This window comes from Vigna umbellata, chromosome 4 (assembly GCF_029865625.1).
Source record: "Vigna umbellata cultivar VRB3 chromosome 4, Vumbellata_1.0, whole genome shotgun sequence".
NCBI lineage: Eukaryota > Viridiplantae > Streptophyta > Magnoliopsida > Fabales > Fabaceae > Vigna > Vigna umbellata.
Genome location: NC_142168.1, coordinates 25,193,068 through 25,265,156, shown reverse-complemented (window position 1 = coordinate 25,265,156; position 72,089 = coordinate 25,193,068). Strand labels below are relative to the sequence as shown.

At 36.6% G+C, this 72,089-nt stretch overlaps 2 protein-coding genes, 1 long non-coding RNA gene and 1 pseudogene across 7 annotated transcripts; 2 read left to right on the top strand and 2 right to left on the bottom strand.

The window, feature by feature from the left end:
- Positions 1-3,682: 3,682 nt before the first annotated feature.
- LOC148199680 (uncharacterized) lies at positions 3,683-6,951 on the bottom strand (annotated as a pseudogene).
- A 9,601-nt stretch (positions 6,952-16,552) lies between these two features.
- On the top strand, positions 16,553-20,909 carry LOC124819888 (uncharacterized). Of its 5 annotated transcripts, none has more exons than XR_015785638.1 (10): positions 16,553-17,250; positions 17,341-17,370; positions 17,504-17,597; positions 18,215-18,390; positions 18,465-18,541; positions 18,617-18,772; positions 19,386-19,454; positions 19,690-19,819; positions 19,964-20,132; positions 20,225-20,909. It is a non-coding gene; the product is annotated as an uncharacterized LOC124819888 (long non-coding RNA). The 5 variants fall into 5 exon arrangements; XR_015785639.1 differs by having other exon boundaries at positions 19,903-20,132; XR_015785641.1 differs by adding an exon at positions 17,915-17,992 and having other exon boundaries at positions 19,690-20,132.
- Positions 20,910-23,906: 2,997 nt separating this feature from the next.
- On the bottom strand, positions 23,907-27,726 carry LOC148199679 (receptor-like protein EIX1). Its single transcript, XM_088113794.1, has one exon. The coding sequence runs from the start codon at positions 27,568-27,570 to the stop codon at positions 24,064-24,066; it is 3,507 nt and encodes a 1,168-aa protein (XP_087969920.1). The 5' UTR covers positions 27,571-27,726; the 3' UTR covers positions 23,907-24,063.
- Positions 27,727-52,778: 25,052 nt separating this feature from the next.
- On the top strand, positions 52,779-63,446 carry LOC148199678 (uncharacterized). The gene is made up of 6 exons (XM_088112754.1): positions 52,779-52,823; positions 52,896-53,978; positions 54,081-55,907; positions 56,210-58,498; positions 63,237-63,311; positions 63,381-63,446. The coding sequence occupies exons 1-6, from the start codon at positions 52,779-52,781 to the stop codon at positions 63,444-63,446; spliced, it is 5,385 nt and encodes a 1,794-aa protein (XP_087968880.1).
- Positions 63,447-72,089: the final 8,643 nt, after the last annotated feature.

The window sequence follows — 72,089 nt, the reverse complement described above, 5'->3', positions numbered from 1 at the left end:
TATAACTTTTACGTTTAAATAAGCGCAAATCCTACCAAGATAGTGAGATGCTTAAAATAGTGAAATCTCGAAAATCGACACTTTTCTATCCTTGCAAATCAGGGCAAGCGAACGATAAAACTCTCGCAAATCCATCCTCGCTATTTCTCGTGAACAGAAAATCACCTTCAAGTGAACACAGGCTAAAACCTGTTAGAAACTTTTTTTAAAAGATATAATTTCATATCTAAAGCTTAAAAACTAAATTCTTCATAACATACTTAAAAGATAAAACAATATTATTTTTACTTAAAAATTCATTACATGACTTGTGTTCACTTCATTGTGCAAAACTTTAGATTTTAGTTCCCAGTTATTTGACACTTGTCTTTACCCAACCCAATTATGCAGCAAGAACTTTACACTTTTTGGTCGCTTGGGGATGGAGATGGTTAAAGATGGAGATGGTTGAAGATGAGCTGGTTGTGCATTAATTTGTCAAACAATATCATTTCCACTTAAAAATTCATGTCATGAACTGTGTTGACCTCGCTATGCAAAACTTTAGCCTTAGGTCTCCAGTTATTTGACCATTGGTCCCCACCCAATTATGCAACAAGATTTTTACACTTTCTGGTTGCTTGATGATGGAGTTGGTAAAAAATGTGCTCATCATTTGTTAAAGATGAGTTGGTTGTGCATTAATTTGTTAAACAATATTATTTACACTTAAAAATTCATGTCATGATTTGTGTTTGTGCAAAACTTTAGCCTTAGGTCCCTAGTTATTTGACTATTTTGGTTCCCACCCAATTTTGCAGCGAAGAGTTTTACACTTTTTGGTTGCTTGGTTAAAAATCTGGTCATCATTGATTGAAATTGAGTTGGTTGTGCATTAATTTGTCAAACAATATTATTTCCACTTAAAAATTCATGTCATGAACTGTGTTGACATCGTTATGCAAAAATTTTACCTTAGGTCCCTAATTATTTGACCCTTGGGCCCAACCCAATTTTGTAGCAACTTTATCCATTGTAACATTACTTACAGTACACCAAATAAGGTCTCAAAAATCATAATAACACCCAAAAAACAAAACAACCCTAAAATGAAAAAAAAAGTGAAAAATTTAAAACAAGTCAAAATTACCAAACAAGAACAAAGGATAACCGAAATGAACGGCAAGAAGCTACAAAAGCCACATCAATGGTGGTTTCGGCAAAATGGCAGTTACAACGACACCAATGACGAACGATGGTTGAAGGCAAACAACGAACGATGACAGTTGGAGGTTCGGTGAATGACAGTTTCTCGTTTCGATGAAAGTTGTCCCAAAGCGCTATCTCTCGTAGAGACTGATAAATGAAATTTTTGAATCTAAAAAGATGAAACTCGCCAACAACAAAACCCCTGAAATCCCTATTTCATCTCTTTTCCTGTCATTTGATTTAGGATAATGATACTTTAACAACAATTTTTTGACAATATTTTAACACCATCTATGTGTCATTCTGTGCTTGATCCATGTTGGTGTTTATGATTATTATTATTGATTGTGGAGTAATTTTGGATCAATTACAGAATGACACGTAGATATTATTAAAATGTTGTCTAAAAAATGTTATTAAAGTATCATCATTCTTTGATTTAAGTTAGCCATCTAGACCAACTGACAAGTGGACGGAGTTAAAAAGTTGTAAAAATGGAACTGAGACTATCTTTATTTTTTTATATCCATAAACTCTACTTTAGCATATTTTATAAAAAATTGGGTTAATTTTATAATAACTAGTTAAGATAAATAAATTATAACATAATTAACAAAATAACCCAATAATATTTATTTAATTAAATCTTTTACATCTTTAACTACAATAATAAAATATTTATTTATTAAAAATAATAAAAAATAAAATAAATAAATATTATAAATAACAAGTATAAGTAAATTACACAAATGAAAATAAATTAAATGAATAAAAAAACCTGCATAATTAAAAATAAATACAAATGAATAAATAAATAAACAATTATATATAAATAAATAAATAAATAAAATCTAAGGTAAATTTAAAATACATCTATGTAAATAAATTTTGTAATAATTTTGTTCATATGTTTAGGAGACTCTATTTTAAATCATATATAAATATTATTTTTAAAATATTAAATAGAATAAATATAGTTTATTAACACGGTAGAAATAAAATAAAATAAACAAAATTGAAACTATAAATTAGAGCAGTTGTAGTATCCACTTCAAAATTTCCACTGGGTCCTATTCCAGCTCTTGTTTGTCACCCGATATGTAGCTACAATATCACCAAGATGGGTGTTGCTCCCTCAACCACCATCTTATACTTCATCCACCTTCTCACGTTATTTTAAATACAATTATATCCTTAAGTTAAAAAGATTTTTACTTTTATCTTATTTTAAATAATTTGAAACTCTAATTTTACTTACCGAGCACCCACCTACGAAACTCGCTTCCCCTTCTCCCTTTCTCCATTTTCGTTTCATCTCCCCACCTTCTGCACTTCCATTCTTTTTTCTTCCCAATTTTTTGTTTTTTGGTTTGAAAGCTTCCATTGCCGCTATGGTGTGAAGGAGCGCCGCCGCCATGGTGTGGAGGAACATCGAGGAGCGTCCAGAGCATCAACCAGCGTGAGGAAGCATACATCAACGGATGTCCCTAATAAAACAAACTCTAAAATAAAAAACGTAACCTTTAAACGGAGGTGACATCCTTCCTTTGAAGGATGTCACCTCCGTTTAAAGGTTACGTTTTTTATTTTAGGGTTTTATTTCAAGGTTTATTCGAATACGCACCTGGAGGAAGCACGACACGCACTGCACCACGAGAGCGACATTGCTTAATAATTCTTTCCACCACCACCAACCTTTGCAACTTGTAGTATCTCACAACGACGAAAGAAAGAGAGGAAGAAGTATAATGTTAAAATGAAAGAAAAGTATTTTACTCATGTACGGGACTACAATAGGTTATTAGTGAAATAGGTTGTAAATGGGTAAAATTAAAGAATAATAACCCTAAAAATAAAATTTTACTGAGAGGAAAAATAGTAAAGGGGAGGTGGAGGGAGAAAGGTGTGGTAGTGGAGGGAGAAACACCGCACCAAGATTATTACAGACTACAAAGATTCTGAGCACATAATGTGTTTCCTAAAAGGCCCGGGTGAAATCTACAAGAAAGACAACTAAATGATATGAGTTACTCCCTCCACCACTACACATAACTCCTTGCACCTCCCCGTCCCTCTTTTACCCTTTAGTAATATTTAGTTTTTGTTTTTATTTTTCTACCCAACAACTCTCCACCCACCACCACTATATGAATGCACCTCCACAACAATTAACCACTTCCGTTTGAATGAAATTTCTCTCAATTTTCTTCTCTATGTGATTTTTGTTTGATAAAAGTGTGGTGGTGTAATGTGGGGTTATTATGGTGTGTTTGGTTGGAGATAGCAAAGCTTCATTGTGGTGCAAGAGGGTGCAGCGGTGGGAAAGCTTCATCTCAATGGTGGTGGTTGAAGGTTCACTAAATATATAAGTCTAAGAGTGTAAGGGATGTGGATATGAGTTGCTTCTTAAACGCATGTCAAGATATCCACATCCGTTGCATTTAGTGGAAGTGTGAGTGTCACTCAAATTGAAATTGAAATGTACGATTCATGTTTAATGGCATTACATGTTAGATTCTTCCAACCCCACAACGAGATTCAGACACTTTCTCATTCCTTCTAATGCTTCGGGTGTCGGAGTTGGAGCCAAAGTGTCGGAATATCCTTCCGGTGGCTGTGATATTACTAAATCAGGATATTTCGGAGGCAAACCTGTTGGAGTATAACCTTTCCACTCAGATTTCCTCTTCTGAAGAACTAACCGGCGAAGTGGTCGATGCCGGAGCCTCAACTGGGGGAACGCAAAGCGAAATTCGGAACTGGAGCAAGAACTGGTTGGTTCGACGGCGATTTAGGACTGATTCTTGAACGAATCGGAGGAGCCAACTGCGCCGGTGAAGGCGAAGGAGAATGAGAAGGATAAACGTTGGATCGGGGACTAAGAATTTCGGCGAGGCCGTGAACGGCGAAGTAGTGGCCGTAATAGAGGCCGGGGAAAGCAATGTCGAAGCTGCCGACAGCGATGGCAGAGGTATTGCAGCGCGTAAGTTGGAGAAGGCGCTGAGGGAGGAGCGTGGGAAGCGTGTAACCATTAGGGAGGAGGCAGAGGTGGGCGAGAGAGGCGACGAGGGACGACGTGGAAATGGAGCGTGTTGGTGTAAGTGGAGGCAGTCCAAGTTATGTCGAGAGCGAAGAGGGATGCGTATGTGGGAGCGAAGAAGATGAAGGTGCGCGAGGTGGCGTTGTTGTCATTTTGGTGAGAGAGAATGTCCATTTGAAGATCAGAGATGACGATTACGTTGCAGAGGCCGTAGCCTCTAGCCTTGCACCAACCGAGGGTGGGTGGAGGGGGGCTTGGTTCTGAGTGAAACAGAAAGGAGATTAGGGTTTTAAAACTTAAAAAATAAAATAGATAAAAATAAAAGTAAAAAAAGATAAGTTTGGAATTTGAGAAATATTGGGGAGATGTTGGAAGAAGATAGGGTGGTGGAGGGAGTATCTCTCCTAAATGATAGTAATGGTACATAGAAGAACTATGACGAATGCTATTCAAAGCAAAGATACAATTACACATTAAACGCTCTGGAAAACAAAACTGAACGGTTACACTGAAAAATTCAACAAATTGCTGGCATAACTCAATCAGAAAGAAATGTACATCCCGAAAAAGTTGTCAACAGCACATTCAGTGAGCACTCAACTCACCAAATTGAAAAAGGTATAAAAGGTATAAAATTTTGAATCCTTGATACTGGAGTCACTGATCAAATTACCATACATCATGTACTATATATATCTGAATTCACGCTAAATATTATAACTTAATAGCTTGAGGGAGGCTATTAAGTTATAACGCCTTTTCAGTTTCTTTTCAGTTTGTCCTCTTCTGTATATGTATATATTGTATCCGTAATATCTTTCACTTTTTCTTTCGGTTTTGCCGTTTTAGTTTTGTTGGCTTCCTCGTTTCTCTCTTTCTTCTTTCGTAAAAGTTAGACAACCATAAACTCGACAGTGATTGAACACTTCATAAGGATTCATGGCAGAAGGTTCCAAGGATGAGTTCAAGGGTGAATTAAAATGTAAGACCTATAATGTCTTTAAGTCACATTGATAAAAATGTTACCTTTTCATTTATTTAAGATGAAAAAAACATACTTTTATCACTTTCAACTTAAAATATTAAGACCTAAAATATTAAGAAAGTTTATAAATATTATTTTATATATTCTTTTTCTCATTCATTTTCACTAAATGTAAGACTCCTCATTTCATATTTGAATTTCTTATGCAACCTATGGAAGCACTAAGATCTTTAAAAATATATTGACACACTTCTTAATTAGTCCAAAGAAAAAACAAGTTGTTACTATGGGCTCATAGCTGACCGATCAGTAAAATTAGCCCGACCGATGATACCTCTCAGGTCAATGAACTGATCGGTAAAATCAGCCCGACCGATGATACCTCTCAGGTCAGTGAACCGATCGGTTAAATCAGCCGTTAAGGTAATTAATAGTAGTAACTGTCGGGGAGTTAATGAAAATAGTTGTCATTTATTGACAATTAATATTGTCATTCATTGGTGGTTAATGAGTCAGACCTAACGGTAAGCTTATTATAATTTATAAATATTTGTCTGGCAAAGGGGACAGGTAACTTTAACTTGAACTTCAACTAAAACTTAGAGCTCTGATAACTAAATCTTGATTACAAGATTATTACGCAAAGTCACTGACTTAAGCGTTGGAGTGTCTTTTGCAGGCACCCTTCCCCGCGGCTCGGACAAGGAGAAGAGAGAAGACAACACAACTGGACATCGGAGCAGACAACTTTGAATGTTTTGGATTAGGGTTCTAAATCCTGCCGAAACATTTTGACGCCCACCGTGGGGCCGAGCGGCATCCCCATGAAAGTACCCGGAACTAGACGCACGCTCGGCCTCGATATTGTCACTTCATATCATTACCAGGTTTTGCAACAACAAATTCAGTAATAAAAAAAAATGTCTTTTGTTTGAATAACTTTCAGGTAAATAAATATCCATGAAAAGATGACCTATGGCCTATCTTTGACTCATTAAAATGCCTTATTGATCGTTCAAAGGTTGCATTAGAAGCAATCTACTCCAAGTATTTTCTCCAGACTTTAATCTTCACTTTCGGAGACTCGGGAAAACTCGCATATAGTCATTTTATGCTGAATATGCTGCACTTGTCATCGGAACGAGATGTGAAATGGTGGAGTTGCAGTTATCCCTCATCAACTTATTCGGCCTTAGTATTTTGTTTTTCCCCAACCATAATTGGGCTTAAATTCAATTTTCTGCTGGTCTCTGCTGATATGATGGGTAAAAGGGTTTTTTGGGGAATGTTCCCTCTCCTAGCTCTTTGCACCTTCAACGAGTATGACCGGTTGAACAACAAACCTCCAGTGACCGACACACTCATCACCGCTAACACTATCGTCTATCACTTCTCCGCACAAGCCTTGTGGCAATTCTATCTTGACGATAGCGGAATCAAGACATTGGTGTGATTGTGATCGGTCCATCAACGTGATAATTAAGATAACCAAAGGAAAACCACCGTCCCCAAAAGCTATACCGAGGAGAGAATTATGTTCGCACTGCCACCGGGACCAAGGAACACCATGGTTAGAGGCTACGCGCATTCCTCTCGCGCAACTTCGACAACAACCCAAGCAAAGAGGAGTAACCTCCTCTTTCACCTCCATGCGTAGCAACCTAGCAGCGCCACCCCTCCTTTTGGTCGGCCAAAAGCAGCGGCACAAGTCGTCACTACAGTCCTCGCCGGCCACCATCGGGACGTCCTCAACTCCAAGCTCCTCGGCGGTGGTCGCGCCCTAGGCCGCCTCTAGACCTTTCTCGTCAACGACCGGAACTCCAAGGGTGACGACAATGATGGAAAAGATTGAAGTTTTTTACTTTATTCTCCTTTAATGTATATTTTTGCTTTAACTACTCTTTTTCTGAGTAAAAAGAAACATTCTGCTGGAGTAATAAAAATGTGTGACGACACGCTTCCACATCGGGGCCAGAATTCGACCACAATCATTGGCCCGATTAACCGCCACTCCGAACGGTCAACCGATCTCGCTTGCCCGACCACCCAGCTTCCTATCAACTGTTTTAGTATTAATTTGATTGGCCCCATATTTTCTGATCATTCAAATTCGAAGTGTTATTTTTACTTCGATGCAGATGATAGGACCCAGTACAGATGATAGGATCGTACGCCTGCCGACGTGAGGTTTCCTTGGCATGAATGAAGAAGCTACCGCTCGGTAACAAAAATCAGGCTCGTTTATCGTCATCGATCGGTCAATGGGAGCATTGGGTGATTGAAATTCTGAAATTGCACAAGAGGCATTGTGTTTTCCTTTCAAAAAAAAAAAAAGACAAAATCATGGCACTGATAACGATTACGTGGTGACAAGTGTGCTTGCCGTTTCCATCAACGTATAATGCCCTGGGAAATTGCCATAATATGTTCGCGTTCAGAGGCATTTAAAAATCACCATATGTTATATATGCATTCAAGTGCAGGTTTGAATTCAAAAGCAGGTAAATCAAGGCCGAACGTTCTCCCTTGCTTGTTCGTCTCGTCTCAACATTTTGACCGAGCGGTCACGTCCGGCCTCAACATTTTGCCCGAGCGGTCATAAGACTCTAAAGCAGGTAAATCAAGGTCGAACGGTCTCACTTGCTCGTTCGTCTCGCCTCAACATTTCGACTGAGCGGTCACGTCCGGCCTCAACATTTTGACCGAGCGGTCACGTCCAGCCTCAACATTTTGCCCGCCGAACGGTCTCACTTGCTCGTTCGCCTGGCCTCAACTCAAAATAACCTAATTTTATTAGCTATATTTCTCTCACTGTTCAAAATTCGAGTGTTATTTTTCTTCGGTGCATATAACATGACTCTCTATACAAACTACTTGGCCAACTTTGAGCAACCGATCGGCAGCGAACATTTTTTCAACTTGGTGAGACAGTCTCTTTGTGAGCTCTCACCTTGGTCTTAGGGCACACTTCTAGAGAGCTCCTAAGACCTAAACCGAGCGGGTGAGGCAGATTTCTTTTGTGAACTCTCACCTTGGTCTTAGGGCACGCTTCTAAAGAGCTCCAAAGACCTAAACCGAGTGGGTGAGGCAGATTTCTTTTGTGAACTGTCACCTTGCACTAGTAAAAAATTGGGTTTTTACAGCGCACATTATGCCACGGTTCACCGGAAACTGCAGCATAATGGTGCGCGGTGGCAGTTTTATAAATAAATCGAAAACATATGCCGCGGTTCCGCTCTGAACCGCGGTATATACTCTAGTCAACCATCCCCTTTGACGCCACGTCTGAATAAAAAATTAAATAACAGAGTATATGCCGCGGTTCTCTGGAGAACCGCGGTTCTCTGGAGAACCGCGGCCTATACCCATGCCAATTTATTGCAGGGGCTGACTGAGTCAGAGAATTTCAAAAGTTACAAGGGTATATGTCGCGGTTCCTCAGAGCAACCGCGACATATACCCCTGTCATCTACTGAAATTCCCCAAAAGGCAGTTGGGGAGACAGTTGTGTTCAGCACGTTACAGGGGTATAGGCCGCGGTTCTAAGAGCAACCGCGACCTATTCTCCTACTTGAAATAAATTTAAAATGAATTTGAAATATTTCGGAGAATATACCGCGGTTGCCCGCTGAACCGCTGCATATAGTTTGAAAATAATTTCAAAAATGTCATTTAGGTTAATTTTTTTAATCAGTATATGCCGCGGTTGGTTGTGAAACCGCGGCATATACCCATATTATACCGCGGTTAAGTAGTGAACCGCGGTAGATTCCCCGGTTCAGAGTTAAAAAATAAAACTTGGAACAGTGTCGTCTTCTTCGCGTCGCCTCTGTTTCGCGTTTTCTTCTCCCTGCCGACCACCCATCATCTCAGATACCTCGTTTTTCACCGTTTAAACTCAAAATTGTTCGGTTATTTTCTCATTTTTGACGATAAGAAACAGTTTTAGCCGATCAAAATCGTTTGAAACGCCTGTCATTCCTCTCCGCTGCCATTTCGTTTTTTTTGCACCAAGCTTTTTCGCCACCCCTGTTCCAGGTATTTATGCCCTTTTGCATTCTTAACATGATTTCTTCATTAGTTTTTGCATAATAACAATTGCTATAGTTTTGGTAATGTATGAAATTACTATAGTTTTGATAATGTATGGTATAGTTTTTGCTAAAATTTTGGTAATGCATGAAATTGCTATAGTTTTGGTAATGTATGGTATGGTTTTTGCTATAGTTTTGGTAATGTGTGTTGTAGTTCTTGTATTATTTATAAACCTTAAAATATTATTCACTAAGTTTCAATGATATGTATGAAATTGCAAGTTTGATTTTTAGTAGCTTATCTTTTTATGTAATATTTAGGAATATGGATCTAAATTGGATTAATTTACCACGTATTAGTGCTGAGTACGAGAGAGGTGTAGAGGAATTTATACAATTTGCGCAACGTAATGAGGGGAGAAGTGATGATGAAGTGAAGTTTAGATGTCCTTGTGTGAACTGTTTGAATGGGAGAAAGTTGAACACAACTCAAATTAGAGAACATCTTATATGTGATGGTTTTCTAAGATGCTATACAACATGGATATAGCACGGCGAAGAAATGCATTTTTCCACTGACTCTCAAACTGTAAATGTTACTGATTCCACCATGGAAGAAGATCGACCGGATGAAGACAAATTGGAGGACATGATCCGCGATGTTGGAGCAGAAAATTTTGCCAAAGCTCATGTGTATGAGACGATGTCGACTGATGCGGAAACACCTTTGTATGTCGGTTCAACTAAGTTCACACGTTTGTCAGCGGTGTTAAGGCTCATGAATTTGAAGGCGAGCAATGGATGGACTGATAAGAGTTTTACAGAACTGTTGACGTTGTTGAATGAAATGTTGCCAGATGGAAATACACTGCCCACTCGTAATTATGATGCGAAGAAAATTCTTTGTCCAATGGGTATGGAGTATAAAAGGATACATGCTTGTCCCAATGACTGCATTTTGTATAGGAAAGAGTTTGAATTTTTGACAAAGTGTCCAAAATGTGGCTTATCACGATACAAGTCAAAAAACAATAGTGAAGATAATGGTCAGATAGAAAAAAATGGATCTGCTTTGAAAGTAGTTTGGTACCTTCCAATAGTGCCCAGACTTAAGCGTTTGTTTGCGAATCCCAAAGATGGTAAAAACCTTAGATGGCATGCAGATGAGAGAAAAATTGACGGGTTGCTTCGTCATCCAGCTGATTCAAAGCAATGAAAAAATATTGATCGACAATTCCCCGAATTTGGTAAAGAGTGTAGAAATCTTAGGCTTGGTTTAGCCACTGATGGAATGAACCCATTTGGTAATCTGAGTACCAATCACAGTTGTTGGCCAGTTATATTGATAATTTACAACTTATCTCCTGCATTGTGCATGAAGAGGAAGTACATGATGTTGTCTATGATGATATCTGGTCCAAAGCAGCCTGGAAATGACATAGATGTTTATCTAAGCCCACTAGTTGAAGACTTGAAGGTTTTGTGGGTTGATGGGGTTGAAATATTTGATGCATTCGCTTCAGAGACTTTTATGATGCGTGCAATGTTATTTTGCACCATTAATGACTTTCCTGCTTATGATAATTTGTCAGGATACAGTGTCAAGGGTCATAAAGTGTGTCCTATATGTGAAGAAAACACTGCAGCTCATCAATTGAAACATGGAAGAAAGACGGTGTATCTGCGTCATCGGAGATTTCTAAAACGTAATCATCCATATCGAAGGTTAAAAAAAGCATTCAATGGAGATCAAGAGAGGGACGAAGCACCAAATCCACTTACTGGCCTTCAAGTTCTTGAAAAAGTTAATAAAAGTCTATGACCAATTATTTTTATATAAAACTGATTTATATATCAAGTATCCTTAAATCAAAGTTAATTTTTGATTTCAGGTATATGTCTGGGGTCAGTAACAAGTTGGGGCATTCTGATGATTATGGATTCATTGATCCCCAATCAATTCATGAATCAAATGAGTTTGATCAGATCAACATGAATCTGATAAGAAGTTTTGGAAGGGGCAAGAAAATATACTTTTTGCCTTATATATCCGGGTAAGTGAACTGTGTTAACATAATAATGTTCCATATGTGATTTTAATATTTAATAGTTACGTTATTATGAATTTCAGGCGCCATTGGCAACTTCTTGTTATGTCTATGCAAGACAACTATGCTTTGTGGTTCTGTTCATTGCACAGGCCTCCTCCCACACAACTCAGACAAACAATTGATTGGTAAGAACCTCAATGTTTGGACTTTCTTTGTTATATAAATGAATGTTAAAACCTTTTTTTATATACAGTTCTATTCCAGCAAGTATAATGATGGGTGGGAGATCAATTGTTAATAGTAGAAAGATTGCTTGGATTTCTCTCAAGGTTTGACATATGCTAAAGCCATACTTTGTTATAATTGTTTTATTTTAATGTTATTCACTAACTATTATCAACTGTGATGATATATTGTAGTGTAACAGACAAAATGGGTCATATGAGTGTGGATACTATGTAATGTATTGGATGGCCCATATTGTTCGTTCTCACATCACAAGTCGCTGGGAAACGGTAATATTTAACTTTAACAAATTTTGATTTTTTCCCAAATGTTGAATTCATATACACTAATTAATATGAATTGTCTTTTGCAGAGATTCAAGACTACTACACCAGTTCCTGAGAAGTCACTATTATTCATTAGGAACGCTGTTGCGAAGTATATAATTAGATTATACAATAGCTCTTAGATTTAAACATTGCATTTGATTAGATTGAATTTTCTTAGACTTTGTACTTTATTTGATGTTGAAATACATTTGAACATGTGTTTGTTATGTTCAAATTGAATTTGTGTACATGTTTTTATATGCAGGTCTGTTTTTGTGGTAGTGGATATCACAAAAACAGACCTGCAATTTTAAAAAACTGCAGGGGAATATGCCGCGATTGTAACCACAACCGCGGCATATAGTGTTTCGTTTTTTGTAAAATGAGACATATGGCCGCGGTTATTGCTAAAACCGCGGCATATACTACAGTCTTTTGCCGCGGTTGAACCGCGGCATATAGTGGACAAAATATTTTTTTTTAAAAAAAAAATGGATTTAGGTCGCGGTTCCTTGGACAACCGCGGCATATTCCGCAACCTATATACCGCGGTCATAACCGCGGCCTGAAGTCTCTGACTTACTACCGCGGCTGAATATGCCGCGGTTCGTAAACCGCAGCGTATAGTGAAAAATAACCGCGGTAAAATCCCCTCGCTGCACTAGTGTTGGTCTTAGGGCACGCTTCTAGAGAGCTCCTAAGACCTAAACCGAGCGGGTGAGGCAGATTTCTTTCGTGAACTCTCACCTTGGTCTTAGGGCACGCTTTTAGAGAGCTCCTAAGACCTAAACCGAGCGGGTGAGACAGATTTCTTTCGTGAACTCTCAACTTGGTCTTAGGGCACGCTTCTAGAGAGCTCCTAAGACCTAAATCGAGCGGGTAAGGCAGATTTCTTTCGTGAACTCTCACCTTGGTCTTAGGGCACGCTTCTAGAGAGCTCCTAAGACCTAAATCAAGCAGCAAAGCAAGCTCAAGCAAGCTCTTTCGTCTACCGATCGATATAAATAAAGAACGCATGCTAACATGAATCGAAACTCAAGTAAAATCCTCTACCGATCGATATAACTTTACAAACCCAACGCAATATCAAATTTTGCTAGGGCTTGGGGGGCTTATGTTACTATGGGCTCATAGCCGACCGATCGGTAAAATCAGCCCGACCGATGATACCTCTCAAGTCAATGAACCGATCGGTAAAATCAGCCCGACCGATGATACCTCTCAGGTCAGTGAACCGATCGGTTAAATCAGCCGTTAAGGTAATTAATAGTAGTAACTGTCGGGGAGTTAATGAAAATAGTTGTCATTTATTGACAATTAATATGTCATTCATTGGTGGTTAATGAGTCAGACCTAGCGGTAAGCTCATTATAATTTATAAATATTTGTCTGGCAAAGGGGAGAGGTAACTTTAACTTGAACTTCAACTGAAACTTAGAGCTCTGATAACTAAATCTTGATTACAAGATTATTACGCAAAGTCACTGACTTAAGCGTCAGAGTGTCTTTTGCAGGCACCCTCCCCCGCGGCTCGGACAAGGAGAAGAGAGAAGACAACACAACTGGACATCGGAGCAGACAACTTTGAATGTTTTGGATTAGGGTTCTAAATCCTGCCGAAATACAAGTTAATGTTTATTTTTACCATATTATATTATTTAACATGTTTTATAAAAGAAATTATAAGTGTGGTAATCACTTATGTCTGTTAAAAAATCTTATTTATGTCTTTGTTCAACGAAAACCAAATTCAACTTAGTCAATAAGTTCATTCGTCAGTGAAAAGACTTTGGTTAGCGAGTAGAAGAAATTGACTATGGCATTAAAAACATCTTTTTAGCTAATGAGAGTTTTGTCTTGTCCAACGAAAAGCTACATTTTAGAAGTTGTTTAAAAATCAGATTATGAACGAAAAAGGGAGTTTGTTTTCAGAGAGAGCTTGTATAGAGACTTAGAGAAGGATAGAGGTATGTGGAGAGTTCAAAAATCACTTTCATCTTCATCTATTTCATTTTTTGTTCCATTTTTGTGTCACTCATGTGTACAGGAGTATCTAATTATCTTATTCATTGAAATTGTATATAATGTATTTAAATTTATTATATTTTTTCTTATGCAATATAAATTTCTTTTATGACTTCGTCTTTTTTTTCTTATATATCTATGATTGATTATTTATCTTATTTATGTTAGAAATATATTATGTAGAGTGTTTTAAAATGACGTTATATATGTATACTGGTTTATCTTCTTGAAAAGGTTTAAAAACATCAAATTATACATGTGATAAAGAAAATTTCGTAGGCATAATACAGAAACGCCAGATTAATTTATATTTTGTATATCAATAAAATTATCCAATATAATGAAAAGAATAAATCTCAGCATAATCATTTCATAAGTTGATAAGATAATCAAAATCAAATATGAGAAGAACATACCTGTAGTAATATTTTCCTTTTAAAAAAAAGAAGAAACATAGAAAAGGCTCAAGTTTTTTTCTTCTTCTTCCTGGAGCTTCTCCATTTAAATTTTATATTACTCTATCTATCTAACAACTTAATTTTTATATGCTAAATTTATAAAATTGAATTTTCATGTCAAAATCAGTAACGTAACTTGTATCAACGTAATTGACCGGGAGCAACGTGACTTTAGCTGCTAAAAATTACTTAAGAGAGACCTAAAAACAAGTGTGAAAGACTTTTTTAAATTCTACGCAAAAATGAATTTTTGTCTTTTTTTTTTGGAGCTAACCAATAACAACCTACAGAGACTAACATTCTTCTTCCACACTTTTTATTTTATTTTCAAATACGTTTCGATCAACTGAGATAAATTCCTTGATTGTCTATTTTTAACTGAGTGTGAAGTTAAATTTACAATTTTTTTATACAAAAAAATGAGAATAAAGTATAAAATATTTGTTTTATGGTCTCATAATTTTTCTATGCAGACTCTTTGATTTTTTGTGTGCTAGGAGGAGGGACACTCTTGCATTTTGAAAATAAATAATTCATTATTCTATGCTTTAATTTCAAAGTTCTGCTCCCATTATATGGGTTAGAAAATTGACGAGGAAAGGTGCTAAAAAATTTATAGGGACCTAAAAAGAAGTGTGAAAAGCTTTTTTAAATTCTACGTCAACACAAAATATTTATCTCAAAAGTCTTTGTCATTTTGTCTGCATTTTGTTTCTCTATGGTTTTATATTTATATAAATTTATATATAATTTGAACTATTTTTTTAAGTTTTAATATTTTTGTAATATATTTTATATATTTGGTACTCCAAATATGTTTAAATTTTAACATTTCTAAAACATTTGTTAAAGAACCTCAGTGTAGCGAGTTAGTCACTCATACATAGGAGGAGGAGTACAAAAAATATAAAAAGAAAGTGGTGGGAATGAAGATGAAATGGTTTTAAGCTCCCAATTGCACCTCACTTGATCTCGGGTCAAGTTCCTTCTTCAAAAACTCTCTTTTTGTGTAAAACTCAATTTTTTAATATCTCTTGAAAAGTAAGTTCTTGTTAGATTGGCCAAACTTGGATGAGAGGTTGCTTTTCTTGTCACATCACAATTTCTACTCATTGAGTGCATAGTTCTTTACTAGGCAAGTCAGTTAGACAAGATAACTTCTTGCCAAGCGAAAGAGTTCTAAAAAACTTTCAACAATCTTCTTCGATCTTCCAATTTTCTCATAATAATTCAATCAAAATAAACTGTTTAAACTTAATTTTTTTTCATGAAGTAGACACAAAAATGTCTAACACAAATAAATAAGGAGTTCTAACATTTATGAGAAATATCTTTAAAATTTTGAAAATTTTAAAAAGTTTTAAAATTTTTCAAAATTTTTCGCACACTTTTTTGCCTCAATTATTTAATAACCAAAACAGAAAATGAGGTATGACTTTAATTTTCAGAAGATTTTAAGAATAAAAGAATGCATGACTTTGATTATTTAAGAATCGAAGCCAAATATCCTCCTTCAAATGAAATAATTAAAAAATAACAGAAATTTTAAAAATCTTTATACATCTTTGATCTCAATTGTTTTGGAACCGAAATAAAAAAAGATATATAACTTCGATTGTTTGAGAACCGAAACCAAATCTTATCTTTTAAGTAAAATAATAAAAAAAGAATTGAAAATTTCGTTTACCTTTTGACGTCCGTTCTTAGTAACCAAGCCAAAAGAAAATATGGCTTTGGTCACTCGAATTGAACTTTATAAATTCGCAAAATTTTAAAAATTGTCACCACATCCTTATTGTCTTGTTTTTTTTTCGAAACCAAAGTATATAAATGAATTAAAAAGTCAAATTTACGTTAGTATTACATAATAAAAAAAAAGTGAATCGTACTACTTAGTATGAGAATGGCTTTTGAATCATATACAATTTGATATTTTCTTTTTTAACTCCGAATTACGCAGTTCAAAGTATTGTTTTCATATACACACTACAAAAATAAAACAATAAAACAATATAGTAGAGGTTTGTTTAGGGATTTAAAATCCTCTCCTAACTGTGGACGGTTTTAAAACATAACAACAGTCAAGTTCTTTTTTAATTTTTTTATCATAATTTCTCGACGGTTAAAAAAATACCGCAACTAAGTTTATTTTTTTTTCCTAAAATATATTTTTAGGAGTTTCTTTATTAAAGTATCGGAACTGTACAAAATATACTTTTCAAAATACTTGCCACCCAAAGTCGCGCTTCCAGACCTTTGTTTTCCACTCGTCATTTCCATCTTCACCTTCGCGTATCCACTTCTTCATCTTCATCTTTCGCGTCTCCACTTCTCCATCTTTACAATCCTTCGCAATCCTCAGCCTTCTCCTCTCCAAATCCCCAATTCCGAAAACCCAAGCATTAGGAGCTCACCGACCTTGCGATTGACATTTTTTAGGAGCTCTCCAATGGCGATTTTGAGGAGCTTGTGATTCGCACGTGTCGCCATTTCCATCTTCCCAACCTTTGTGTCTTGTCGTTTCCATCTTCACAGCCTTCGCGTCTCGGCTTCTCCATCCTCACAATCCTTCGTCACTTCGCAATCCCTAATTCCCTTGTCTTTCCCTGTTTCAAATTCCTAATTCCAAAAACCTAGAGCTCGCTAATGTTGCGATTGGCGTTTTTGAGGAGTTTGGGAGTGAGTCGCACAAGGTGGAATCAGTCGTTGATCGGATCCACCTCCTTCTTCACGGCCTCCACGACGGTGTTAACACTTGGTTTACCTCCTCGACGGTGTTGTAAGGTGTAAGCTTATTAAGTTTTGTTAGATATTACTCACTTCAAAGATGCATATGGTGGTTTGGTGGTGTTTGCTTAGCTCATTACTTTGAATCAAAGTTGCCGTTGTTAGATATTAATGATTTCTCTATGAAGGTAATTTTTCATTGCTTCTCATTTTATTTGCTATAGTGGGTCATTTACATATATTCTTACTTTATATGTTTTTCCCTTGAACTGTTGCAGAATAAATTTGGATATTCTCGAAAGATACCGGTGAGTTCACCTTGCTTAGTTCTCTGTCATTCTTAACATGATGAGATTGCAACTTGCTAGCTTCATTTTATATTTATGTACTCTTTTAATTCATAGTGATATTTTCTTGACTTATTTGCTTTTGTTTCCGTAGTCTTTGAAAAGGTCAATATTCAAGGCAACCTTGGAGCGAATGTTTGGTTTGTTTGGTTCTTTTTCAATGATTTCTTCACAAGGAGAAACAAGAGGTACTTAGGAAATAAAATTCAATGATTAAAGTATGAATTGTTTTATTCTATAACTACCTTTTATCGAGTTTGGTAGTTGAAGACTTGAAAGTAGTGCTGTTGAAAGTTTTAATCCTCCAAAGCTTAGTAGGACTACTTCCCAGGGTGATCCAACACTTCCAGTGACAACTTTTGTATAATTACTGAAAGTTCATTTTTGAATTGTGTCTAGTGACAACTTTTGTAGGCAACACTTACATAAGACGAGTTTCAGATATCAGAATTTTCATTACATAAGAGTTTTCACTCTAATAACAAGATCGTTTTCATTTTTTTAGCTTTTAGTTTCTATCACAGAAACTAGTTCCATCATTTCATACATAAGGGATGTTGAGAAGCTCGTTCTTCACTCAAAGGTTATATTACAGTTAACTATTTATTAATTTGAGTTTTAAATAATTTCATTAATATAGATAAAATTCTTATTTAGGCATTTTTATAATATTTTATTTATGCAAGTAAGAATACTTATGTTTATTTTAAGTTTTATTATATTTTGTTTTATATATGTAAAATTAAGTGAGCTTGACTTTTTTTATCAAAGATAAATGTTACCTGACCAATTTATTGCAATGCAGATGAGTTGGGTGATAACTTCAGGCATTGGTGCATTGTCCATACCAAATTTTCATTTTTGGCTCATTGTGCTAATTCATTTGAGCTTGATCCTATAAATAAAAGATTTATTCCCAAAGCTTAAAGGAGCTAGCCTTGTTTGCTCTGTACCTCCTTCTGTACCTCCTTCTTGTAATAGGTAACTAAAATCCCAATTATGTTATTGCTATTCTTTAAGAGAGAAAGATGAACCTTTTAATTGTGACCGCACAGGTTAATATTTCTTCGTCAATTTTATTAGTGGAATAGTCTGGCGATATATCTTATCCAAGCCAATTACTGTCTTCAAGGTATTTGAACTTAATCATCTAAGGAATGTGACTTTTCCCGTGTTTGTCTTCTGATATACATACACCACCTGACAGGTAACTCGCAGCTTGGCAGCAAAAGCTTTTCAGACCTCTCTCCCCCTTTGTAAGGAGACATTTTTTTCAGCAACTATGGAGGATCATGTTGTTAAAAGGTTTAATGTCCTGGAACCATTCCTCCATGAGCATTTCCATTACAATTTCAGATGAAAGGTGATACTTGGTGATATATTCATGGCTTGTTACTACTTATAATTGTGGTAATGATTTAGTGAACATGTTCTGTCTTGTACCAAAACATTGGTAGTTCTAGCCAGAGCTTATTATAAGGGTAGAGGTAGAGGATAAAGCAAGGAATTCTTCTAAAAAAACATGTTTAACATACTTTAATTGAGGTTTGCTAATTTCTGAAATAGCTCATATGAGTAGCAGCAATTTATTTTGCAGAATAACATTCTAACTTTATTTTAGCTTATAGATGTTTTGTTAGTGTAATATAAAGATCAATCTTCAATTTCAACAAGGTTAGTATTATTGTCTATGAGATGAAATACAATGGGTAGATACATAGTATGCCAAGTTTACTACTAATCTAAAAGCTACTAGAGATGACAACTAACAAAACTGGGCAAATAACACATGCTGAACATTTTCTAGACCATACAAAGAAGGTAGTAACATTAGAAACTTTCTTTTGAAATTTGGGAAGGGTTATGAGTAAAGCAAGTAGATGAGACAGCTACTTTAACCTGTTATCTCCCTCCTATTCTTACTAAATGTATATGATTTCTTGGCTGACTTGGAGTCATCTGATTGAACAATGCAGCCTAAGCTATTTGTCAATCCTAAGGTGCCTCTATATCCATGACTTGCTCAAGGGAAGTCTTGGGATGAAGTAAGTTTATCTTTCATATGATTTCTCCTATTATGGCTTTGCTTCAGTATCCAACATGTATAGATTTAATAGATTTTGAGCACAACACTCGAATGATGAATGAACTCATTAAAATTGGTAATTTGACATGATGTTATGGAAATAGGAATTGATGTTAGTTTCTTTTCTTTCACACTCTGGAAACACTATTACGACTACGAAGTGATTTCATAATTATTCGGCCTGTCTTATGCAGATGACAGTTACCTGGACTAGTGGATATCACATAAATGAAGCTATACCATTTGTTGAGTGGGGTTCTGAATGTAAAACACAAGTGAAATCTTCTGTCGAAACATTGACATTTGGTCCTAACAACATGTGTGGTATGGTTTATTTGGTCGTAATGCCATCGCACAACCCTTTTTGTACTACTGCATGCTAGTCTGATCCAGTTAATATTTTTCAGAAACCTAGCTGCAAAATGATTTTTTGCTTAGCATTATGTATATTGTCTAAACCCTTACTAGGAGTCATCATGAGCATTAATCTATAATTAATTCTGGAGACGAAGGACGGAAGAAACACTTGGCCTCCGCGTTCGATGTCTTTAGTCATGCTAGTTCTGACATGGTAGATTTCCACATCTCGTCCGTTTTCCAAGCATGCAATGCTAAAGAAAACTATCTCCGAATCCAGGTTCTTTCAAAACATATATAAACGTCTACAATGATTCTCGTCATTGCAAATGAAAACTCATGAGTTGAATTCTTTATATTCAAATTTTGTAGGACGATACTTTAAATGGCCATGTCCAAGTTGCGGAAGCATTGTTAAAGAAACCAGTTTCAAAGATTAACTTGAGGACTGGTGTCACAACCAGGAAGACGGCGAGACTCTTAAAAATAATATTGGTTTAAAAATTAGAGTTTGGAGTTGCCACCATAGTTTATTCTGGAAAACTACGAAAAAACCATAAAATAAAGACATGGTCTACGAAACAAGAGATTATGGATGCGAGAGTCGGTTACGCGTAGGGAAGGTATTAGCACCCTACAGCGCTTGCCCAAAAGCAGTACCTTTAATTAAATGTGCAAAGATGATGTGGTTTTCAAAATGTCATTTTTCCTTTAAAATAACAATGCAACACAATTCAAATGAAAGTAAAATATTTTTTACTTTTAGGAAGCTCGACAAGGATTGACCTTGTTCTTACGTATTCTTATGTGAAAAATTAGGGGTATGTAGTTCTTTTGAAAATAAGTTTGGAAAGATGTTTAGGAAATTGATTTGTGAAATTGTTTGGGAGATTATTTTGGATTTCTACTTTTGATGGAGAATCAAGGATCACGTAGTTCTGACTCAAATTAAATGCATGAGAATTTGATATTTTTAGCTTTTTGGAGATTTTACATTTTTTTGGTATTTTGATATAATATTTAGAGTTTTGCTTAATGAACAATAGATTGATGCGTACGATGAGTATTCACAAAAAATTTTAGTTTATTTTATTGTTTTGTGTAATGAGCACTAGGCTGCGATCGCATGAGTACTTATACAATTTTTTTTAGTTTAAGTTATTGTTTTGCGTAGTGAGCGCTGATGCGTACAATCGCACGAGCACTCATATGATTTTATTGTTTATTTTTATATTTTGGGTAATGAGTACTAGGCTGATGCATACGATCGCACGAGTATTCATACTGTTATTTATATTATTATATATTTTTTAAAGTTTTATATATTTTTGTCATTTTTTATTTTGCTTTTTATTAAGAAAGAGAGATGAGTTGAAATATTTATGAATTAAAAACGTGAAAAAGCATAAGATAAAATTGTGGTAGAAAACAAGATAAATTTATAAACTAAAAAGATGATCAAAATGCATATATAAATAAAATGAGAAAAATATGTGTACCTTGTTGAAGATTTAAATGATAAAGCAAAACTTTACTTGTAATAAATTGTGAGAAGAGGTAGATAGAATCTGAAGAAGATGACCTCTAGTAGAAATGTGGTATGTGATTTAATATGTATAGAGGAATTAGGAAATAGTAAAATATGAGAGAAAAATGAAGTAAAGTTTTGGGATGGAATGAAGAAGTTTTGAGAGAGAAGAGATGAATATTATGTAATTGTGTGTAAAAATGGAGTGAAGAATGGATGAATATTTATAGAATTAAGGATGGAGAAAATGTTAAATAAAATATAATTTTTTAAAAAATGAGTGGAAAAATAGAAAAAGTTAAGGTTGAAAATAAGTAAAAGAAATAATATAAAAAATTGGTGGAGAAATTAGGTGAAATAAAATATAGTAAAAGTTAATGTGGAAATTATGTGAAAGAAATAATATAAAAAGTGAATGGAGAAAGTAGGTGAAATAAAATATAGTGAATAGTAAAATTTAATGTGGAAAATAAGTGAAAGAAATAATATAAAAAGTAGGTGGAGAAAGTAGGTGAAATAAAATATAGTAAATAGTAAAAGTTAATGTGGAAAATAAGTGAAAGAAATAATATAAAAAGTTGGTGGAGAAAGTAGGTGAAATAAAATATAGTAAATAACAAAAGTTAATGTAGAAAATAAGTGAAAGAAATAATATAAAAAGTTGGTGGAGAAAGTAGGTGAAATAAAATATAATAAATAGTAAAAGTTAATGTGAAAAAGAACTGAAAGAAATAATATAAAAACTGGGTGGAAAAATAAGGTGAAATAAAATATAATAAAGAAAGGTAAGTGGAAAAATTAGAAAAGTTAGAAAAAAAATTAAATAAAAATAAATATATAAAAAATGTAATAGTAAATGAAAAATGTATGTTATGTGGAAGGTGATGTGGAGGGTGATGTGGAAGGTGATGTGGAGAGTGGGTGTCATAAGAAAAAAAATGGTGAGGAAGTAAAAAAATGTAGAATTATTTTGGGTCATTGAGCTAAGGGCTTAAAAGTTAATTTGGGGGTGCAAATATAAAACAAATAGTATTTTTTTTTATTTTTTTATGAATTTAATTTATCCGGATAAAATTGAGTCTTGACAGCTGTCTCTCTTTACTTAGATTTTACTAGATGATAAAAAAATTTATCATTTGCATATTATCTTAGTAAAAGATAAGTAAAGATAGAAATACTAATTTTGTTCGGGTTTCAAAACAAACAAAGTAAACAAATAAACAACAATAAATTAAAATATACAAGAGGAAGGAATTGAGGTATGCAAACCTCGTGGAGGGTATGTAAAGAAGAACATGGATTTGACCAATGCTTTGTAGAGGGTCAACATTTTAAAGAAAGGATTTGACTCGACTAATGCTTTGCAGAGGGTTGAGACACCAATGAAAAAATTTAAAAAATTAGGCTTGACCAATGCTTTGCAGAGGGCCAAGACACCAATGATTTGAGTTCAACCAATGCTTTGCGAAGGGCCGATATCTCAAAGAAAAATTGGGTTCGACCAATGCTTTGCAGAGGGCCGAAATACCAATGATTTGAGTTCGACCAATGCTTTGCAGAGGGTCGACATCTCAAAGAAAAGGATTGGACTTGACTAATGCTTTGCAGAGGGTCGAGATACCAATGACAGAATTTAAAAGAATTGGGCTTGACCAATGCTTTGCAGAGGGCCAAGACACTAATGATTTGATTTCGACCAATGCTTTGCAGAGAGCCGATATCTCAAAGGAAAATTGAGTTCGACCAATACTTTGCAAAGGACCGAAATACCAATAACAATGTCAAACAAAACTGGACTTGAAAAGGTCACTAGGATTCAATCATTACTTAGCAGAGGATCGACATCCAAAAGGAAAATCCGAAATTGACTATTGCTTAACAGAGAGCCAATACCAAGAAATCAGTGACCATTCCTTTGGAGAGGGTCCTGATCATAATCATTATCTCATTGAAAAGGGATTAGGCCACTACCATAAGATAGTCTATAACCAAAGCATCTAACCACCATTACTGGTCTTGACAAAAAAAAAAATTTCATTCAGAAATTTTATTTGAAATAGGGATTAGACCACATCATAAGAGATACCCTAATTAAAAGCATATGATGAACATTACCGGTCCCAATCAAAACATTTTCTTCATTCCAAAAATTTGTCAGGAGGATTAACTTCCTTAAGGTTTGATTTTTTTTTCAAAACTTTTTTGTTTTTGATTTTTTTCAAGAACTTCCTTAAGGTTCTCTATTTTTTTTTATAGAATTTTATAAAAGATAAGCAACTTTTCCTGAATTCGTTTGATAAGAAATGTGACCTAATTAATAGGATATCCTAAAATAATCTTTATATAATTAATAAAACTTTCACGTATGTATTGATGATATGTGCATCCCAAAAGTAATAGCAGACACAAAATGTATGTATTGCATTTTATTCTAGTAGAACTATTAATGGTATGAGGAAAGAAATAGAAGAGGATAAGATCAATTAGATTATTAAAATAATACTGAAACACGAAACACTAATAATGTAAATAAGAAACACGAAAAACATAATCTTGTTGGCATTTTAAGATGAAGAAAATACAAAAACATGTGTGTTAACACAGACATAAATGTAAAACACACATTTATATAGAGATAGATGAAGGTCAAGTAAAACAACAGTGCTACATTACAAATCAACAATCACCAATATGATTGTACTTTATACCACATGTTATCAAGGAAGGAAAAATATGCATACCTCCATGATCTATAAATTAACAAAGGAGCAATAACTATCCAAAATCCCACAATAAATCCAAGTGTGAAGCTCAAGAAGAACCAATTCACTCCATGCCCACCATTTTCTGTTTTCGAGTGGTCAATATATGGAATTTGTTGATCGGAACTGCAATTGATGGGTAGGGGTGGACCACACAAATTATTTCCAACAAAGTCTGATGCTTCAAAGCTTTGAATTTGAGTGCCCGTTGGAATTTCTCCCTCTAAATGGTTATGAGACAAATCTAGGTTGTTCAGAAAGCTCAGGTTTGATATGGTTGGAGGGATTTTTCCTGATAATTGATTCCTTGATAGATCAATGGATTCTAATAATCTCATATTGCCAATACTTGGTGGAATTTGGCCAGACAATTGATTCCCAGATAAATTCAAATATATCAAACCATCTAGATATGTAATTTCTCTAGGTATTTCTCCTGATAAGTTATTATTAGAAAGATCAACATTTGTCACCAAGCCAAGAATACTATTGTACAATAAAGCCCTTCCTTTTGTCCATAGGATAATACTGATTGTATCCGATCTCATGTCATTAGTATGGATAATTAAATCTGTACTTTTGTTGTTTAGCAACATGGCACTAAAGTTGTTTAAACAATTTGGAATATTTCCAGACAAACTATTTTGTGCAAGGTCAAAATCCTGAAGAAATATCATATCACATATGCCATTTGGAATATGACCGGAAAAATTGTTTGATCGAAGGCGAAGAATTTTAATTCTTGGCAACTTTTGTCCAATCCATGTTGGAATAGTTCCAGAAAGATTATTTTCTCCAATGTCCAAGGATATCAAATTTTTGTTCTTCTTCAAAGCAGTAGGAAATATACCTGATAATGAGTTGTTACGGATGTTCAAAGCCTCTAACCCAGCTAAAGAGGCCATGGATAAGGGCATGTTCCCAACAAAATGGTTGCTTTGTAAATTTACATTTTTCAAATTTGGCCACTTTATCCAACAATCAGGTATTTTTCCTGATAAGTTATTCGAAGCAAGATTGAGATTTTGCAAATTAAATATCTTAATCTGCTTGCAACATAAGAAATCATTCATGGAAGAGAATGAATTACTCGAGAGATCTAACCATTCAACGTTACTAGAAAAGAAAGGTAATTTTCCATGCAAGTGATTTGAGCTTAGATCAACAATCTCAAATAATATTGGATTTGACAATGAATTTTCAATCTTACCGTGAATATAGTTATTGGAGAGGTTTAAATATTCAAGAGAATAACAAGCCTCCCAGAAGTAAGGGGGAATATAATCAAGAATCCCTGTATTAGACATCACTAAATATTGAAGTTCATTTTGTGAATACATCCAAAATGGAAAGTTGGGACCTAATTGCCAAGAGCTCATATCCAAAATGGTAAGTTTGAAAGTAGGATGCCAATTGCGACCCACTTTTAAAGTCAAATTGTTTCCTGATGCATAAAACTCTCTCAAGCTTGTAAGATTTTCAAGATCACTTTCAGTGACAACTCCTTGAAAATGATTGTCATCAATGTGAAGGTATAACAACTTAGAGAGTGATCCAAGACTTTTAAATGGATTTCCACCAAGTTGATTTGAGGACAAGCTAAGAACTCTCAATGATGAAAGTTTTCCAACTGATTTTGGATGTTCACCATCAACTTTGTTGCCATAATAATCTAGTGTTAGATTGCCTGAAAGTTGATTGTGTGATAAATCAAGTGTAACTAGAGAGGTCACCTTTTCCAAAGAGATTGGAATTGGACCTTCAAGTTTATTGTGTGATAGATCAAGTTTAATTAGAGAAGCCACCTTTCCTAAAGAAATTGGAATTGGACCTTTGAGTTTATTGAATGATAGATCAAGTTTAACTAGAGAAGTCACCTTTCCTAAAGAAGTTGGAATTATACCTTCAAGTTTATTGTTTGACAAATCAAGTCCAACCAAAGAAGTTAAGTTTCCTAAGGCATCAGGAATAACCCCTTGTAAGTTGTTATTTGATAGGTCCAAGAACTTGAGATGAGAAAGAACACCAAAAATCCAATAAGGTATAGAAGATGATAATGAATTTCCATGCAAATCAAGATTTTCAAGAAGTGTGAGGTTTCTAAGACTATCGGGAATTGGACCTTCAAAGTAGTTATTATATAAAAAAAGGGAAACAAGTTTTTTGAGTCCAAATACCCACTTTGGAATAAAAGAAATTGTAGAAGGATAAGAAATTTGGGAAAGATCAAGAGTGAGGAGAGACGAAAAGTTAACAAAGGATGGTTGATTATACCGAGGGAGTGTACATTCTGACAAATGTAAATGCTTCAAAGAAGAAAGAAGTTGGAGGGTGTGAAGCAATTGAAATGATTGGGATAGGTCTGCACCTCTCAAATCAAGATATTCAAGTTTTGAAAGACTTGACAACCAATCAACATTTCCAACAAACAAAGTTTTGTCAATTGAATAACCACTTCGAAGATCAAGGTAAAGCAAGTTAGAGAGATTTCCAATTTGAGAGGGAATAGTTCCATTGGCAACATCACTTAAGTCTAGATACGCCAAATTGGAAAGATTACCAATCTGGGGAGGAATGTTGCCGATAAATCCAGAATAAGAGAGGTCCAAGTGAATTAAGTTGGTCATTAAGCCCAGAAAAGAAGGAATTGGTGTACCTCTTCCTGGTGAATCATTGTCACTCAAGTCAAGATAGTGAAGTTTGGAAAGACTTGGCAGCCAATCAACATTTTCATTATATCCTTCACTAAGTTGGAGGTGGAGCAAGTTGGAGAGATTTCCTATCTGGGAAGGAATTGTTCCGTTGGCAGCATAACTTAAATCAAGATAGAGCAAATTTGAGAGATTTCCTATCTGGGAAGGAATTGTTCCGTTGGCAGCATAACTTAAATCAAGATAGAGCAAATTGGATAGATTTCCAATCTGAGGAGGAATGTTCCCCATGAATCCAGCATCAGAAAGGTTGAGATGAGTTAAGGAAGTGATTGTTGCAATAAAAGAAGGAATTGGCTTCCTATCAAATAGATTGCCGCTGAAATCCAAGTAATTCAAATGCTTCAAATCAACCAAACAAGGATTTATCTCTCCACGGAATGCCCTTCTACTATACTCTTTGTATGCTTCTTCATAAACTTCTTCGTAAGTTTCATCTATTAGGTTCTCATCGAGAGAGGAAGAAGGAAATGGAGTGTTGAGGTGAAGCTCTACAACGTGGGATGTGACGTTGTTGCAGAGAACTCCATCCCACTGACAGCAGTTGGGATTGAGAGAAGCATTCCAAGAAGAAAGTCTATTTGAAGGATCAATGAGATTATGCTTCAACTTCATCAGTGTCTCTCTCTCACTTCCAATGCACACTGTCTCTGCACTCAGACTCAGAGAATCCCAACAAAGATGAACAAACAGGATAATCAAAAGGAAGGAATTCATTTTAACAAGTGCTTACGGGTTATGCATACGAAATAACATATATACTGCTGCAATGCCTTTTTATGTTTACGCTATCTATCTAACTATTTTCATTTTCAATACTAAGTTTATATTTTTTTTTAAATTTAACAGCTTAATTGACTAGGAGCAACGTGATTTTAGGTGCTAAAACTTAGTTGACTTTATTTAAATTCTACGTCCAGAGAAAGAGTTCACTTCAAAAGTCTGTCCTTTTTTTCTGCATTTGGTTTAGCTGCAGTTGAATGTTCTAATAATACCTACAGCAGACAACAATAACATATTAACATTCTTCTTCTACCTTCTTTCTTTTCAAATATGCTTCAATTGACTCAGATATTTTCCTTGATTATCTACTTTTAATTGAGTTTGAAGTCAAAATTAATATCAATTACTCAACATCTTCAACACGTGTTATTATCATTCTCACTATTTGAATTTTGAAATATATAGTAATTCATAAATCCTAACTTATATCTGAAACTTGTTGATATAACTTATAAAATTATTAGTATTTGATAAATATAAGTTAAACTCTGAACAACTTTTTATTGACAAAATATATTAAGGGTTTTTTAAGACTTAATAAATGTTTAAACGAGAAAATATAAATAAATACAAAAGTTTGAAGATTGAATTTTAAGAAACTGTACTTTTAATAGCGTCTAAAAAACACTATAAATTATTAAAATCTAACATGGTCACCCACGTTTTTCTTTAAAGAAAAAACTATAAAGTAGTTGTAAAAAAACATCATATATGTTTTGTCTTTTTTTAATAATAAGATGAGTGAATTAATTTACATGGACTTTTATACCTAATCCATTTTATGGGTTAGAAAAATGAAACTAATCCAAAGACTTTATATTGCTTATCTTTCTAGTCATGCCCATTTTATGGGTTAGAAAATATTTATAGATCAAAAACAAATAAATCAAAAAGACTTTAAATAATGGATCTTTGAACCCATAATATGGGTTAGAAAACTACATGACACAAGAATAATATGAAAACAAAAATATTTCTATTGACAGGCCTAATGTACTCCATTGTATAAAATAAACAAACGTATGATACAAGTAAATAAGGATAATATATTTAAATAAATAGTTAAAATTTATTTAACCAATTTGTTTACAATTAACTAACTCTTCAAATAATTTTCAATGATTTTTTCTTATTTTGAGGAGGTATGTTTCCTACGAATCCAGCGTTAGAAAGGCTGAGGTGAGTTATAAGGAAGTGATTGTTGCAGTGAAAGAAGGAATTGGCTTAAAATGAAATAGATTGTCGATTTGAGAATGTATGAAATAAAATCAAAACTATTTCGTGAGTTTTGATTTTCATCATGTAATCCATCATATGAGAATGTATGAAAGAAATAAATGATAATCATATATTTAAATAAATAGTTAATCTTTATTTAACCAAAAAATAATGTTTACAATTAACTGACTCCTTAAATCATTTTATTTATCTTTTTTTTTCTCTATTGTTTAATGTTTTTATCGGAATTTAAAACATTCGTCTTTTGACAGATGACAATATCTATGAAATGGTCTGAATGTTTTTTATGACAAGAATAAAAAATCTATCTGAAAACATAAAAAATTTCAATTCCAGATCCAGCCATATTAGTAAACAATTTAAATTTTCTATATATAAAATCAGCTTGAGTTGTCAAAAACAGTCACATATTTTGTATTTTTTTTTAAATCTATTAATTTAATAGACAAGAAGCAACGTAATTTAGGTGCAAAAATTTAATTAGAGACTACCAAAAAATGAAAGGCTTGTTAAATACACGGATTTCTTATTCCTCGTCCATTTTATAAGTTAGACAATTAAGATCTAATAACATAAAAAGAAAAAAAATAGAACTATAGTCCAACCCATTTCATGGTTTATCAAATTATGACATCGTGACAAGGAAATTCATAACAATACAACTATTTTAGAGATTGAATTATTGATTTTTCTCATGTAATAACCTATTCTACGAAAATGTATGAAAGAAATCAACGATAATAATCTATTTAAACAATTTGTTAACTTTATTCATCAAAATAATTTTTAGAATTTACTGACTCCCTAAATCACTTTTAAAGTTATTATTTTATTTAACTTCATTTTTATAATTGACAACCAAGAATTATTTTTTAAAATTAATATTATAATCTATTAAAGATTTAAAAAATAATTCTGAGATATTATTTCAAAGAGTAAAATATCATATATATATATATATATATATATATATATATATATATATATATATATATATAAAATGATCTTATAATTCTTCGTCTATTAAATTAAAGTAATGACACGTGTACAAATTATAATAATATCTAAATTATAACTAACACAATATTTGATTGCCTAATATTCGTTAATAGAGTATTTGACATATCTTAACACCCCACTCAAATTGGTGCATGGATATCACACATTCCAAACTTGAATAAAAACTCATTAAACAATCTTCTTGACACTCCTTTGGTGAGAACATCAGTCAACTTTAATTCTGATCTTACAAAAGGAAATGAAAGCATTCTAGCTTCAAGCTTCTTTTTGATAAAATGTCTATCAATCTCCACATGTTTTGTTCTATCATGTTGCATAGGATTGTGAGGAATTCTTATAACAAAAATATTGTCACAGTACAAACTCATAACTTCATTTATTTAAAGTCTAAATCTGATAGAACATTTTTAATCCACAAAAGTTCACATACATCTAGTGTCATGTCTCTAAATTCTGCTTCAGCACTAGATCTTGCTACTACAGGCTGTTTTTTACTCCTCCAAGTTACAAGATGCCCTCCTACAAAAGTAAAGTATCCAGAGGTAGATCTTCTATAATCTTTTGAACCTATCTAATTTGCATCAATGTACCCTTCTACCTTTAAGTTTCCATGATTTGAGAACAAAATTCCTTTTTCCAGGAGCGGACTTCAAATATCTCAAAATCCTCTCAACAACATCCATATGAAGCTTTCGTGGGTCATGCATAAATTGACTAACAACATTCACTGCATAGGTGATATCTGAACATGTATGACATAAATAAATTAATTTTCCTACCAGCCTTTAGTATCTTCCTCTGTCTATGCTTTCTGAATTTGAGCATTAAAAGAGTTTGTCATTTTGTTCAATTGATGTATTAGCTGGTTTACTCCCAAGCAGCCCAATTTTCGATCGTAAGTCAATAGTATATTTTCTTTGGCATAGGAAAATATCATGTTTTGATCTAGCTACTTCAATACCCAAAAAATATTTGAGATTTCCAAGTTGTTTCATCTCAAATTCAAATGCAAGGTATTGTTGTAAACTAGAAATCTAATCTTGGTCATTTCCTGTAACAATAATGTCATCTACATATATAATCAAAGCTGTAATTTTTCTTTTTCCTCTATTCAAAAATAAGGGGTGATCAGAATTACTTACTCTATAGCCAAAAGCCTTCATATACTTGGTAAACCTTCTAAACCATTCTCTTGGGGATTTTTTTAATCCATATAGAGTCTTCTTTAATTTGCAAACCTTCATTCCAATTGAATCTGTCATGCCTGGTGGAGAATCCATATAAATTTCTTCTGAAATTTCTCCATGTAGGAAAGCATTTTTCACATCAAATTGTAGAAGAGGCCAATCTTGATTTGCAGCTAGCGACATAAGTATTCTCACAATGTTGAGCTTGGCTACTGGTGTGAACGACTCTTGGTAATCTACACCATAGGACTGAGTGTAACCTTTAACCACAAGTCAGGCTTTATACCTCTCAATAGTTTCATCAGCTTTATACTTAATTGTAAATACTCATTTGCAGCCCACATTTTTCTTCCCTCTTGGTAAGGACACAAGATCCCAAGTGTTATTTTTTTTCTAAAGTTGTCATCTACTCAACCATTGCTTTGGTCCATCTAGGATTTGTCAAAGCTTCTTGTATATTACTAGGAATAGAAATTGAAGATAATTGAGATACAAATGATGCATATGACTATGATAACCTGTGAGATGACACATATTTACTAATAGGATATTTAACTTTAGCTTGGAGGTCTGGTTCATATTTAGCTGGAGGTTGACCATGGTTAGAACAAGGTGGAAGATAATATGGAATAGTAATATACTCGATGTTTGGTGTGCTGGTGGTCTCACAAGAATCAATTCCATAATCAATTTCATCTAAATAGTATTATCAGATATAGGATCAGAAGGTACCTCTAAAGAGTAAGGCTGAACCCATTGAGAAGATTGACCCAATTGGTTATGATCAGAAGACATTGTATTATCCAGAAAATAAGTGTCCATATTTAGGATTGAGTCACTTCCTGCAGAATGATCCTCACGCGATAATTTATCTTCACAATATAATTTTATATCTGAGACATCAAACATACTAACATCATGATTATGCACTTCACTTTCATTGCCTCCCTGAAGTGGAGAATCAACATAAAAAAATTCATGCTCATTAATTGTCACATCCATAGAGATATAAAATTTCTTTGGTGGTGGATGGTAAGCATGATATGAGTTGATCCATACCCAACAAAAACACATTTGATCGTTCGTTCTTCAAGCTTTGTACATTGATGTAGGTGTAAGTGAACATATATAACACATCCAAAAATATGAGGTGGTAAATAAACTATGGAAGGAAGGATACAATGATCAGACAATACATCGAAAGGCCTTCGAAAGTTAATCACATTAGAAGGGGTTTGATTAATTAAATAAACGATAGAGCTCACAACCTCACCCCATAAATGAGATGGGACATTACCATCTATCAAAAGCGATCTTGTCACCTCTACCACTGCAATCTTCTCCTTGGAATGGATGTTCTGAAAAATACAATGGGTTGGGTAAAACAAGAGAGCATAAGAATATGATTTGGTTAACTTGATAACGGAGATAAGATTATAGTTTAATGTAGGAACAAAAAAAACATCAAGAATCGATAAGGAGGGTGAGAGGGATATAGTATCTATACCTTCAATAGGAGATGAGACCCCATTGACATTAATAATAACAGTTTTAGAACAATTAGAGAAAAAATTAATGAATATATGAGGATCACAATATGATCAGTAGCACCCGAATCAATTATCTAATCACTACCTTTAGTAACAACTGAAAGATTAAGAGCACAGTTCGATATACCTGAATTGGTCACAAATCCGACAAAAGTAGAAATATAACTCTTGGAAGTCGCAGAAGTTCCATAATCATGTTTCTCTGATTGATTTTTATCGGAAGGAGTCATAAGAAATATTCAATGAAAAAAAGAAGCATTGATTCCTATATTGTAGAGGATATCAGTGTTTGGCTCTTAATACCATATTAAAGATTTAAAAAATAATTCTGATGTATTATTTCAAAGAGTAGAGTACCATATATATATATATATATATATATATATATATATATATATGTTTGTGTAAAAATACATGTTTAGATTTTACATTTCTGGTTTACTATGATTTTTATTTTCTAAAGCTTTTTTCCATTTTTCACCTAGGTTACATTTCACACGAAAAAAACAACGACTTTCAGAAAGAGTGGATTTGTTTTCAAAAAAAATGATTTGTCCCTCATCCTTACCACATAATCTTCCCTTTTAAAACTCTAATTGTTCAAACCTTTTTTTACTAAAATATTTCTTACATTTTTGTATATGAAAGGAGAAGACCCCTTATTTTTATTTGTTGGGTAAAGTGAAAATATTTGAATTTCAATTTCATAATATACGGAAACATGAACAAATGTCGGATGAATGTTTGTGAAAGAAATAAATTCTGATCATACACTTAAAATATATAATTGAAAATATATTTAATCAAATTAACTTTTTCAGTTAATTCTTTTAATACCTTTCTACTTTCCTACCTACTTTATTTTTAGCTTTCTAATACCAAATATTGTGTTACGTAAATAACATAAATTATTCATTATCAATCAATTCAAGCTTCTATTTTATTCAAAGCATAATTAATTAAAAAATCCAACTACTATTTATTATTCAAAATAAAATAAATTGCAGAAAATTTAGTTTCTAACACATACTTCACAAACTTTCTAAGCTTCGTACTCACATATTATGGATCCTAGAAAAAAAATTGAAGACTCCTAATATATAAATATTTAAAAGTCCAATGATATATATACTTCATAGTAATATACTGTATCACATACAAATGTTTTTTTACTCGTAAATACGTACAAATATATCAAATTTGTAAATATTTTTACTCCTAATGTATAAATATTAAGAATACAAATATACATTACCTAATAATATTGCATACAAATATTTTTTTTTATCAAAATATTGTAGGTGAAAAGGGCTTTAATAATTTTGTTATTTTTATTGTTTGGATAAATTAAAATTTTAAAATCAAAAAAGTTTTGGAGAATAATAGAGGATGAAGCTACACTACAAAAATGTCTAATTTATAAAGGAGTTTTTTTTTAGTTATCGATGGTTTTAATCTCACATAAATATATTTTCTGTAGTTATGAAAATTGTTGGGAAAAACAAAGTCGGTACTAATTATCTACGATTTTCTGAAAAACCCCTACTATTTTTGAAAGTTTTTGAAATCGTCAACATTTACCAGAGTTTTCACAAAATCACTTATAATTACCAGGTGTTTCCAAAAAAATATATCTGAAAATACAAAAAAGCACGGTTCCAGATCCAGCTATATTAGTAAACAATTTAAATTTTCTATAGTATAAAATCAAATTGAGTTCTCAAAAACAGTAACATATTTTGTATTTTTTTTAAAGTCTACCAATTTAATAGACAAGAAGAAACGTAATTTAGGTGCTAAGATTTAATTAGAGAGACGACCAAAAAATGTATGAAAGGCTTGTTTAAATGCATGGATTTCTTATTCATTGTCCATTTTATAAGTTAGAAAATTAAGGAGACTAATAACAAAGAAAGAAAAAAAAATAGAACTAGTCCAACCCACTTTATGGTTTATCAAATTATGACATCGTGACAAGGAAATCCAGAAAATGAAATCAAAAAGACTTTTAAAGTCTTATCCACTGTATGGATTACAAGAACACCACACATAAATCATAAAAATAAAACTATTTTAGAGATCGAATTATTGATTTTCCTCGTGTAATAACCTATTGTACGAAAATCTATCAAAGAAATAAACGATAATAAACTATTTAAACAATTTGTTAACTTTATTTATCACTTTTAATGTTATTATTTTATGCAATAAATATGTTTTTAGTTTAGTTTCTTTTTCAAACTTTGGTAGATTTTGATCATTCTTCTTAAAAAAAACTATAATTTTTCGTCCCAAAAAACCAAGTGTGTTAAAAACAAGTTGAGGTGGCTAACGTCTGGTCACATGTGATGACATCTTTTCTTCCTAACTTTTGTCAGGTGTGATTGCATGTTTGATGACATGTGTTTAGGGACGAGGCTGTGAAAGAAATTAGGGTTCTTATACTTAGTAAATTTGGGATTTATTTACGCGAATGAGAATTAAGGTTCATATACTTATACTTAGTAGCTGTCTTGAAGCTAAATCACGATTAGGGTTAGTGGCTGTAGTGCTTGCTGTGCTTGTTGTGCATTCTGTGTGCATTCGAAGAAGGTAATTCTGTGCGCCATCCTTCAAGGCGGCGAGGAGTTTACACTTTCACGAGTCATTCACAATGACTTATACTTAATTTTAATGTCACTGATTTGACGGAATGCTCAATATTGTAGTTTCTCGTATTGATGTCTATATGCATCAATTGTGCCCTTTTAGCGTAACTATATGATGAGAAGGGGAAATGGAAAATAGAGCCTGAACTTGCAGCAATTTTAATCATGGAGCATGTTCTCTTGTTGATTAAGTTTGGTTTCTCTCAATTCATTCTTGAGGTGGCATCGTCACTTCCCATCCATAATTATTTCTTCATTTCAAAGCTCCTTTATGAAAGATAACATGTTATAGTATTGTATTCTTTGTAGGAACCTGCTTAGGTAAGAGCGACCCGTGGAAAACGCAACACACAGGCAAAAGATATGTGTTCTAAGAAGCTTTTAAGGACTATTTCTGGAATGGACAAGATTTTTGGAGAGAAGAAATTGAACTGATACCTTTCCATCTTATTATCATTACTTCAAAACAACTTACACACGAGATAGAGAAAATCCTTATGTTGTATTGTATTTTTGTTATCTTAGTTTCTTTCCCATGGCTAAATTGTATATTAAGAAGGGATTTTGCTTTAATTAGCCTGGTTGGTCCCGTTTTAAATTGTAAATATTAAGACTACAAATTACTTCAAGTTTTATCAAAATGTGAGTAAAAGAAACACTGTTTGAGGCATTCAAATTAAGAATAAAGTAGTTGTAGTACTCTAACAGAGGAAATTTTTTTGCAGTAATACAAAAGGTATATAACACAAATGGATGCAAGACCCTCCAAAACACAAGCATTTGATCCACCCTACTTCTGAAACAATTTGCATTCACCACTTGAACATATACAATATGCACAAATTTCTAGGCTACAACCATTTAATAAAGCTCAATTTCATCCCATGTGCAACAAAGTGCTATTCCATCATGTTGAATATGTGAGCTAGCCACGAGACTTTCAAAAACTGCCACTGATGTGACGTGCATAAGCAACAACAACCTTAGTGGCCACTTCTTGATATCAGCCTTCAACTTGTTGGAATCCATGTCCTTCAATTGCTTCCCTGGTTCCATAGACAATTCAACCGAGGAGAAAGAACGATCATAAGCTCTCCATCATTCACCAACCATCGCCATTCCATCAAACCCATATCTGCCATAATCAACCCTTCTTCTGTCAGGAACTACCAGCCTCTGCCTTCGTCGCAACAACAAGTCTACCAACCCTTCCGCCCTCTGTCGGAACCCCTCCCATCGCAATACGACAACCTCGACATCATCGGCCGCATCGACATCCTCGTCAACCGCCTCGGCCTCTGGTACCAATATGCACCCCTCATATCCTCCGTCATCTGAAAAGGCTTCTCCCCTCCCAGCATTGAGGAAACCACCAGCATCTCTGGCGTAGAGCAGAATCGCCTCATAGTCGCCGTGCAGGTGCTTGACTCCCTCGTCAAGTCCAACGCCGACCCCGAACTCCTCACTGTTATAAAATAGATACGTAGAATAAAACTTGTCTAAGTGTATATTTTATTGAGTAATCAAGCGTGGCTTATAAAAGCCAAAAAACCAGTACATCACAACTACTCTGCATAATGGGCAGTTACTGAAATTTAAAAACAGCACCTATCTAGGAATAAAATATGCTAACTGACTACTCACTTATTCTCCCTAATAAATAGGAGATTTATTTTAAAACATTTAAAATAACCAACATTCCCTCCCTTAAGCTATATGTTGTCATATTTAGCTTATTTCTCTTATGTCCACAACTCCAAGCATTCGACGTAGACTCTCAAATCGATCAAGCTTCAATGCTTTGGTCATTATATCAGCCAATTGTTCTTCAGAGCAACAATAACTAAGACAAATAACTTGATCTTTAACCAAATCTCTAAGAAAATGAAATCTTACTGCAATGTGTGTACTTCTTCCATGAAAGACGAGATTTTTGGATAATTGAATAGTAGAGCTGTTATCACATAAGATTTCTGTTGCACCTTCTTCTTTTGAACCGAGATGTTCTAAAATTCTACAAATCCAAATACATTGACATGCACAGAATGCCGCTGCAATATACTCAGCTTCAGTTGTAGATAAGCTCACCACAGGTTGTTTCTTCAATGCCCAAGAGACATCTCCCGTACCCATTAAAAAAACTGAACCAGAAGTACTTTTTCGATCATCTAAGTCACCTGCATAATTACTGTCACTGTAGGCAACAAGACCAGTTCTTCCACTCTGTTGATACAAGATTCCATACTCAATTGTGCCTTTAAGATATCTCAAGATCCGTTTGATCGTTGCCCAATGTGATTCCTTTGGATTTGCCATGTACCTGCTTATTAAACTTACCCCATACATCAAATCAGGTCGAGTGACTGTGAGATACATAAGACTACCAATTGCTTGCTTAAACTTTGTGGTATCTATTGGGACTCCTTCCTCATCTCTAGACAATATTGTTCCTGGTAATATAGGATTTCTTACTGGATTGCTTTATGTCATGTTGAATCGAGCTAATATCTCCCGTGCATATCTTCTTTGACAAATGAAAATTCCTACCTTGCTTTGTATGACTTCTATTCCGAGAAAATATTTCATTTTTCCAAGATCAGTCATATCAAATTCTAGCTTCATTGAACTTTTAAACTCTTCACACATATGTTTACTGTTTCTAGTAAATAGCAAATCATAACACAAAGACTGATTATTAAAATATTACCCTGAAATTGTTTGGTGAACAATGTGTGTTCACTGGAACATCGATTAAACTTTTCTTTGGCAAAGTAGGCTTCAATTTTGCTATACCAAGCTCGTGGAGCCTGCTTAAGTCCATATAAAGCTTTCTGCAACCGGTAAATTTGAGTTTCTCGACCCTTTTGAATGAAACCTGCTGGCTGTTGAACATATACCTCTTCTTTAAGATCACCATGCAAGAACACACTTTTTACATCAAGCTGAAATACTTCCCATGCATTTTGTGTAGCCAATGCTATCAAAATTCCTACTGTATCGAGTCTAGCTACAGGTGCAAATACCTCTGTATAATCTTTTCCATACTTTTGAGCATAACCTTTAACTACCAATCTGGCTTTATATTTTTCTACATGACCATTTTCATTAAATTTGGTCTTGTAAACCCATTTAAGACCTATGGGTGTAGATCCTGCTGGTGGATCTATAAGTTGTCATGTATTGTTTTTCTCAATGGCCTCCATTTCAGCTTTCATTGCTTCTCTCCATTGTTGACTCGTCCATGCTTCTTCAAAGGACTGGGGATCTGCAGATTCTGCCAGCATCATTGCCAACAATTCATCACTTTCTTCCATTACCAAATTAGTTTCATAATCTGTCATCCAATTGGGAGTTCTTCGAATTCTGGTTGCCCTCCCTGCCATTGGAATATCAACATGTTCAAAACTTGATTATGTTATAATAGGATCTACACCTTCATTAATTGTAACTTCCTGTGAAGCAGGTTCAGAGCGTTCCTGTGAAGCAGGTTCAGAGCATTCCTGTGAAGCAGGTTCAGAGCATTCCTGTGAAGCAGGTTCAGAGTGTTCGTCTGTTGCAGTGGTTGTGTCTTCCCAGTCAAGAGCTTCTGTTTTATTTTTCTCAGAGTCATCTTGCCAATTCCAGTTTTTCTCTTCTTCAAATACAACATCCCTGCTCACTATAACCTTCTTTGTAACAGGATTAAATAATTTATAAGCTTTGGATTCATCACTTACCCCCAAGAAAATACATTTCTGACTTTTATCATCCAGCTTTCTTCTAGTATGATCTGGAACGTGAGCATGGGCAATGCAACCAAACGTTCAAAAATAATCCACCCTCGGTTTTGAACCACTCCACATCTCTTCTGGTGTTTGATGATTTAGAGCTGCAGTTGTAGGACTTCTGTTCTGAACGTGGACACACCAGCGTACTGCTTCAGGCCAAAACTGTTTAGGAACCTGTTTTTCATGCAAAACCATACGCACGACATTCATGATGGTGCGGTTTTTTCGTTCAGCAACACCATTTTGTTGTGGGGTGTAAGCAGTTGTCAATTGCCTGGATATACCTTGTTGAGTGAAGAAATCTGAAAATTCCTTGGAAGTGAATTCTCCCCCTCTATCAGTTCTAAGGCAAGTAATAAAGGCACCAGATTCCTTCTCAACATTTGCTTTGAAGCTCTTATAGGCTGTAAGTGCTTCAGATTTCTCATGCAAGAAATAAATCCAAGCCTTACGTGAATAATCATCAAGAAAGCTTAGAATATACCTTTTGTTATTGTGAGAGGATGGTGAAATAGGGCCACAAATATCTGCATGAATTAATTGAAGCTTTGTGTAGGCTCGCCATGTGCTTTGCTTTGGCAACGTATCTCTATGTTGTTTGCCTACCAAACAGGTACTGCAAATATCTTTGGGTGGTTTTAGAAATGGTAATCCTATCACCATTTGTTTGCTAGCTAATGTACCAAGACTTTTGAAGTTTAGATGTCTGAATCGCTGATGCCATAAGTGAGTTTCTGCTTCTGAAATTTCCACAGTTTGAAGGCAGCAGGACTGGAGTGAAGCAGATAGATAAAACAGGCGATTTCCCTTCATATTGGTCTGCATAAGGAGGCCTTTTTCTGGATGGAAAACCTTGCACATGCTGTTTTGAATCAGGACAGAGAAACCCTTCTCTTGTAGTTGTCCTAGGCTTATGAGATTTGTCTTAAGTCCCGGTACATAATATACGTCTGATATAATATGAAAAGAGCCATTAACTTCAGTTCGAACACCCCCTTTTGCAGTGACAGCTAGAGTCGAATCATTGCCGAGCTTTACCGTTCTATTAAGTCCTTCTTCCTGTATTTTCGTGAACCATAGCTTATTCCCCGTCATGTGATTACTGCAACCTGAGTCTAGAAACCAATCCTCCTTTTGTACAATTTGTGTTTCCTCATATGCAACTAATAGAATTTCTTCTTCTGTCTCTCCTTCTTCAAAGGATGCGTAATGAGCCTTCTTTTCCAATTCAGGGCATTCATACCGACAGTACCCTAACTTATGATAGTAAAAACACTCAATGTGTGCTTTATTTTGCACATATCTTCCACGTACCATACCACGTCTGCGACCTCTACCGCGACCACGACCCACTATTGGTCTCTCTTCTTGAATGACTTTTAATACCTGTTCATAATGCAGATTTCTGCGAAATTGGCCACTCACCATGTGATTTTTGATTCCAGACCTTCATTCAATGCACTCACACACCAAACAAGCAAAAACTAACCTAATACACTTATACAAACCATAAAAACAACATCACAACTCAAAAATCACAACAATGCAAAACTACACAAACATGCAAAACATAAGTTACTAATGCACATAACACAAAAATCACACAAACACTAGTAAAAATGGTAAGAAAATTGGGTTGCCTCCCAAAAGAGCTTGTTTAACGTCATTAGCTTGACGGATTACTCAATGAAGTGCAAATGTTGATGTTGGTGTGCTCCTTCCACCAACTCTTCTTGAACCACTTTCTAGCCACCAAATCAACTCTCATAGCTTGAATTCTTCTTTTTAGCCCTTCCACTACCTTGACATCTTTAAATACTCAATCCTCTTGATCAACTTTGGCTTGCTAGGCTTGAGTTCCTTGTCTCTCATCAAAGGGTGGTGGTGACTAGTCTTTCTCTTTTCCTTCTCCCTTTCTTCATCTTTCACTTAGCACTTGGAGCATCTTCAAAGGAAGAAGAAGTTGGGGCAGCTTGTGATGCTCAACATAGTTGTCTCCTTGTGTCCTATAATTTCCTTCAAACTCAGGGTCTTCATGATGCTTTTGAGGCTGCAGTCCTCCATGTATGAACATCTCCCTGCATATACACTTAGACACAACTAGGCTAAAGCCACAAATTAGCCCAAACAAAACTGAAAATCTATTTACAACAAAAGAGTCAGTTCTATATACAATTACACAAGAATTCAAAGGCTACAACTATCCCTAACAAGATGAATCTGGTTCTCCATTTCCATGGAGAACCCTAAAGCTTACAAACATGGAAGATGGAAGAAGAAGGAGACCCAAAGGAAGAGGAGGAGATGTTCCCACAAGCTCCTCGCGCCCTCCATGAGCTCCAGCCGTGAAATCGCACCTCCAAAAAACCAAAGACCCAAACCCCTTCGCGTTTTAGGGTTAAATAAGCTCTGTCAGACACATCAGCAAAAGTCGCGCCTGACGCCCTCTCTGTTTCGCGCCTGGGCGTGAAACTCTCTGTAAAGTCACGCCCGGGCGCCCATTTCTCACGCCCGGGCGCGAGCCACTCTGGAAAAGTCGCACATGGGCGAGCGTTCACTGATCTCTGGACGAGCGTCTACCTGGCCGAGCGTCCACTGAGTGTCCTTTCTGGACGAGCGTCCTCTTTTGCTCGCTGGACGAACGTCCTCTTCTGCATAGCTGGACGAGCGTCCTCTTCTGCATAGCTGGACGAGCGTCCTCTCCTCTCTCGCTGGACGAGTGTCCACTTCTCGCTGGCGAGCGTCCACTCGTTTCTTCGCTGGATGAGCGTCCACTGCGCATCTCTCAGGACGAGCGTCCTCTTCTGCCTTGCTGGACGAGCGTCCACTTCTGCCTGGTTGGACGAGCGTCTGCTCTTCTGCCTTCTGGACGAGTGTCCTCTGGTGCGTCCACTGCGCGACGAGCGTTCGTTCTCTCTGGCGCCGAGCGTTTCTGCACGTGCGACGAGCGTTTCTGCGTGCATTGTGGTTGGTTCATCTCTATAATTTGTTGGAGACTCTTCCAAGCTCATTTTTAGCTACAAAATAAGGGATTATTGATGAAAGTTCATCAAAGTAGCCAAAAACACAATTATTTAGAAAACAAGACAAAAGAAGAGGATTTAACAAGTTATAAGTTAGAAAGGAGTTGATTTTACTACTAAAATGATGCTTAAATAATGGTAAAATTTAGCATTATCAACTGACTACTCACTTATTCTCCCTAATAAATAGGAGATTTATTTTAAAACATTTAAAATAACCAACACTCACTACCTTTGAGACCACCTGCGCCAAGCTCCTCTACAAGATCTGCCTTCTCATCACTTCGCAACGGGTGGCCACCACGCTTTTCCTTGTTGAGAATTGTTGTAACAGGAAGGCGACGCAGAATAGGAGAGGGCGGAGAACATAGTGCTGAAGGAGTTGGAGAGGAGTGGTGAGGAGTAGGATGAGGCATAGGATGGGGAGGGAGTGAAGCGTGTTTCGGTGGTGAGGTTAAGGATGTTGGAGATGGAGGGAGAGGGGTAGGCTCGACGATGAAGAGAGTTCGGGGGATTTTGGAGATGAATAAGGTAAAGGATGAACATGTTTCAAAAAAAGAAAAAGCAGAGTGACCTGACACCGTTAGCCACCTCAGCTTGTTTTTAACGCCATTGGTTTTAGAAGACGAAAAATTATAGTTTCCATAAGGAGAAGGATCAAAGTCTACCAAAATTTGAAAGAGGAACTAAAAACATATTTAACCCTTATTTTATTTAACTTCATTTTTACTAATTTTTACTAATTGACAACCATTTTTTAAAATTAATATTATAATCTATTTTAAAGAGTATAAATAGTCAAGTTCACATTAAATGTATTATCTCTGTCTTGACTTTAAAAATCGAACTCATTGTTTTTGACAAAGTCTTAACCATTCACTTAGCAGTCACTCACTCACTCAAAGATCATTGGCCAACCCATAACATTCAAGTTTTTATCTTACGTGGAAAGAATAATAACTTAAAAATATATATCAAATTGAAACTAAGAAATAATTTTTGAAAGGGAAAATAATTTAAAAAAATAAAAATAAATTAATATACGGAGAAAAAACTCACAATTCCATATGGTTTAGGAAAAACTTAACATTTCTAGTTAAAAAAGTTTGATCAAGAGAATAAGCCCTTTGAAAACAATTTTATAAATACAAATGTAAAATTTTAAAAAATATTAAATAAAATTCAAATTAAAATATAAATATCAATATACTTAACCTTTTTAAAAATATTTAATAAAAATATTCATATAACATTTATATAAAAATTAAATTCGATTTTAATTTAAAGAGGGACGAAATTGATTGATTTTAAAAAAAATGAGACTAAATTTAGACAAAATAAAAATACATGGACTAAAATGATACTAAAGGAATGATACATAGAACATGTGAAAATATCACGACCATGTTGCACGACATTAGTTTGACATGTGATAATTTTTTTATTTTTTAAAAAAAATTGGAAAAACTATGAATTGACACATGATACCTCTTTAATGTTGTTAGTACAATACAATATAAAAGACTATCAAATTTTTTAAAATAAATAACATATTGAGACTTATAAAAAAAGGACCTATTTGATATCTTTCTAAAATAATAAGAAACAAATGACATTATTTAACCTAATTCATTTTATACTATACCATTGAATCAAATTTCGTAAATATGATATAATGAAAGATATTGAATTTTTGTAGGTACATATGTAGTGTTGTCAAAACGGGTTACCTGGTTCAACCTAGACTGGCCCACTACGGGTTAACCAATTAGTGAGTCAATCCAACCCGGCATACCACATATTGATAGGTTAAACGGGTTGACTCACTTAATTATACGTTTTTTTTAAATAAAAAGTTTACAATTTTTTGTAATTCAAATATAAATAATTGCACTCTGAAATCATGTAAGAGAATTCAAAATAAACAATTAACATACAACTCAAATATGATCTAAACGCAACCCCAAAAAGTGAATAAATAAGTTTATAATATTGATAATTTTTGTGTCACTTATCCATTTATAAGATTAGAGTCTTGAATTGATAAATTTATAATATTTTGCTCTCTTAGAAACATTTTTTCCTTTATTCGCATATTTACAATACAATAAAAAATGTTAACCAATAATATTGAAACAAAAAATAATAAATAATTAAATTAAACAAGGTGGGTTGGTGAACCAACCCGGCTCACCACGAGTTCAATCAAGGTGAGCCGGATTGAAAATTGGCCCGTATAAAAAAAATTTATTGTTTTCAAACCCAACTCAACCCGAACCCATGGTGGGTCAAGTTGGTCCGCGGGGTCTAACCCATTTTGACAACACTATACAAATGCATATAATTATGAATAATATGAAAATATGTAAGTATGAATATTTGTTTTTTAAATTAAGACTTTAAAAATGAGTAAATTGTGAATTTCAATTATTGATGATAGATAAATTTCAGAACGATATAAGGTTGACTGAAACCATTTAAGTAAATGAAGAAGAAATTTTTAAGACCTTTCTACCATTTGATAAAAAAAGTTTAGATTAAATCATCCATCAAATTATTAAGCTTACAACTATTTTATGAAGTTATAAAGCAAATAAATTTGTTGAATAATTAGTGTTCGTATGATATATCATAATTTCACTCCAAGAGGAGAATATAATTAATATATATGTATTTGGATGTGAAACACTCAATTGAAAATAATGAAAATCAAACTCTAAGAGAATTTAATGAAGTCAGTTTTGATTTTTAGCGTGGAGATACATAAGGTGACATGGCAGATTTTGTATCTTTTTTTAAAATATTTCACATGAACAAGTGCCAGATGAATGTATGTGAAAGAAATAAATTCTGATCATACATTTAAAATATATGATTGAAATTATATTTAATCAAATTAATTTGTACAGTTAATTCTTTTAATTCCTTTCTAGTTTCCACTTTTTTAGCTTTCTAATACCAAATCTTGTGTTAAGTAAAAAAAAATTCCATTATTCTCTAATTAAATTTAATCTAATTATTCATTTTCAAATTATATGATAAGATAAAGATTAGTTTACACGAACTCTAATTCATAGGTCATTTTACGTGTTAGAAAATTTAGCCTACGGCTCACATAAAAAGAAAAAGATAAAATTGGTACAAACACTATAAGTTCATATTTCTAGTAGTGCATGTGACATCCCAATTATATGGAAGATATTTATATAATAAAGACGTCATCATGCATAATATAGGAACACAGTCAAGAGTAGTTACAATTACAGTCATCCTCCAATTAACTTCAGAATTTAAACTTAAACTCCAAAGAAATCTAAGTAAAGAGGGGCAGCTGTCAACACTCAATTTTGTCCGGGTTGAAAAAAGAAGTGTTTTTATTGGTTTTTTTATTTTATTTTACCTTTTTGTTTTATTCTATTTTTATGTATTTAGATTTTTGCTTTTAATTCAATTTCTACTTTTCTTATCTTCAATTTTTTTTTATAGAGTTAATAATTAAAAAATTAAAAAATGAAATTAAAACTGAAAATAAATAATAAATAAAATAAAAAAAATTTAATTTTAAAAAAAAAAAAAAAAAAAAAAAAAAAGGGGAAATAGAAAAAGATAAAAAAAACGTGGAAAAGGGAATGCGAGGACGTGTCTGGAGGGGGGGGACAAGGTGGTTACAAGGAATATTTTCCAAGATTTTGAGGAGGGGATTTTGGTTGGGATCAGAGGGAGAAAAAGGAGGTTTTGGGAGCTCGGTTGATTATCTTGGATCATCCATCGCTGAGGAATTTGGGACCTTTTTTTCTGCACCGGCAGAGAACGAAGAACGCCAGCTACAAAGGTGAGAGATCATCGGAGACGAAGCAGAAAAGGCAAGCAGAGCTACAAGAGGTAAGCACTCACTCGTGTGGATGTAATCATGTAAGTTTGCTGCATTATGCTTCATTTTTATGCTTGAAGTCACCTTGCTTGAATGTGTATCGTGGTGGGAGTCTTCCCCTTTTCTCTATTCTACATTCTCACTGAAAATTTTCATCACCTTTCTCTAAGAACCCCTGCACATTGGAGCTCTGAAAATCCCTTTGGTGTCAATCCATTTCAAAATACTTGAGCATCACGAGTTCTCCCAATTTCAACATTCTTTAATGCCTCTGTTCACCCCCCAACCAACAACAAGATTGAACCATTAAGCAGAAATTCATACACAACCCATAATTCCTTTCCTCTGCAAGAAGAAGAAACAACCACCACACTGGTCTCACATAGCCAAAAAGCTCCAACTCACTCACTTTCGAGCCTCCACTAGGCTCCCATCATCATCTCGCCAACCCATTTTTACGTATGATCTTCCTAGAGTTAGTAGAGATCTCACACAGAGCACCGCGAAGAGTCATCCCAGGGAGTGCGTTTTCGTCATTCACGAGAAGGGAAAGAGAGAGTTGAACGCCGCAACCGGCGGTAGCTCCGGTGGAGTGTGGTGTCGCTGGCGACGTCGAGACTAATAGGAGGTGGTGTCGCGGTGGCTGGTTCGAAGGCATAGTAGTGCATATGCGAAGGAGGTGGGGAAGCAAAGCTTGGCCGCTGTTAATGGCGCTACGATGTTGAGTTCCGGCGGCCTGGGCTGTGAGGGAGGTGGCCGAAGAGGTAGGCGGAGATGCGGCGCGGGGAGGTAAACCCGTCCCTGGGTTGGCGTTTTCGAAGTGAGGAGTTCAGGTTGTCACCGGCGAGGCCAAGTCGTGGTCTTGGCAGAGGTGGCGGTGGCTGGTTCCAGCCGGGTTGGCGGCAGCGTGCTTCCCAGATTTAGGGTTTTCCTGGTCAGAGAGAAAGAAACTTGGGTCCATAGAGAGTGTGTGAGATACGAAAGAGAGCTTACGGAGGGTGTTGGGTCTGAGTGGGTGAGGAATGAGAGCGGGAAGGTAGAACCCCTAGGAAATTCTAGGTTAGAAACCATTCAATTGGGCCAGGCCCAAAATTTAAACGTACGTCCAGGAACCTTTGGCTTTTTTTCGAACGTTCGTCATCCCTCCTCCTCATTCCCAACGAACGCTCGTACATAACGAGCGTTCGTCATCCCTCCTCATCATTCCCAACGAACGCTCGTCCATAACGAGCGTTCGTCATCCCTCCTCATCATTCCCAACGAACGCTCGTCCATAACGAGCGTTCGTCATCCCTCCTCATCATTCCCAACGAACGCTCGTCCATAACGAGCGTTCGTCATCCCTCCTCATCATTCCCAACGAACGCTCGTCCATAACGAGCGTTCGTCATCCCTCCTCATCATTCCCAACGAACGCTCGTCCATAACGAGCGTTCGTCATCCCTCCTCATCATTCCCAACGAACGCTCGTCCATAACGAGCGTTCGTCATCCCTCCTCATCTTCCAAACTAACGCTCGTCCAAACGAACGCTCGTCGTTCGTCATCCCACTTCATCTACCCAACGAACGCTCATCCCCAGCCAGCGCTCGTAGACTAGACTCCTCTTACCAATGAGCGCTCGTTATTTTGCTTTCGATCCAAGCGCTCGTTATTTTGCTTTCGTTCAAAACGTCCGTTCGCCACATTTCTTGAATGAGCGCTCGTTATCAAGCTTTCGTTCCAAGCGTTCGTTCGCCATTTCCACAACGAGCGCTCGTCATTCAGCCTTCGTTCCCAATGTCCGTTTGTCATTTCAACAACGTCCGTTCGTTTTGTCTCTTAACGAACGCTCGTCATGTCAATAATGTTCGTTCGTCCTCTCCTTGCGAACGCTCGTCATTTTGTGCCCTTTACAACGTCCGATATCTTCCCCAACGAACGTTCGTTTCTTGCAACGAACGTTCGTCGTTTCTGTGCATATTTTTAAACGTCCGTCCGTTATGTTCCCCAATGGACGTTCGTCCTCTCCCCCAACGAACGTTCGTTCTTTACCTAACGAACGCTCGTTATTCTGATACTGTCCCCAACGTTCGTTCAACCTCTCCTATTTCTTTTTTTGTTGTTGTTTGTTTATTTTATTTTTCTTTATTGTCTTATTTTATTCTATTTATTTACTTTAAATATCTACTTATTTTAAAATATATATTTAATAATACAATATTTATAGTTTAATTAAAAAGAATTTACAAAAATATGTTTTAAAGGTTTAAGCACACGTGTGACCGCTCGCGTCTTCCTTGTGCTAAAAACCTTTTTCTTCTTCTTTAAATAAAATTTACAAAAATATGTTTTAAAGGTTTAAGCACACGTGTGACCGCTCGCGTCTTCCTTGTGCTAAAAACCTTTTTCTTCTTCTTTAAATAAAATTTACAAAAATATGTTTTAAAGGTTTAAGCACACGTGTGACCGCTCGCGTCTTCCTTGTGCTAAAAACCTTTTTCTTCTTCTTTAAATAAAATTTACAAAAATATGTTTTAAAGGTTTAAGCACACGTGTGACCGCTCGCGTCGTCCTTGTGCTAAAAACCTCTTCTTCTTCCTTAAATAAATTTACAAAAAGTATGCGTTTTGAAGGTTAAGCACACGTGTGACCGCTCGCGTCGTCCTTGTGCTAAAAGCCTTTTCTTTTCTTCTTAAATAAAATTTCAAAAATATGTTTTGAAGGTTGAACACTCGTGTGATCGCTCGCATCGTCCTAGTGTTCAATACCTTTCTCTCTTATTTATGTAATATTAAACGAGGGTATGAGTGCTCGTGCGATCGTCCGCATCAGCCTAGCACTCAATACTCTCAAGTCTTCCTAAATAAGTAAATAACGGTATGAGTGCTCGTGTGATCGTTCGCATCGGCCTAGTGCTTAATATCGTTATCTCTCTTTTCAAAAATAATTAAAAATATTTAAATATCATTTTAAAAGTATGAATACTCGTGCGACCGTTCGCGTCGGCCTAGTACTCATTACCTTCTTTTTCTCGAAAATATTAAAAACATAAAAATCTCCAAAAATTAAAAACATCTGCTTTTTTCAAACAAACAAACAGTCTTTCAGCTAGAACTACGTAACCCTGATTTCTCATTTTGAATGAGAATACGTAGGAGCAAGGTCAATCCTTGTCGGGCCCAAAAAACTAAAAAATATATTTTGTTTATTTTTATTTTTATTTTAGGGATAGTTAAACATTTTGAAACCCACATCAAATTCGCGTATTTAGTTAAAGGTACTGCCTTAGGGCAGGCGTTGTGGGGTGCTAACACCTTCCCCACGCGTAACCGACTCCCGAACCCAATCTTTGGTTTTCGTGGACCGTGCTTTATCGTTTTGAGGTTTTTCCATAGTTTTCCATAATAAACTATGGTGGCGACTCCAAATCTCTTTTTAAAACCCGTTTCCTTTTTGGATCGTCGTCCCGTCGCGATTCCGGTTGCGACAGATGGCGACTCCACTGGGGATGTCTAGAGAGTCGAGCCATTTAATTAGATGCGCGAATTTGGTGTGGTTTTGCTTTGTGTTTTTCTTTCCCTTTTCTCTATCTATGTATGATATTCGGAATAACTGCAATAACTGTGGAATATTGAACCCTAGGGTAGACAATATGTTTATATCTGCCTGGGAATTTTTCTGGTTGTTTTGCAGGTGAGGGTTTGGGTGTGCATAATTTCCTCCCTTCACACACACACTTTTGGCATATCATGAGTGGGGCCCTATACCCGGGTCTGAGCGTAGCTTAGAATTAGAGGAGTTGTGTAGCGGTGTCACTCTGGGATGTACTTCCTGTTTGGCTATCGTGAGAACTCCAGCTAGAGTCTGTTCTCTTCATATGTGTTTTCACACCTAGTTGATTACTCGACTGTTGTGGAAATGCTATGAAGGGGGCCATAGCTCTAGTGACCTTTGACCTTTAGGTTCAGGGAACTACCCTTGTGAGATTGCATATACTTGACCTTGAACTCAAAGCAATGAACCTTTGGTAGGGCACGATGGGAGGAATATATGTTTCTGTAACCCTCACGCTGTTCGTTTTTTTATGATATTACATTTCATACCACGCATGTGTTTTGTTTTGTCATGTTATTTATTATCATGCATCATATTCATACATCATTTAGTAACATGTTAATTTTAAGGGAAATCACAGGTACCTACTTGACTTCATACGAGATGGATGTTAACACAAGATCCGATGCTACACAGCACACCGACTCTTCCGATTTAAGAAAGAAGTATAGTCTAAGGACCCATGTTGGAAATTTGACCGGGCTAATAAACTTGGGCAAAAGGCTTAAGACGATAAAGAGAGAAACCTTTCAGAGAAGATATGGAAATTTGTTGAATTTAATGGAGGTTGAAGTGCAAATACCCGCTATCACAGCCTTGGCACAATATTATGATTCTCCGCTTCGATGTTTCACATTTCAAGACTTTCAGTTGGCGCCAACCATAGAGGAATTCGAGCATATCTTGGGTTTACCACTGGAAGGCACCACTCCCTATCAACATTTAGAGCATCATGCCTCTATACCCACTATTGCTACCATCATGAAGTTACATCCCAAGGAGCTTGAAGACAGGATGATGATGAGGAATCAAGTGCATGGGTTATCACAGGGATATCTAGAGCAGTATTTACATCACCTGGCTGATAAAGAGGATTGGGAAACTTTCATGGATGTATTAGCCCTCACCATATATGGCATTGTCTTGTTTCCAAAAATAGAAGAGTTCGTGGATTACACCGCGATAGATGTCTTCGTGGCGAGTAAAACCAGATCAGAGAATCCTGTAACAGCAGTCCTTGCGGATGTTTATGGATCCTTGAGTTTTTGCCATGAGAGAAAGGGAAAGAAGATTCTTTGTTGTTTACCGGCGTTGTATACATGGATGACAGCGCGCGTGTTTAAGGAAGTGGTCGACATTAAGAGTCTATCGGAGACTTTGTCACACCAAGGGCTTAAAGGTAAAGGAGGAAACGATTGGGCCCGATTCCTTGCTGGCTTGAGCGAAAGAAGTATAAAATGGCGCCTTCCTTGGCTCGGAAATAAACTGGCTATCCAGCATTGTGGTAGTTTTCCTAACGTGCCTCTCATAGGTGCCCGGTACTGTATAAATTACAACCCTCTTTTGGTGCAAAGACAATTTGGGCATCCCATGAAAGGGGCACCTACATCAGATTACCTTGCTACCCTATTCATTTATTACGAAGACGGGCATTTCATCGAACCGTTGAGAAAGGTTAAAAGTGCCTGGGAAAATGTTGTTCGAGCAGAGAAGGACTTGAGGGATGGAATAGTGGATAGCAGGGTTAGTTATCACACTTGGATTCTGGAGAGAGTGAAAGTAGTCAAGCTGCGTTTCAAGCCAATCAAGTATCAATCACCTAGTGAAGAACCATATCAAGCCCCAGAAAGTGAAGAGGTGCAACAATTGAAGGCTGAGATGGAGAAATTGAAAATTAGGAATGCTAGGTTGGAAAAAGAATTACAAAGGGCACGTAATGATCTTGTGGATATGAAGAATGATAATGAAGAAAAGTCGCGGGCTTATGAAAACCTTGTCAAAAGCCAGAAGGCTGAGAGGGATTACACATTTCGAGTGAAACAGGATCTAGCCGCCGCGAGTAAGGAATTATCCATGAGGGTAAATGAGAAGAAGGTGGCTTTAGAAGAAGGAAAGGAGTGGAAGCACCTCTACGAAGAAGCCAAAAGAGATAAACGAGAAGCCCTGAAGAGATTAAGAGAAGCGCAGATTCAGATAGAAAAAGCGGGGCATGAGATGAAAGAGATGGCCATGTCGTTTGAGGCGGATATGAATAGGGAGCGTTGGAAGCTAACAGAAGCAGAGGAAGAGCACCGAACTCTGATAAAACAAATGGAGGAATATATCGAGGAACAGGAGGAGCGATGGAGGTCGATAGATTTTGAAGAAAGGCATCAGGCCTTGATAAAGCGAATGGAAGAGCACATCGCCGAGCAAGAAATGGCTGTAAAGCACTGGAAGGAAAGATTCTCTCAGTTGGCTGCTTTGGCAAACGGGGCAATTGAAGACATCCCCAGGATGGTGTCGAATGCTGAAGCAAGCACTCATTTTTGTAACTCACCAGCGGAAATAGAATTGTTTATTAATCATTGTAAATGGTTGGTGGGAGAGATGAAATCTTTCATTGCCCGGGCGCGGGATTGATGTACATCGGAATTATATGTTTTGTTACTTAGACGATGTAATGGATCAAATTTTCTTTAAATGAAAGATAAGGGATGTTTGTTTGGTATCGGCTTGTGTTAATTTTCCATCAGTATTGTCATCGTTATCCTGTGATTTCCACTTATCACTAGCATGCATCATGTTTTCTTTTGTTTTGCATTTTTCATCCTTATTTAATTTAATTTAATAAAAAATAAACAGCAGTACAAGTGAGAAAACAACGGCAAATTTTCCACGACATCCGTACAGGACCAGAGCTAACTCGAAGGTCATGGAGAATTGGGAGCAGTCACACGAATCTATTAAGGCCGATGTTAGCCAGTTGAAGGATCAAATGGCCCAGATTTTGGCGGCTCTCGAAGCCCTAAAGACTACGGGAGGGGCGACGCCTGCGCAAGTCGAGGGAAGTGCTCAATATTACCCTCCGGTGTTCAGTTCTGGGAGCCAATCTGTTCCGTTCCCAATGTATGGATTACCTCCAGGTTACACCCCACCTGTGGGAGAATACGCAGAAGGGGAGCAGACTTCATTCTCTTTCCCTACCACTGCTAACGTACCGCCAATCAGTACTCAGGGACCTGTCATAATGTCCGCACCTATGGTAAACGAGGGAATGCATGCAAACATGTCTGATGGAATACGAGTAACTCCGGTGCCACCTGTGATTACCGGAGAGGGCTTTTCTACAAGGGCTGCGCCATATACTTCTTTTCAGGGGGTAACTAGTAATGTTGATGGGGCAAAGGATAAACTGGAGAGCCTAGAGGCAAGGTTGAGGGCTGTTGAGGGGTATGAAAGTTATGAATTTGGGGATGTTTCCAGATTGAGCTTGGTTCCTGGTGTCAAAATGCCACATAAGTTCAAGGCGCCAGACTTTGAGAAGTATAAGGGAAATACATGCCCAAAGAGCCATCTAACCATGTTTTGCAGAAAGATGGCTGCATATGCTTATGATGAGCAGCTGCTCATTCATGTTTTTCAAGATAGTTTGGCTGGAGTGGCATTAAATTGGTATACCCATTTGGAGCCGGCTCGAATTCGTTGTTGGGCGGACTTGGCTGATGCTTTTGTGAAGCAGTATATATACAATACACATGTGGCGCCTGATCGTTTACAGCTGCAAAACATGTCTAAGAAAGACAACGAAAGTTTTAAGGAGTATGCTCAGCGGTGGAGGGAATTGGCTGCACAAGTTGAGCCACCTTTGTACGATAGAGAAATGGTGGCAATGTTTGTAAATACGCTCCAACCACCATTCTATGAACATATGGTGGGAAATGTATCTTCAAATTTTGCCGATATCATCGTGATAGGCGAGCGGATAGAGATCGGGTTGAAGAATGGGAAGATTGCATATGGCTCGTCGGTGGGTGCAAACTCCAAAAAACCCAATTTCAACTCAGGGAAAAGAAAGGAGGGAGATGTGCATGCAACATCTGCAACCCCCGTGTGGAGAGGTCAAGCTCCCACCCATAACTATCGACCATACTGGGGTCAACATCCACATGCAGCTAACGCGTCATTTGGTCATCAAATTAGGCCTCAACAACAACCGGGGTACTATCAACCACAATACATCCCGACGAATAATTGGAGGGGAGGGGCAAATGTAGGTTCCAATATGAATGCGGGTCCCAATACTTATCCAAGAAGGAACCAAGAAAGAAATTATGTTAATTTTACTCCAATTCCTACAACTTATACGGAATTATTGCCTCAGCTTATCAAACAAGGGCTAGTTGTCGTTTGTCCCTTGAAGCCTTTGCAGCCTCCGTACCCAAGAGGCTATGATGCAGAGGCAAAGTGTAGTTATCATGGAGGGGCCGCTGGTCATTCCACTGAGAGGTGTCTGGCTTTCAAGCATAAAGTGCAGACTCTAATTGATTCTGGGTGGTTAAAGTTCCAAGAGGATAAACCTAGTGTCGAGTCCAATCCTTTATCTGGGCATGGAAGTGCTTCGACGAATGCTGTCGAAGTGAAAGAACATGAGCTGGTGAGAAATGTGAAAGAAGTTAAGAGCTCTAGGAGGTTTATCTTGGAGGCGTTGCTGAAAGTGGGTATCTTGAAGGGTGATTATGATGAGAGTATGGCATGCGCGCTCCACCCAGAGGCTGAGCACTCTATTGAGGAGTGTGTTGAGTTTGAAGAAATTCTGCAAGACCTGCTAGATCGTGGTCTGATGCAGGTATGTTACAAGAATGAGGAGGGAGAGGTATTTGCACAAACTGGTGATGAATCCGGCATGATTGTACCAGAACCATTGGTGGTTCGTTTCACTAAGACTACCTCTATTCCACCAACTCAAGGAAGGTCGCCTGTGGTTATCCATGTACCAGCCCCTTTTCCTTACAAGAACGAAAAAGTCGTCCCATGGAGATATGGGACGTATGCGTCAGGCGAAACGCAAAGCGTTGACCCTGTCGTCAAGAACATATCAGGGATAGGGGGAATGACTAGGAGTGGTCGAATTTTCACATCACCTGAGTTGGCACGAGAAAAGGTTAATGATAATGAAGCAACGATGGCATCGAAGGCAAAAGCATTCTTAAAGGGGAAGGGTGCACAGACAGAGGAGATCCCCGACAAGGAAGAAAAGAGAGAAGTTTCTGAAGAGGAGGCTATTGAATTTTTAAAATTCATACAACAAAGCGAATATAAGGTGGTGGAACAGTTAAACCGTATGCCTGCTCGCATATCCTTGTTAGACTTGCTCATGCATTCGGCATCACACAGAAAGTTGCTAATGAAGATACTCAGTGAGGCTCACGTGGAGCAAGGTATTTCATTGAATAAATTCGAGGGTATTGTTGGCAATATTGTTGCTAATAATTATCTCACCTTTACGGATGAAGAGATACCTGCTGAGGGAAGAGGGCATAACAAGGCTCTTCACGTCTCTGTGAAATGCCTGGATCATGTTATAGCGCGTGTTTTAGTGGACAATGGGTCCTCCTTGAATGTCATGCCGAAAGCAACTCTGGAAAAGCTACCTTGCGAAGGAATGCATATGAGGCCGAGTTCAATGATTGTGAGAGCGTTTGATGGTAGCAAACGAGAAGTGATGGGAGAGGTGGAATTGCCAATACAAGTTGGCCCTTGTGTATTTCAAATAACATTCCAGGTTATGGATATCCTGCCAGCTTACAGTTGTCTGTTGGGACGCCCATGGATTCATTCGGCGGGAGTTGTGCCTTCTTCATTACACCAGAAGTTGAAGTACGTGATGGGAGATAAACTAGTGATAGTATCAGGAGAAGAGGATTTTCTGGTGAGTGGGCCATCATCCACACGATACATCGAAGCGGCTGAAGAAGCTCTCGAGATAGCCTTTCAATCGTTGGAGATTGTGGGAAATGCTTGTGTGGAACAGTTTCCAGTAAATCCTCGTTTATCATGTGCTTCTATTATGATGGCTAAGATTATGATAAAAGAGGGCTATGTATATGGGGAAGGTTTGGGCAAATATCGGCAAGGGCGAGTATTCCCTCTGGAGGTCGTTGAAAACAAGAACAGATATGGCTTGGGGTACAAACCTACCAAGGAAGATAGGAAAAGGATGATTGAAGAAAGAAAAGAGCGCAGTTTGGCTCGTGCAGAAAGACGAGGGCCCAGAGAGAGCAAAATTCACATTGTTGACATCAAAGAAAGCTTCCGCAGTGCTGGGTGGATCAACAATGGCCAGATAGCAGCTGTGGAGGATGAAGAAAGGCCTCAAAGTTTGAACTTCGTGTGGGCTTGCTCCCCTGATACTCAACTCAACAATTGGGAAACACTGGATTTACCTGTGATGCTTAATGTGAACAAAATGTAATAGTTTTAATTAAGCTCATAGTTTCGATTGGGGCTTTAGAACTAAAGTTTTGCGGATTGATTCTTTTTACTTTTCACTCAGCGTGACAATAAAGTTGCATTTCATCATCATTTGGCATTTTTTGTTTATCTTATTTATTTATACTTTTTCATAAATTTAAATGATGCAGATGTGACAATGATTGTTTTGAAAATAATGATATCAATGTTCCTAATTTTGAGCACCCTATCAATAATACGGAAGATGATTTCGAAGATGATGTGGAACCCTCTCCAGAACTGTTGAGATTAGTGGAACAAGAATCTAAGGAGATAAAACCCCATCAGGAGGAGATTGAAATACTCAACTTGGGGGAGAGTGATGAGATAAAGGAGGTGAAAATCGGTACTAGTATGAAAACGGAAGTGAGGGAAAGATTGCGTGCCTTATTGAAGGAGTTTAAAGATGTATTCGCGTGGTCTTACAATGACATGCCGGGTCTGGATACCGATATTGTGCAGCATAAGCTCCCACTCAAGCCAGAATGCCCTCCAGTCAAGCAAAAACTAAGAAGAATGAAGCCGGAAATGTCACTAAAAATTAAAGAAGAAGTCCAAAAGCAATTTGACGCAGGATTTTTGGCTGTAGCAAGATACCCACAATGGGTAGCGAATGTTGTACCAGTGCCTAAGAAGGATGGGAAAGTCCGAATGTGTGTTGACTATCGTGATTTAAATCGTGCGAGTCCGAAAGATAATTTCCCGTTACCACACATCGATACTCTGGTTGATAATACGGCCAAATTTTCGTTGTTTTCATTCATGGATGGATTCTCGGGATATAATCAAATTAAAATGGCACCGGAAGATATGGAAAAAACGACCTTTATCACGTTATGGGGAACATTTTGTTATAAGGTGATGTCTTTCGGACTCAAGAATGCTGGAGCAACATACCAAAGGGCAATGGTGACACTCTTTCATGATATGATGCATAAGGAAATTGAAGTTTATGTGGATGACATGATTGCAAAATCTGAATCAGAAGAGGAGCATATTTTCAATCTAAGGAAATTATTTGAGAGGCTGAGAAAGTACAAACTCAGGATAAATCCTGCCAAATGCACGTTTGGAGTAAAGTCTGGAAAATTGTTGGGCTTTATTGTCAGCCAAAGAGGGATAGAAGTTGATCCTGACAAAGTAAGAGCGATAACGGAAATGCCTGCGCCCAGAACAGAAAAGGAGGTTCGAGGTTTTTTGGGAAGATTGAACTACATTGCTAGGTTCATCTCCCAATTAACTGCTACTTGTGAACCAATGTTCAAGTTACTACGGAAAAATCAGGCCGTAGTCTGGAATGAAGATTGTCAAGTTGCTTTTGAAAAGGTCAAGCAATACCTGCAAGATCCTCCTGTATTGCGTCCACCTATGCCTAGAAGACCTCTCATTTTGTATTTGACCGTATTGGACAATTCAATGGGTTGTGTATTGGGTCAGCATGATGAAGACGGGAAAAGAGAGCATGCCATATATTACTTGAGCAAGAGGTTCACAGATTGCGAACAACGATATTCGTCGTTAGAGCGAACTTGTTGTGCACTGGCATGGGCTGCTCATCGTTTAAGGCAATACATGTTGAGTCACTCTACTTGGTTGATATCTAAAATGGATCCTATCAAGTACATATTCGAAAAGCCCGCTCTCACTGGAAGGATAGCTCGATGGCAGATGCTACTATCGGAGTACGACATTGTATATGTTACTCAGAAATCTATCAAGGGTAGCTCTTTAGCAGAATTTTTAGCCCATCAACCCATTAGTGATTATCAGCCAATGCAACCTGAGTTTCCCGATGAAGATATCATGGCTCTATTTGCTGAGAACAAAGAGGACAAATATGAAAAAGCATGGACGGTATTATTCGATGGGGCATCGAATGTAATGGGGCATGGAATAGGGGCAGTGCTTATCTCTCCTAAGAATCAATACATTCTAATGACGGCAAGGTTGTGTTTTAATTGCACGAATAATATCGCAGAATATGAAGCCTGTGCTATGGGTATTCGAGCAGCAATAGAGTCTAAAGCAAAAATTCTGGATGTATATGGAGATTCAGCTTTGGTTATCCATCAATTGAAGGGAGAATGGGAGACTAGGGATACTAAATTAATTCCATACCAAGCTTACATCAGGGGATTAATTGAGTATTTCGATTCCATCACGTTTAATCATATACCACGAGAAGATAACCAATTAGCAGACGCATTGGCTACCTTGTCATCGATGTTTGAAGTTGATCAAGATGCAGAATTGCCAATGATTGAAATGAAGAGTCATGCGGAGCCAGCGTATTGTCATTTTATTGAGGAAGAAGTGGATGGTAAACCTTGGTACTTTGATATCAAGCATTATCTTAAGACCCGAGAATATCCAGAGAAGACATCAGAAAACGATAAAAGGGCGTTAAGGAGGTTGGCTGGTAGTTTTATTTTGAGTGGGGATATTTTATATAAGAGGAATCATGACATGGTTCTCCTTAGATGCGTAGATGCAAAAGAAGCCGAGCTGATACTAAAAGAAGTACACGAGGGTACATTTGGCACGCACATGAATGGGCACTCAATGGCCAGGAAGATACTGAGAGCGGGGTATTTTTGGTTGACTATGGAAAATGATTGCTGTACACATGTGAGAAAGTGTGAGAAATGCCAGGTATACGCAAGTAATATCAATGTTCCACCCACGACCTTGAACGTGTTGTCTGCACCATGGCCCTTTTCGATGTGGGGAATAGATGTCATCGGAGCTATTGAGCCAAAGGCGTCAAATGGACACCGTTTCATATTAGTTGCAATCGATTACTTCACAAAATGGGTTGAGGCCGCTTCTTATGCTAATGTAACTAGAAAGGTAGTGACCAAGTTCATAAAAAGGGAGTTGATTTGCAGATACGGGATCCCTAACAGGATCATCACTGATAATGCCACTAACTTGAACAACCAGATGATGACAGAGTTATGTGAGGAGTTCAAAATTCATCATCTTAATTCTTCTCCTTATCGTCCAAAGATGAATGGGGCAGTAGAGGCGGCTAACAAAAATATCAAGAAGATTGTGCAGAAAATGGTGGTCACGTATAAGGATTGGCATGAAATGCTTCCTTTTGCTTTACATGGTTATCGCACTTCGGTACGAACATCGACTGGGGCAACGCCTTTCTCGCTGGTATATGGAATGGAGGCAGTACTTCCGTTTGAAGTGGAAATTCCGTCCTTACGAGTTTTAATGGAAACCCAATTAGAAGAGGCGGAGTGGGTTCAAGCTCGTTTCGACCAGCTCAATCTCATTGATGAAAAGAGACTAACAGCAGTATGCCATGGACAATTGTATCAAAGAAGAATGAAGAAGGCATTTGACAAAAAGGTACATCCAAGAGAATTTCATGAAGGTGAGTTGGTGTTGAAGAAGATCCTACCTATACAAAAGGATCATAGAGGCAAATGGACTCCAAATTATGAAGGGCCATTTGTAGTGAAGAAAGCATTTTCTGGTGGGGCACTAATTCTCACGAGAATGGACGGAGAGGAGTTACCATTGCCAGTTAATTCTGATGCAGTAAAAAAGTTTTACGCATGATGATTCCGTGATAGTGGGTGCTGTTAAAGGGATGTTGATATTATCTTCAACGCTTATTGTACTCTGTGTTTTATTCAATAAATAAATTTCACGTGATTTCATTCATATTTTGGTTGTTTGCATTCCATCTGAAATATTGCATGTCACGCTGAGCTGTTAAGTAGTCAAGTGAAAATGAAAATGAAAATAAGTAAACGCGCGTTGATAAAAGCATCACAGGTATATCAGGTTGGCGAGCTCGGTCCTGGAGGATGTCGGAAAGGAAAAACGAAAAAAAAAGGAGTTACATGTTGAGTTTGTTGTTAATAAAGTTGTCAAAGACATAGTATGTTCGAAAACAGTTTCGAAAAATACCGTTGGTGAATACTTCCCTGATTCAAGGTTTTGGGTGTAACCGGTGTTCTTTTCTTGATAAAGCATCTGCATTCACATTACTTGAACCCTAACTTTTTCGTTTCTCACAAGACGAAGGATTTCGCCATATGCCTAATATTGGGGCAGTTTTCATCATGATTAAGGAGATAAAAAAAAAAAAAAAAAAAAAAAAAAAAAATGAAATTGATGTGTCAAGCACTACATAGTTTAGTTTCAGGGTTAAATTCAAGAGAAAATCAGACAAACAAGATTCGGAGTGACGTGTGGCCGTTTTTCGTTATCCAATCGTCAAAAAACAGTTCATCCAATTGCACCCCTTTTGAGCCAAAATTCATAATTGTTTTCATCACCCTAGACAAGAATCATTAGCATGTCGACGTCAATTTGAAAGGGTAATCACAAGCATCCAAAGTTGAGAAAAAATGAATGAAAGGGGAAATATCATAAAAGACCACAACAGGGGCAACGAAAAGAATGATCCAAAGGGAAAGAAAGAAAAAACAACAATAAATATGCTTGAAATTCAAATCCCTAAGGACAATTGACTGGGCACCTTGCAAATGATTCGTGTTTAAAGACTTTAACCATCAAACACTTATTTGGGCCTTTGTTATCCTTTCTTTCAAAACCCTTTGACCTTTAACCACGGTACAAGCCCATAAAAGTCCACGCTGACTGAAGACTGTTGGTCCTAATCTTTCTCACGAATTTAACTTTGAAACAAAATGATGTGGTGAACGACACAATTCAGGGGAATTTTTTTAAAAAAAAAAAAAAAAAAAAAAAAAAAAAAAAAAAAAAAAAAAAAAAAAAAAAGAAAAAAAAGAAAAAAGAGGTCTCCCTGTCAATCGAAGATCATCCAATTTGGGGGAATCCTTCATACCCATATCTTTTCACTTTTCCATTGTGTAAAATTGGGGCAGTATGGGAGCACAACATGTTAATAGCACTTTTCCCCAAAGGAGGGACACACATACGTTAATCATTATTCATTTGCTTTTCATAACCATTCTTCCACATTCTACGGGGTTCAATTTAATTTGGATTGCAAAAAGCGATAAAAAGAATTTTTAACTCAGGGTTACGCTTTCTTCCTGCTTATCAAAGGGTTCTATACCTATCAACGTTGTTTTTAGGAATGCGTTTTGAACGTACATTGTGTTTGATGACAATATTAACAATGGATTCCAAGCATGGAATTTTCAAAAAAAAAAAAAAAAAAAAAAAAAAAAAAAAAAATTAATGATGAAAAGCGAGAGTAAAAGAAAAGACCAAAATGAAGGTCTCATGTGTCCATGCATCCATGCATCATCATGACATAACATCATCTTAGAAGAAGCGAGGAAAATTGTTTGCAAAATCTTCATGTTTTAATCGGCTTTTATCAACTTTTCAAAGTTACAAATCAAGGTTTTAATTTTCTGTTATTGACCCTCTGCATGGCAATGGTCAGATTTAAATTTCTGTTCTGTGAGTTTGGCCCTCTGCGAGGCAATGGTCAAATCCAGATTTTAATTTTATGTTATCGACCCTCTGCATGGCAATGGTCGGATTTAAATTTCTGTTCTGTGAGTTTGGCCCTCTGCGAGGCAATGGTCAAATCCAGGTTTTAATTTTCTGTTATCGACCCTCTGCATGGCAATGGTCGGATTTAAATTTCTGTTCTGTGAGTTTGGCCCTCTGCGAGGCAATGGTCAAATCCAGGTTTTAATTTTCTGTTGTCGACCCTCTGCATGGCAATGGTCGGATTTAAATTTCTGTTCTGTGAGTTTGGCCCTCTGCGAGGCAATGGTCAAATCCAGGTTTTAATTTTCTGTTATCGACCCTCTGCATGGCAATGGTCGGATTTAAATTTCTGTTCTGTGAGTTTGGCCCTCTGCGAGGCAATGGTCAAATCCAGGTTTTAATTTTCTGTTATCGACCCTCTGCATGGCAATGGTCGGATGTAAATTTCTGTTCTGTGAGTTTGGCCCTCTGCGAGGCAATGGTCAAATCCAGGTTTTAATTTTCTGTTGTCGACCCTCTGCATGGCAATGGTCGGATTTAAATTTCTGTTCTGTGAGTTTGGCCCTCTGCGAGGCAATGGTCAAATCCAGGTTTTAATTTTCTGTTGTCGACCCTCTGCATGGCAATGGTCGGATTTAAATTTCTGTTCTGTGAGTTTGGCCCTCTGCGAGGCAATGGTCAAATCCAGGTTTTAATTTTCTGTTGTCGACCCTCTGCATGGCAATGGTCGGATTTAAATTTCTGTTCTGTGAGTTTGGCCCTCTGCGAGGCAATGGTCAAATCCAGGTTTTAATTTTCTGTTATCGACCCTCTGCATGGCAATGGTCGGATTTAAATTTCTGTTCTGTGAGTTTGGCCCTCTGCGAGGCAATGGTCAAATCCAGGTTTTAATTTTCTGTTATCGACCCTCTGCATGGCAATGGTCGGATTTAAATTTTTGTTCTGTGAGTTTGGCCCTCTGCGAGGCAATGGTCAAATCCAGGTTTTAATTTTCTGTTATTGACCCTCTGCATGGCAATGGTCGGATTTAAATTTATGTTCTGTGAGTTTGGCCCTCTGCGAGGCAATGGTCAAATCCAGGTTTCAGTTTTTTGTTACTGATACTTTACTTAACATTGGTCGTTTGGCATCGGGACTTGAACCATTTTGTTTGTTTTCTTTCATGATTGAAACCCGGACAAAATTAGTGTCTTTATCTTTACTTAGCTTTACTTAAATAATAAGAAAAGATTAAATTTTCATATTATTTAGTAATATCTAAGTAAAGAGGGGCAGCTGTCAACACTCAATTTTGTCCGGGTTGAAAAAAGAAGTGTTTTTATTGGTTTTTTTATTTTATTTTACCTTTTTGTTTTATTCTATTTTTATGTATTTAGATTTTTGCTTTTAATTCAATTTCTACTTTTCTTATCTTCAATTTTTTTTTTATAGAGTTAATAATTAAAAAATTAAAAAATGAAATTAAAACTGAAAATAAATAATAAATAAAATAAAAAAAATTTAATTTAAAAAAAAAAAAAAAAAAAAAAAAAAAGGGAAATAGAAAAAGATAAAAAAAACGTGGAAAAGGGAATGCGAGGACGTGTCTGGAGGGGGGGGACAAGGTGGTTACAAGGAATATTTTCCAAGATTTTGAGGAGGGGATTTTGGTTGGGATCAGAGGGAGAAAAAGGAGGTTTTGGGAGCTCGGTTGATTATCTTGGATCATCCATCGCTGAGGAATTTGGGACCTTTTTTTCTGCACCGGCAGAGAACGAAGAACGCCAGCTACAAAGGTGAGAGATCATCGGAGACGAAGCAGAAAAGGCAAGCAGAGCTACAAGAGGTAAGCACTCACTCGTGTGGATGTAATCATGTAAGTTTGCTGCATTATGCTTCATTTTTATGCTTGAAGTCACCTTGCTTGAATGTGTATCGTGGTGGGAGTCTTCCCCTTTTCTCTATTCTACATTCTCACTGAAAATTTTCATCACCTTTCTCTAAGAACCCCTGCACATTGGAGCTCTGAAAATCCCTTTGGTGTCAATCCATTTCAAAATACTTGAGCATCACGAGTTCTCCCAATTTCAACATTCTTTAATGCCTCTGTTCACCCCCCAACCAACAACAAGATTGAACCATTAAGCAGAAATTCATACACAACCCATAATTCCTTTCCTCTGCAAGAAGAAGAAACAACCACCACACTGGTCTCACATAGCCAAAAAGCTCCAACTCACTCACTTTCGAGCCTCCACTAGGCTCCCATCATCATCTCGCCAACCCATTTTTACGTATGATCTTCCTAGAGTTAGTAGAGATCTCACACAGAGCACCGCGAAGAGTCATCCCAGGGAGTGCGTTTTCGTCATTCACGAGAAGGGAAAGAGAGAGTTGAACGCCGCAACCGGCGGTAGCTCCGGTGGAGTGTGGTGTCGCTGGCGACGTCGAGACTAATAGGAGGTGGTGTCGCGGTGGCTGGTTCGAAGGCATAGTAGTGCATATGCGAAGGAGGTGGGGAAGCAGAGCTTGGCCGCTGTTAATGGCGCTACGATGTTGAGTTCCGGCGGCCTGGGCTGTGAGGGAGGTGGCCGAAGAGGTAGGCGGAGATGCGGCGCGGGGAGGTAAACCCGTCCCTGGGTTGGCGTTTTCGAAGTGAGGAGTTCAGGTTGTCACCGGCGAGGCCAAGTCGTGGTCTTGGCAGAGGTGGCGGTGGCTGGTTCCAGCCGGGTTGGCGGCAGCGTGCTTCCCAGATTTAGGGTTTTCCTGGTCAGAGAGAAAGAAACTTGGGTCCATAGAGAGTGTGTGAGATACGAAAGAGAGCTTACGGAGGGTGTTGGGTCTGAGTGGGTGAGGAATGAGAGCGGGAAGGTAGAACCCCTAGGAAATTCTAGGTTAGAAACCATTCAATTGGGCCAGGCCCAAAATTTAAACGTACGTCCAGGAACCTTTGGCTTTTTTTCGAACGTTCGTCATCCCTCCTCCTCATTCCCAACGAACGCTCGTACATAACGAGCGTTCGTCATCCCTCCTCATCATTCCCAACGAACGCTCGTCCATAACGAGCGTTCGTCATCCCTCCTCATCATTCCCAACGAACGCTCGTCCATAACGAGCGTTCGTCATCCCTCCTCATCATTCCCAACGAACGCTCGTCCATAACGAGCGTTCGTCATCCCTCCTCATCATTCCCAACGAACGCTCGTCCATAACGAGCGTTCGTCATCCCTCCTCATCATTCCCAACGAACGCTCGTCCATAACGAGCGTTCGTCATCCCTCCTCATCATTCCCAACGAACGCTCGTCCATAACGAGCGTTCGTCATCCCTCCTCATCATTCCCAACGAACGCTCGTCCATAAGGAGCGTTCGTCATCCCTCCTCATCTTCCAAACTAACGCTCGTCCAAACGAACGCTCGTCGTTCGTCATCCCACTTCATCTACCCAACGAACGCTCATCCCCAGCCAGCGCTCGTAGACTAGACTCCTCTTACCAATGAGCGCTCGTTATTTTGCTTTCGATCCAAGCGCTCGTTATTTTGCTTTCGTTCAAAACGTCCGTTCGCCACATTTCTTGAATGAGCGCTCGTTATCAAGCTTTCGTTCCAAGCGTTCGTTCGCCATTTCCACAACGAGCGCTCGTCATTCAGCCTTCGTTCCCAATGTCCGTTTGTCATTTCAACAACGTCCGTTCGTTTTGTCTCTTAACGAACGCTCGTCATGTCAATAATGTTCGTTCGTCCTCTCCTTGCGAACGCTCGTCATTTTGTGCCCTTTACAACGTCCGATATCTTCCCCAACGAACGTTCGTTTCTTGCAACGAACGTTCGTCGTTTCTGTGCATATTTTTAAACGTCCGTCCGTTATGTTCCCCAATGGACGTTCGTCCTCTCCCCCAACGAACGTTCGTTCTTTACCTAACGAACGCTCGTTATTCTGATACTGTCCCCAACGTTCGTTCAACCTCTCCCATTTCTTTTTTTGTTGTTGTTTGTTTATTTTATTTTTCTTTATTGTCTTATTTTATTCTATTTATTTACTTTAAATATCTACTTATTTTAAAATATATATTTAATAATACAATATTTATAGTTTAATTAAAAAGAATTTACAAAAATATGTTTTAAAGGTTTAAGCACACGTGTGACCGCTCGCGTCTTCCTTGTGCTAAAAACCTTTTTCTTCTTCTTTAAATAAAATTTACAAAAATATGTTTTAAAGGTTTAAGCACACGTGTGACCGCTCGCGTCTTCCTTGTGCTAAAAACCTTTTTCTTCTTCTTTAAATAAAATTTACAAAAATATGTTTTAAAGGTTTAAGCACACGTGTGACCGCTCGCGTCTTCCTTGTGCTAAAAACCTTTTTCTTCTTCTTTAAATAAAATTTACAAAAATATGTTTTAAAGGTTTAAGCACACGTGTGACCGCTCGCGTCGTCCTTGTGCTAAAAACCTCTTCTTCTTCCTTAAATAAATTTACAAAAAGTATGCGTTTTGAAGGTTAAGCACACGTGTGACCGCTCGCGTCGTCCTTGTGCTAAAAGCCTTTTCTTTTCTTCTTAAATAAAATTTCAAAAATATGTTTTGAAGGTTGAACACTCGTGTGATCGCTCGCATCGTCCTAGTGTTCAATACCTTTCTCTCTTATTTATGTAATATTAAACGAGGGTATGAGTGCTCGTGCGATCGTCCGCATCAGCCTAGCACTCAATACTCTCAAGTCTTCCTAAATAAGTAAATAACGGTATGAGTGCTCGTGTGATCGTTCGCATCGGCCTAGTGCTTAATATCGTTATCTCTCTTTTCAAAAATAATTAAAAATATTTAAATATCATTTTAAAAGTATGAATACTCGTGCGACCGTTCGCGTCGGCCTAGTACTCATTACCTTCTTTTTCTCGAAAATATTAAAAACATAAAAATCTCCAAAAATTAAAAACATCTGCTTTTTTCAAACAAACAAACAGTCTTTCAGCTAGAACTACGTAACCCTGATTTCTCATTTTGAATGAGAATACGTAGGAGCAAGGTCAATCCTTGTCGGGCCCAAAAAACTAAAAAATATATTTTGTTTATTTTTATTTTTATTTTAGGGATAGTTAAACATTTTGAAACCCACATCAAATTCGCGTATTTAGTTAAAGGTACTGCCTTAGGGCAGGCGTTGTGGGGTGCTAACACCTTCCCCACGCGTAACCGACTCCCGAACCCAATCTTTGGTTTTCGTGGACCGTGCTTTATCGTTTTGAGGTTTTTCCATAGTTTTCCATAATAAACTATGGTGGCGACTCCAAATCTCTTTTTAAAACCCGTTTCCTTTTTGGATCGTCGTCCCGTCGCGATTCCGGTTGCGACACCTGCATTGACACTAAACTCTTCATATTTGAAGAGTATCCTTGTGGTACTTTGATACTCTTTAAACATACACAAAAACTTATCTTCTCTTGTCTAGACATTGTGTAACATGCAGGGGGCAAATAAGTACGTTTACCAATCTCCTTCGGTGCCAACTCTTCTCGGATATTCATGTCAACCAAATCCAAACGAGCATTCACTCCATCTTTTGTCTTTCCCTGAATGTTGAGTAATGTACAAATCAAGCTATCACACACATTCTTTTCTACATGCATCACATCTATGCAATGTCGAACATCTAACTTTGACCAATATGGAAGATCAAAGAATATTGATTTCTTCTTCCAAGGGGTCGTTACAGATGACTTCTTCGATGTTTTCCCAAATACATGATGTATTTTATTAACTTTTTGAAGAACTTCAAGGCCAGTAAGTGGATTTGGTGCTTCGTCCCTCTCTTGATCTCCATTGAATGCTTTTTTTAACCTTCGATATGGATGATTACGTTTTAGAAATCTCCGATGACGCAGATACACCGTCTTTCTTCCATGTTTCAATTGATGAGCTGCAGTGTTTTCTTCACATATAGGACACGCTTTATGACCCTTGACACTGTATCCTGACAAATTACCATAAGCAGGAAAGTCATTAATGGTGCAAAATAACATTGCACGCATCATAAAAGTCTCTGAAGCGAATGCATCAAATATTTCAACCCCGTCAACCCACAAAACCTTCAAGTCTTCAACTAGTGGGCTTAGATAAACATCTATGTCATTTCCAGGCTGCTTTGGACCAGATATCATCATAGATAACATCATGTACTTCCTCTTCATGCACAATGCAGGAGATAAGTTGTAAATTATCAATATAACTGGCCAACAACTGTGATTGGTACTCAGATTACCAAATGGGTTCATTCCATCAGTGGCTAAACCAAGCCTAAGATTTCTACACTCTTTACCAAATTCGGGGAATTGTCGATCAATATTTTTCCATTGCTTTGAATCAGCTGGATGACGAAGCAGCCCGTCAATTTTTCTCTCATCTGCATGCCATCTAAGATTTTTAGCATCTTTGGGATTCGCAAACAAACGCTTAAGTCTGGGCACTATTGGAAGGTACCAAACTACTTTCAAAGCAGATCCATTTTTTTCTATCTGACCATTATCTTCACTATTGTTTTTTGACTTGTATCGTGATAAGCCACATTTTGGACACTCTGTCAAAAATTCAAACTCTTTCCTATACAAAATGCAGTCATTGGGACAAGCATGTATCCTTTTATACTCCATACCCATTGGACAAAGAATTTTCTTGGCATCATAATTACGAGTGGGTAGTGTATTTCCATCTGGCAACATTTCATTCAACAACGTCAACAGTTCTGTAAAACTCTTATCAGTCCATCCATTGCTCGCCTTCAAATTCATGAGCCTTAACACCGCTGACAAACGTGTGAACTTAGTTGAACCGACATACAAAGGTGTTTCTGCATCAGTCGACATCGTCTCATACACATGAGCTTTGGCAAAATTTTCTGCTCCAACATCGCGGATCATGTCCTCCAATTTGTCTTCATCCGGTCGATCTTCTTCCATGGTGGAATCAGTAACATTTACACTTTGAGAGTCAGTGGGAAAATCCATTTCTTCGCCGTGCCAGATCCATGTTGTATAGCATCTTAGAAAACCATCACATATAAGATGTTCTCTAATTTGAGTTGCGTTCAACTTTCTCCCATTCAAACAGTTCACACAAGGACATCTAAACTTCACTCCATCATCAGTTCTCCCCTCATTACGTGCGCAAATTGTATAAATTCCTCTACACCTCTCTCGTACTCAGCACTAATACGTGGTAAATTAATCCAATTTCGATCCATATTCCTAAATATTACATAAATAATATTTTAAGGTTTATAAATAATACAAGAACTACAACACACATTACCAAAACTATAGCAAAAACCATATCATACATTACCAAAACTATAACAATTTCATGCACTATCAAAATTAAAGCAAAAATTATACCAAAACTATAGAAACTTCATACATTACCAAAACTATAGCATTATGCAAAAATTAATGAAGAAATCACGTTAAAAATGCAAATGGACATAAATACCTGGAAGAGGAACGGCGGCGGAGAGGGTGAAAAACGCAACACAACGACGGCGGAGAGGGTGAAAAACGCCAGGAAATCACGATTTTGAACGGCTAAAACTCGTTTTTATCGTCAAAAACGAATAATGACCGAACAATTTTGAGTTTAAACGGTTAAAAACGCAAAATCTGAGATGAAGGGTGGTTCGGAGGAAGAAGAAACGCGAAAACAGAGAGAACGCGCGAGGAAGACGATGCACTGTTCCAAGTTTTGTTTTTTAACTCTGAACGGGGGAATCTACCGCGGTTCACTACTTAACCGCGGTATAAAAGGGTTATATGCCGCGGTTTAACCCCCAACCGCGGCATATACTAATTTAAAAAATTATCAGAAATGGCATTTTTGAAATTATTTTCAAACTATATGCCGCGGTTCAGCGGGCAACCGCGGCATAAACCTCGAAATATTTCAAATAAACATTAAATTAATTTCATATAGGAGAATATGTCGCGGTTCCCCAGAGAACCGCGGCATATACCCCTGAAACGTGTTCAACACAACTGTCTCCCCAACTGCCTTTCACAGAATTCGAAAAGTTACAGGGGGTATATGCCGCGGTTCTCTGGGGAACCGCGGCATATACCCCCTGTAACTTCTGAAATTCTCTGACTGGCAGAGAAGTTGAGACGTTACAGGGGTATATGCCGCGGTTCCCCAGAGAACCGCGGCATATACCCCCTGTAACTTTTCGAATTCTCTGACCCAGTCAGCACCTGCAATAAATTGGCAGGGTATATGCCGCGGTTGTGCAGAGAACCGCGGCATATACTCTGTTATTTAATTTTTTATTCATACGTGGCGTCAAAGGCAATGGTTGACTGGGGTATATGCCGCGGTTCCCAGTAGAACCGCGGCATATAGGTTCGTTTTATTTACAAAACTGCCACCGCGCACCATTATGTTGCGGTTTTCGTTGAACCGTGGCATAATGTGCACTGTAAAAACCCGATTTTTTACTAGTGTAAATAACCTAGCATTATCGACGGACATAATTTGTCTGTAACAGTTATTTTTCAGTTATTTTTCGTCTGTAAATATTTATTATCGACAAACTATTGACAACCATTATTTTGTCTGTAATTGAAGGATCATCTGTTGATAATTATTAAAAGATATATTTGTTAGTAATTATCGAAAAATATATCGATCGATAAATATTTTCACTATGGAAAAATGTATGGTTAAAACACAAAGTAATTGTTTAGTATTCTAAACACTTACGTTTCTTGTCCCAAAGAAAGCTAACAGCGTAGACTACTTTTTATTCTTGAAGTAGTAAAAAAAAACTCTGAGTATCTCACAACTCACAGCTATATATTTCACACCAAGTTGTGTTTATGCTATCCTAGACCACTTCTTATTCTTGAACTAGTCAAGAAATATTCTCTGGGTATCTCACATATTACCATGTTTAATATACAAAATTAACATATGCTGCAACCATACAATAAATCATTTAATTCCAAACAAGTATGCAATTCAATTCAATATAAAAAGAAACTATATACATTACTCATGAAAATCTGCAATTATTTTCACACCAACAACAACATGGCATCATCATTCTACAACCATTGGAAGTACCTCAAATCTTCACTCAGTCAAGACCTTCACAAATGGAAGCAACTTCACACCAAACACCACAAAGAAAAGGAGATCCAGATGAAATTGATGCTGGACAGTATAAAATGTCTGAAACTCTAGCGGCTACTAAAAACAACCAAAAACTCATGCAAAATTTGGTCCTATAATGCATCTACCTTCTAATCATAGAAAATTACACCCACATTGTATACAAACATAAAATTAAGTTAGCAAACAATCAGCTACTCAGACAACTCATGCAAAGATTACCAAACCACAATTACATGGTATATGTAATGCCGGTGGGATACATGTTAGTTTAAGTTTTGGTCCAACTACGGATTTTCAGTTTCTTTCATTCCACTAGTCTTTTCACCATTTAATCATCTTAGTAGCACTTAAGTTCTCAATAAAAGAAAAATATACATAACAGATAACAACAACCTCAAGCAGTGTTACAATTTGATTAGTTCACACCACTATAATATCATCTAATATCATCTAATATCAAAATATCATATCCAAAACCAACTCATATAAACTCTATCAATTCTATAATATATGATTTGTCTAAATACCTAAACCTTAAAATGTCAACATTACATATATATGTGTACCAATACTAATGAGAAAACACATACTAGATTATCATTTGAATGTTATTAGATTAAGAATGAAAAAACTTGTAGCACTAACAACGTGACAAATGAAATGTCAGACAACACTTAGGCAACAACAAAAACTTAGTTTTTAAATAGGATATAGTGCACACTAGATGTTAAAAGATCTTTGAGCAAAAGTAACTAGAAACTTAACAAATGGTTGGGTATGGATTATATTTATGCACCTCCTAAATATAGATTCCGCAAATTGAGTGAAACCAGTATCCAAAACCTGCACCAATTGAGCACCGCATCTGGAGCAAGAAAAAACATACCAAACAAAAATTTCAAATTATATGATTTGTTATAGAATAAAACAATATACCTAATATTTGAATGAAATTATCTAATTTAACCTAAATGACCTATTATGGAAATGATAAACCTAATTAATATTTATGTTGAAGAACATAAGTTATTCACAACAAGGATTACTAATACTCATATAAATGATGACTCTAATATAGCGTATGATGTACTAGTTACATTCAAACAAATCATCTTTCTTATTATCCAAAAGCAGAAACAAATCGCCATATTATCTCAAAGTTCATAAATAAAGCAGTTAGTGAGTGTATCATTAAAAAGTTCATTAACCTTTGGATAAAAAACGTGTAATGATTTCGTTTTGGTTTCTTCATTAGCGGCGCAAGTGTTGTTGAAAAGCACACCAAAGAAGTGCATATAATATAATAATATTAGCAATATAATAATAATAGTAGGAGAAGAGGTATGTCAAAGCTCTTGAGTTTGCAAAAGTTACCACATTTATAAAATTCCCTGCACTATTTGGAGATCACAAGGTTTGGACAACTTGACTTAGAGAGATTAAAGTTAGTCGAACCCAATTTATGG

What these genes read in the sequence shown, in the direction of transcription:
- LOC148199679 (XM_088113794.1), bottom strand. Translation starts at nt 27,570, where the DNA reads ATGAATTCCTTCCTTTTGATTATCCTGTTTGTTCATCTTTGTTGGGAT.
- LOC148199678 (XM_088112754.1), top strand. Translation starts at nt 52,779, where the DNA reads ATGGTAAACGAGGGAATGCATGCAAACATGTCTGATGGAATACGA. An exon ending in CAAGAGGCTATGATGCAGAG is followed by an intron (nt 53,979 to 54,080) that starts GCAAAGTGTAGT and finishes GGGTGGTTAAAG; the next exon opens with TTCCAAGAGGATAAACCTAG. An exon ending in GGCCTCAAAGTTTGAACTTC is followed by an intron (nt 55,908 to 56,209) that starts GTGTGGGCTTGC and finishes GTTCCTAATTTT; the next exon opens with GAGCACCCTATCAATAATAC.